The sequence below is a fragment of the Chiloscyllium plagiosum genome, unplaced genomic scaffold (assembly GCF_037043375.1).
Source record: "Chiloscyllium plagiosum isolate Xiang-an unplaced genomic scaffold, Cpla_swu_hap1 HiC_scaffold_40, whole genome shotgun sequence".
Taxonomy (NCBI): Eukaryota; Metazoa; Chordata; class Chondrichthyes; order Orectolobiformes; family Hemiscylliidae; genus Chiloscyllium; species Chiloscyllium plagiosum.
The window spans coordinates 17,761,515-17,833,603 of record NW_028270178.1 but is presented as its reverse complement, the minus strand read 5'-3'; the positions used below and the strand labels follow the sequence as shown (position 1 = coordinate 17,833,603).

The 72,089-nt window shown below is 43.6% G+C and overlaps 2 protein-coding genes and 1 pseudogene across 2 annotated transcripts; 2 read left to right on the top strand and 1 right to left on the bottom strand.

The window, feature by feature from the left end:
• Nucleotides 1-2,734: 2,734 nt before the first annotated feature.
• On the bottom strand, nt 2,735-6,592 carry LOC148138361 (putative G protein-coupled receptor 139). The gene is made up of 2 exons (XM_087981651.1): nt 6,523-6,592; nt 2,735-3,630 (listed from the first exon to the last, which is right to left on the bottom strand). Exons 1-2 carry the CDS (start codon nt 6,590-6,592, stop codon nt 2,735-2,737), a joined length of 966 nt encoding a protein of 321 aa, XP_087837777.1.
• Nucleotides 6,593-43,502: 36,910 nt separating this feature from the next.
• LOC148138360 (uncharacterized) lies at nt 43,503-50,631 on the top strand. The gene is made up of 2 exons (XM_087981650.1): nt 43,503-43,572; nt 49,715-50,631. The coding sequence occupies exons 1-2, from the start codon at nt 43,503-43,505 to the stop codon at nt 50,629-50,631; spliced, it is 987 nt and encodes a 328-aa protein (XP_087837776.1).
• A 16,902-nt stretch (nt 50,632-67,533) lies between these two features.
• Nucleotides 67,534-72,089, top strand: part of LOC148138359 (uncharacterized) — a 10,637-nt pseudogene continuing 6,081 nt past the window's right edge.

The following is a 72,089-nucleotide window of genomic DNA, read 5'->3' as shown; positions in this document are numbered from 1 at the left end:
GCTAAGCTCGGACGTTTCTCTCTGGAGAGAAGGAGGAAGAGAGGTGAACTGATCAAAGTGTGCAAGGTAATGAAAGGCATGGACAGAATCAATAACCAGAGCTATTCCCCAATTTGAATTGACTGGCACGAGGGTCATATTTATAAAATGTTAGGAGGAAAGTAGAGACGAAATATCAGAGGTCGGTTCTTTCCACAGAGAGTTGTGAATGCATGGAATGCATTGTCAGTGGTGGTGGTGGAAGCAGAGTCATTATGGACATTTATGCAATTGCTCGACATGCACATGGACCTCTTTTACCTCTCCCGCTATTCCTCTTGAAACATCTCAACCCTGCAGCATCCAACAACTATTCCTGCCCCTATGATATTCATGTCTCCAGAATGGCCACAGCATAATAGTTCCAAGTACTAACCCATGGTCTGAATTCGTCCCCTTTTTTCCTGATATTTCTTGTCATAAAATAGACACAATTCAACCCATCATACTGACGTCACCTTGGCCCTATCGATTCCCTTACCCTCTCCATAGACTGTCTGCAACTGTATCTGGCTTTTCCCCACATACACCATCGTCTAATCCGTAGCTCATGTTCCCGATCTTTTGACAATCTAGAATAAACTCTCTGGAAAAAACTCGAATAACCTTCCACTCAGGACATTGGTGTCCTCCTGGTCAGGTGTAAACTGTCCTTCTTGTGCAGGTCCCACCATCCCCAGAAGGTATCCCAACGTTCCACATATCTGAATACCTCCGTCCTATACCCGACCTGCAGACACGTGTTCATCTGCAATCGCTCTCTATTCCTAGACTCAATAGCATGGAGCACAGGTCGTAAACCTGAGTTTGCGAATCTGCTTGTCTTGCCTTCTATCTTCCAATATAACTCAAGATATTTTCGTTTCGTGCCCTCAAACGTTTCCCTACCTATGTCATTGGTATCGATGCATACCACGAATTCTGGCTACTCTTCCCCGCCCCCCCCCCCCCCCCCCCCACCTCCCTCACCCTTAAGAATTCTATAGACTTGATCCGATATATTCCTCAACCTGGCACCTGGGAGGTAACATACCATCTGGGAGTTTCGCTCGCAGCCATAGAATCCCACGTCTGTTCTTCTCAAGCTTGACTCCTTATCACTATTAGAGTGGTGCCAGAAAAACACGAAGTTCAGATAGCAACCGAGGAGAGGGAAAATCAAGACTGCCTGACCTGCTGTGCTTTTCCAGCTCCACTCTAAGCCTGACTCTAATCTCCAGCATCTGCAGTACTCACTTTCGCCTCCTTATCATTATTGGTCACCTGTTCTCCCTGTCTCCCTTGTGAGCCACAAAGCTACGTTCAGTTCCAGAAGCTTTGGCTTTCTACTGATAGGATCCCCATTTACACACACCACCACAACCACCACCACCCCAACCTTCCAAGCAATATTGAAAACCATATACTTAATTTTGAGGGAAACTACAATAGATTATTTCATTCCCAGGTTTCTCCTTACAAACTTACTTTAAGAAGGGAACAACATTAGCCAACCTCCAGTCATCAGGCACCTTACCTCACCCGGAGAGATGATGCAAGTATTTTCTAAAGAGGTCCAGCAATTTCCTCCCTTACTACACAAAACGTTTGGAAATACATTGGATTAGATCCCGATCTATCTTTAAGTTATCTCATACCTTCTGAACTTCCCTTTTCTGCAATGTGAACGGTTCTTAGAAAATCAATACTTAGTTCTCTGCATTCTCTGGACTCCATTTCTTTCTCCACAATAATAGCAGGTGTGAAATCTTCTTTGACTCTATATCCCATCTCCTGGGGTTTAACACAAAGGTGACCACCTTGATCTTTAAAGGGCCATTCACTATCTCAAGTTAACCGCTTCTTTTTAATGTATTTGTAGAATCTCTTTGAATTATCCTTAAGTTTGTCTGATAATGCTATGTCACATATCTTCTTTGCTATCTTGATTTCTGTCTTAAGATTGTCTCTAACTCTTTATATTGATGAAGAATATGAATTGAACTAAGTTTTCACTCTCTGAAATCAGATGCTGTTTTATTCTTAACAAGAACCTCAATACCTTCATTCATCCATTGTTCCTTATTCTGACCGGTCTTCCCCCTTATTTTAACAAGAACATAATGTCTCTGAACTGTCGTCATCACATTCTTAAAAGCCCCCACTTGAGAGATGTCCTTTGACATTGAAAAGTCTATTCCAAACAACTTTTGAACGTTCATCCCTCATGCCATTAAAACTTGCCTAAGTCCAATTAAAAACTTCAGCTTGTATTTAAGGCATACCCTTTCCCGTAACTATTTTGAAACTAAAACAATGATGATCGCTCCACCCAAAGTGATCACTTGGTTTAATGCAGACAACTCATCCAAAAACAATATGGGCCAATCTCTCCCCAACCATGAACATAATGGTCATTTGTCAGTGATAGTTCATACATATTATAATTGATCATCATGTTTGTGCCGCAAATCCCACTGCATCTGAGGCACTGTTTTCATATGAAGGGGAATATATAATCAAGAGCAATGCATAGGTCAGCCAATATGGAATAACACATTCCTGCGCAATATACTAAAAGTCGAGGAACATTTATTTTTCTCTCTCCATTAATTAACCTTACGCAAACGTGACAAGAGAATGCTGGTATAAAAAAGCACGAGTAAATATGAATTCTAGTTTGGTTCAGCATTCTTTAATCATCTTGCCTCGTGTTTCATCTCTTTGCATTGAATGCACAGAGCGATTTCAGAATATCCAGAATCTCTTCTCTGAATTTTCTCTGAGTCACAGCATAGATGCACGTGTTTGAACATGAACTCAAATACCTCAACATGGCTCCTGTTTCAACAATGATGTACGTTGGATTTCCAAAGTCTCCTCGGTAATAATTGGGATTTGTGATTCTGGTCATTACAAGATTTATGACAGTTGTCAGCCACAAGAGAATGAAACTCCCGGAGATAGCAAAGAGGAAAACAATGGATTTCATTCGATTCTTCATCTCGGGATCACATTGATTGTCAGTTCTGTGAGTCCGAAGCACTCTGCGGGCTTTGCTAGTCACTAGCACATGTCTGACTGTCAATGCATTAAACAAAGCAATTAAAATGAAAGGAAGCCAAACTAAACAGATGCTGAAAAACCAGATGTACACTCCTCCTGCAACTGAAGAAAAGAATGCCACACTTGACTGGCAGTTCCATTTCACATTGATCACAATGTATTCATGTTCATATGCAAAGAAAATGGGGAATTCCTTGATCCACATGAGAACACAAATCATGCTTATAATTGTCACTGGAATTCGCACAGTACAATACTTTGTCTTAAACTTTGGACAGCAGATGATGACAAAGCGATCAAAAGTGAACGCAACAGTCAACCATACTGACAAATTCAGCATAACACAACCCAGGTAAAAAATAAACTTACAAATATGGGTATGAGACAGAAGGGAGAATGGAAAGTGATACGTAAGAATGTTGTAAACCAGTACATTAATGATTATGACCAGTAGGTCTGCTGTTGCCATGGCAAGCATGTAGACAGAGATACATTTCGAGAGGCCACAGTTTCCTCGTACAAGAATAACAATCGTCATCATGTTTGCTGCAAGCAAAACACAAGAGAGTTCATCATTACTTCAACAAGTGGAAAGTGCTTCCTTTCTAAATTGTCTATATCAATTTATTAGATGTTCATTAAATTCCTCTCACTCTTGTTCTGTTTGATGCTGAAACTCCACTCAAACCAATCTCTGTTATCTGGTAAATCTCCTCACTACTATTGCCAGTGCAAGCAGAACCATCACACCAACCGCCCCGCCCTCAACCCTAATAGTGTGGATTCCAGAACTGCTCACAATTAAAAACACTTTCCAAAAGTAATGCCCATTGTTCAAAGTTGTGACATGAAAATTCTGATGGAGAACGTCCTTTAATCATAATAACATTTTATGTGTCTCAATGCCCCATCCAAGGCCATTTGATTGACAAAAATTACGACTTTTAAAAAAGAGCACAACTCATCATATTGGTGGAATGCTACGACCAGAATCTTATACCTTTATCATCATTGGCAAACCATAAAACAAACAAATGTTACATTTGCCGGTCGATTATTTTTCTATGGGAACACATCAGTTTTGATATCTTAAACTCGAATGCTAATGGAATATGAACGACATTATTATACATGAAGAGTTTAAGAAAAATCAGTCAAACCAAACAAATTCTCCTGTTTATTAAATTGAAAATATCTTGCCCCCTCTACTGTAAGACAAAACTCAGTTCCATGAAGTTGGGTTTAAAATGTGCACTGCAACAATAACAATAAAAAATCATTTGCAAGTGATGCTTGAATGTTTGGGTGAATATCTGAAAACTTCAGATTTTTTTGTCTATAAATCGAAAAATCATGTTCACAAACATTCAACCAATGAACCTTCTTCCATATTTGTTTTCACTCTATATATTTTCTCATGATTAGTCAATTTGTAAAAATACAACTTTACTCGATAGAGTACAACTCTTCATATTGATAGTGAATTGGCCCTCTGTCTCTCTCATCATTGGCAAAGACATAACGCGGACAAATATAACATTTGTATGCAAATAATTATTTTTCTGCATAAGCAAATCAGTCTTAACATCTGAAACCTGAATGTACGTGGAGTGACATTGACATTACAACATAGGAACAGTTTTGAAGGAAAATCAATCAACCTCAGCCAATGCCTTCCCATTGACTCGCCAATTTCTTCAGCTTATTACATTGAAGATGTCTTGCTGTCTCCATTGTACGACATAATGCAATTCTATGAAATTAAATTAAAAAGCAAACAGTATCGAAAAAAACATTTGATGCTTGAGTGTTCAAGGGAAATTAGGTGACGATGTAACCACTTTGAATGGGTTTTAACTATAAATCGAGAAGCTACATACGCTTTGTGCCATGGATGTACACTTAACAACAGCGGTGATAACGGAGAAGGATATTGTCATGGACTATTAGGCCCCCTCAAATCATTTCAGGAAATTCGCCCAGCCCCTAACTTTGGTAGTTGTTTTAAGCAGGTGTAAAGCAGATATTCTAGGAGGGATGCAGTTGGTCAAATGAGGTAGTTTAAGTAAAACAATTTATTTTCAAGATTACCGAATGAAACTCAAAAGAGAACAGAGTACAGAATAACGTAACCTTTCCAAACCCAACATATAATCCCAAATTAGCGATGCTGTTCCAAATACTACCTTCAATCCCCACAAACACCCCTTGGAACAAAAGGCAAAATCAAACGCATGGTCTTACAGGAGAGATGTCAGAGAAAGAGGAGGATCAGCCTGGCCCTGCTTCTTTGCGCCCAGCAGCTCTTACAGCTGCCTGCCTCCTTTAAGTGAATAGTTGTACTAAGCTAAACCAGAGATAAGCTGATCTGGGAGAATTGGTTCCCTTTTTAACTGCGCAGATGTTTTGCTTTAAAACAAAAAAAAACATTGAAGCCTTCTTCCTGAGGCAGTATCTATTAGCTATAATCAAACTGGCCCTAAAACCTATTCAAACGCAGACATTTCAGACTCCGTGCCTTTTACAACATGTCTGGAAGAAAAGGCATGGACAGCATAGACTTATTCAAGGAGCAGCAGCATCACAGAAGGAAGCAGTGGAAATTGCATATATAATTTGCAGAAAAAGTTTGAAATGTTCTCCATATAACGTCGGATAACATCTTTACATTTCTGGCACTGAAACAAACACTAAGGGCAAAATCTTCATAGTCAGATTAAGTTGAGGATTCAATTTCACGTTATGTGATTTTTGTTGCGATTGTGTTTGTACGGACCAGGGCAATCAGAGAGTTTTCAAGCCATCACGAGGAAATGTGCATTGAAACATTCTAATGAGATCCTTATTGAGAAAGGTATCCAAGCAACCATGAGATCATCTTTCTAAGAAAATAAGAACTAGAAGCAGAAGAAGGTCGTTCAGCTCCAAGAACCTTCTGTGCCATACAACATGATCATAACTGATTTCCTCTTAGCCTCAACACCATTTTACTCTCCATAACCTTCCACACATGACAACTTACAAATCTGCAATTTTCTCCTTAAAGTTTATGTAATTTTCGAGCTTCTACGACACGCTGAAGCAGACAATTCCACAGATTCACGGCCCTTTGAGAAAATGAATTTTTCCTCGCTTCTGTTTAAAATCTCCTGCCCCTCCACACACCCTGCGAAATCTTGATCCAGACTTCCCCATATGATGAACCATCCTCTCCGTGCCTCCTTTGTCAGCCCCTTTTAGCGTTTTCCAAATCTTGAAAATATGTCACCATCTGTACATTTCTCAGTTCAGTGAAATGAGGACAATGTGGGTGGACAGGTCAATATGAGAAACGTCAGCCAATGCAGTGTTGAGATCAGTGACACATTATAGTTTTTCAAGAATAGGTTGGGAATCAACTGATACAAAATGACAATAAAAAGTTCAAACAGGTCTCACCCGGAATACCAATGGTTGCGAGAATTGGATAATAAATCTCCTTTATCAGCAGAATTATTGGTCGTTCCATTTTTCTGAGGAGAGATTTTCTTTTCGACGTGAGAGACTCAGACAAGTGCTCACCTGTGCCAGAAGAGGCGTCTTATAATTAACTGCTCGCCCAGCCTCAAAGGAATTGACGAATTCTGTTTTGAATGAACAGTGGGCGCAGGCTTTTCACAGTTAAACTCACGTGAATGGTTTTGCTTTGATCAATCGCAGGAACATACATCTTTTAAATTGTTTTTGAAACAAATAATCAAGTAAATGCAAGGGCAATCGTGGTGATTAGAAATAACACCGTGTATGCTAGCTGCAAGAGCAGGGAACTTCCCACCTTGAACCTTTTTCCGAATGCAATATGATCACAACTCATCCGACATCTCTCACATCCACTTTCCTGCCTCTTCCCAGTATCCTATGATTCTCCAACTGGTCAAACATCAGTGACTCTCAACCTTAAATATACACAAGGAGTCTGTCCCCAGTGCTTCATGTCAAAAGCAGCTCCAACCACATCTCAACCCTCTAAGAGTAGAAATCTCTCCTCATTTCACTTTTTAATCGGTGCCCCTTCATTCTGATATGATGATTTGTGATCGAAACCTCTCTGATAGAGAAGGGAGGGAGGAGGCAAAATACCCTCTCATGATTAACCCTGTCAGTCCCATTAAGAATCCTGTGCCCTTGAATGAGATCACCTCAAATTCTTATCAACTCCAGTGAGTAGGTTCCCAACCTATTTAACGTTTACCTTATCACAAGTGCACATAGCGTCATAGAGTCATAGAAATGTACAGCACAGAAACAGACTCTTCGGTCCAAATCGTCCATGCCGACCAGATATCCCACCCCAATCTTGTCCCACCTGACATCACCCTGCCCATATCCCTCTAACCCCTATTTTTTATAAAACCATCCAAATGCCTTTTAAAATTTGAAATTGTACTAAGCCACCACCACTTCGTCTGGCAGCTCATTCAATACAGGTACCAACCTCTACATGAAAACGTTGCCCTTCAGTCGCTTTTATGTTTTTCCACTCTCACCCTAAATCTATGACCTCTAGTTCTGGACTCCCCCCGCCCAGGGAAAGTATTTTGTCTATTTACCCTATCCATGCCCCTCATGATTTTGTAAACCTCTATAAGGTCACCCCTCAGCCTCCGAAGCTCCAGGGAACACAGCCCCAGCCTGTTCAGCCTCTCCCTATATCCCAAATCCTCCAACCCTGGCAACATCCTTGCAAATCTTTTCTGAACCCTTCCAAATTTCACAACCTCTTTCCGATAGGAAGGAGACCAGAGTTGTACGCAATATTCCAACAGTGGCCTAACCATTGTCCTGTACAGACGCAACATGACCGCCCAACTCCTGTACTCAATACTCTGACCAATGAAGGAAACCATACCAAACGCCTCCTTCACTATCCTATCTACCAAAATCTAAATATTGATTGAATGTTACAAGGGTCTCTACCTCTACCACGCTCTCAGGCAGTGATTTCCACCTTCCCGACATCCTCCAGGTTTAAAAAAAGCATATTTCTGCTCACATCTCCATAAAACATTCAATATCTTAGCTTTAATCAATGCCTCCGATATTGGTCCCTCCATGATAAGAAATAGGTCGCGTATGCCTTCGCTCTCTATGCCTCTCACGTTTTGATACTTCTCGTGCATGCCCCCTCTCAATCTCCTCTGTCCTAACCAAAACAGTACATCTTGTCTAATCTCTCATCGTAATTTATATTCTCCAGCCCAACAATATCTTTCGCGCCAACTCAAGTTCTATCCTGTGCTTCATAAAATGTAGATTCCAGAGCTGCCCAATTTATTCGAGCTCTGGCTTTCCAGACGTTTCATCCAGTTCTCGCGTATCCTCCCTGCTCTCAAACTCATCTGATAAAAACACCAGCTACCATATAATGTTCCAACAGCAGCATCTACGTGTCCTATGACCTTTAGAGTCACGTGTCCATGCAATAAATATGCAACAAATTTCCACTGATACCCAGTGCTTTCCAGGGTCCCACCATTCATCGTGCGTTCCCTTTTATCACAGATAATAACCAGAAATGTTAACTTCATTTTTTTGCATGGATGATCATCCATCTCCAATAGATTCAGTTTTCTTTCTGAGTTTCAAACATGCCAGTCAAGAAAGTTATTTTGTGCATTTTTTTTGCATTGGATGAGGACACCGTCAGCTGGGCTGTATTTATTGCCCATCCTTGATCACTCAAAGGGCAGTTAAGGGACTGACACTTCTCTCTGTACCCAGACCAGGTACAGACAGCAGTTTCCTTCCCTTAACGGCAGTGGTTAACCAGATGAGTCTTCTTTTTTTCCTGACAATCGATTTATCACCAGACTCCTTCATTAAAGTTAGTTATTGAATTCAAATTCCACTCTCAGCCATGGTGGGATGCGGACTGGCGTCCACAGACCATTACTCTGGTCTCTGAGTTCACAGTCTAGCGATAAGGGCATTATGTCATTGCTTTTCTGTGCATGCTTGCGATTCCTCTTGGTGTATTACACTAGCGTGTTTTGGCTATACCAAGATAAGTTAAAAATCCCCTCATCACTTGTACAATATCCTTTTGTCTTGGGACATAAATTGCCTTCAGATTTTGTTTTCTAAATTCATGGAGCACCAGGCGATACTGCTTGGACTTACAAAGATAGATACAAGGTGCTATATCACAGGAGTTGAAGAGTCAGGTGATTGTTTTTGATCCAAGAGAATGTAAACCATCAAACAAGAGTGCCATCAAATGGTGTTTCTTTACAGCTTGTGTATGGCAGTGGTCGGGTTCCTGCCTTTGGGCCTGGGTTTAAGACCTACCTGCTCCAGAGGTGTGTGATAATATCTCCAATTAGAAGGATTAGAAGTATTTAAAGTCGTCTATTGCTGCATAACCAACTTGGTTTTTAAAGTTTCTCTTAATTGTATATGAGCATGACCATTCAGTGTATATGGCTGTGGATTCCATGAGAAACATAAGTAGTATTGAAGTTATTGGATGTACATGATACCAGGAGTAATGGATGAACATTAATGGCATTGCAAAGAGTGCCGGCTTCTAATTTTGATGGGACATCAGTTTTACAATGTCAGTCAATGAAGGGTTGACACACGATGCAATTTGCAGTGTAACAGAACATCAGCACCAGTATCAGAGGAACAGAGACTTTTGAGGTGCAACATGGGGCCCCACCGGTAGCAGACGTTTTGGGAGTACAAATAGTGGGCGGAAGACAAAGCTGTGACTGTTAATGTAAGGACCACAGGAGCTTAGACCCATGAGGAGGCCATTCAGCCCCTTGACCCTCTTCTGCCATTCGGTGAGACCACGTTTGGTCTGCGGTCTCACTCCACATACCTGTTTTCATCTCATTTCCACAAATATCTTTGCTGAGCACAAAAAGCCATTCCTCTCAGATTTAAAATTACCAAATTATTGCGTATCCATTGCTATTTCAGGAAAAACGTTCAAAAACGTCTCCCCCTTTGTCTATACAAATGCTTCTGGCAATCCCTCTGAACAGTTGGATACGAATTCTCAGATGATGACCCTTAATGTGTGAAAAGCGAAGAGTGGAAGCGATTCATTTTCATATGTTATCTGCATTTTCCTGTTGATAGCTAGAGTATTTTGATTTAAATCATGAAGACTTCAATTGCAGTATAAACTTCAAAATCACTGGGGAAACAGGCCTAACGTACATAATGTATCCTCCTAGCTTAACTTCGATGTCCGGATTAACCCTATGTTATACTCCCTCCAAAAGCCAAACTGTCCTTCCTAAGATATCATGCACAGATCTGCGTACAGTGCTCCAAGAGGGGTCTAAACTGGACTCCGTCTACCTGCAACATTTTATACCCCATCATATCAAAGAAAAAGGCCAAAATCCTAGGAGCCCCTGGATCATTTTCTGGACCGGTTTGTGTATTTTAAAGATCTCGGCATGTGAAACGTGAAGTCAAACGGTACTTTTTTGGTTTTACTTTATATCAGTGGAACAACTTCCCCCTGTCTGCATTCTCCAAGCTGACCAGTATTTTGATATTTCGATCATGTCTCCACTGAGCCTTCTCCTCTCCAACGGAAACAGCTCCCACTTCTCTAATCAATGCCCAGTATAGGAGGTTTTCATCTTCAAACAATTCTTCTCAACCTTCTCTGCACTCACTTTAATATCTTCACATGCTTCGTAATTGAAGTAAAGATCTGGAAATAGTTCTATCACTGAGACCTGACAAATGCCTTATGGAAGTCTATCATAAAATCATTGCTCTTGGAATCCCTGCCCCAGTTAATGAAGCATAGGTACTGCATGCGTTTCAAAGAGATCTCTCGACGTACCCCCTTCAGGAATTCATATACGTGCGCATCCAAGCCTCTTCAAACATGCACCTCCTTTGGAATTGCAATCCTTGCTTAATGCTCTCTTTCAATGTTCATTAGACTGAATTGTACCACCTCAGTCTTATCCTGCTTTTGTCTTGGTGCCAGTCTCTTGGCATTTCCCTTTAAACATGGACATTGCTTGTGTTTGATTAATCATCTAACGCCATTTTCAATGTCTCAACTGAAGCTGCCTCGACTACACTCCCAGGCAGAGCTTTCTATGTCCTAACTACGCACAATCTGGAAAAGGTCCTTGTGTCTTACTTAGCTCGCTTCCAATTTCTATCTCAACTGCGGCCACACGGCCCTCCCATGTGTCGATCCATGTCTGAATGGGTGCACATTCTCCCCGGGGAGAAAATAAGGAGTGCAGATGATGGCGATCAGAGTCGTGAGTGTGGCACTGGAAAAGCACAGTAGGTCAGGCAGCATCTGAGGAGCGGGTCAATCGACGTTTCGGGCACAAGCCCTTCATCAACAATTTCAGATGACGGGTTTATTACCAAAACGTCGATTTTCTTGCACCTTGGATGCTGCTTGAACAGCAGCGCTTTTCCAGCACCACATTCTCGATACTTTCTCCCCATCTATTCTGGCCAAGCTTTTCGCCATTGTGATAATTTCTAATGAATCTCCGCTTTGTTTTTTTTTTCTTTCACTTCTGGGAAAACTGCCTCGCCTAATTGCACTGATCTTTCTCAGCCCTGGAGACCTTCTTATAAATCATCTCTCCAAGTGCATTCCCATTGCGCCTAAAGGTTCGACCTGTCTATGATACTCCAGTTAAGTTACAGCCCGCACCTTTGATAAGTTAATTTTAATCAGTTTGCTGTTACTTCAATTCTCCCTCTATTTCCGTTCTACTACGTTTCATGACTTTATGCATATGCACACCCAAATTTCCGTGTTCCTGCACATCCTTTAGAACAGTTGAGGTTACAAAATATTGTCTCTCCATATGCTTTGGCCTAAACTACACCAGCTCACACATGTCCACATTGAACCAATATCATCAAAGACACGTCCAATCCTGGTTATAATCTCTCCCACCTTCTTCTTCAGGCAGAGGATCGAAATGTTTAAATACATTCACGAGCACATTCAAGAACAACTTCGTCCCTACAGTTTTCACAATTTTGAACGGACCTCGCAAAAGTTAATATTTCTCTCTCTCTCTATCTCTCCAGATTCAGTAACCAGGAGGAAAAACAGTGCCTGTACTATCAAAGCAATTCGGAATTGTTCTTCAGATTCTCGTTGTTCTCAACTTCATACAGATAGTTCCACTTTCCTCAGTTTCTTATTGCTAAAGAGTGCTCTCACGCCATGGACAAACCTGTCGAGCCGTCATTCCCAAAGCAATTGGATTCTAAAGATCTACGTTGTTCGGAAAAGTGTCCAAGTGAACTCTCGGAACTGTGTCAAAATGGCTGTCTTCTGATCCACCTGTAAGATGATGTAAAAACCTTTTGTTTGCCACATTGAGTGTGGTCCATGCACCCAAATATTTCACCGTCAACCTGCAAGTACGCACAAGATCCGCTAAACAACAACATTCACAAGTTGCATGTCTTATGAACAACATTGTGGCTTCGTATTCACACTCCCAAAGTGAATGACGTCATCACAAAAGCAGCACACCAGGAAACGTGTTCCTTTCCATCTCTCTGCTGAGTTCTGAAGAGGAGTCACGATAGGGTTTGACATTAACATTTGCATCTCTCCTCAAATACTCCTGACCTGCCGAATCTCATCAACACTTTGTAATGATTAACTTGGCACTTCCCACCATATACTCTGTGTGGCTTTTGTTTTTTTTGTTCACTCACTGAACTTGCTTATGGCACTTTGCAAACTTTGTAACTTCCTCGTCACTTTTTGTTCAGCATTGTCTGCAAACCTAAATCCATTCCTGCCTGTTTCTTCACCCGAGTGATCAATATGTTATGCTATGACTCAGAACCCAGCAATGTTCCTTGCAAAACTCAAAAAGTATTTACCGAGAATGAAAATGCTGAGTTTACCCCAGCAACTTATTTCCAAATACCTTTCACTGTCTTTCCAGCTGGCTTTTGTTCCCCACAATGGAAGGTAAAACCTTGGAAAGTGTCCGTTCAGTGTTTCTTATTTCAGAAATTGCTGACGCTGTTACAAACATTACTTCAGATTTGGCATCCTGCCGCCAGACCTCAATTTCTGACATGTCACTATGGGACTTACCTTGCAAAGAGACATTGAAAAATTCCTGCATTTTAAACCTTTAAATCTTGCAACGTGTAATCGAGTTAATCTTGCCTTTCTTTGAAATCTTATTTGATATATCACCCTTCAGTATTATGAAACAGGTCATACATTACTGTGTTGAGTGAAGGGCCATTTACAAGGCTCAAAGTTTCGACATCTTCTCCTCCACCTGCTCATGGGTTCAGATGTTACATTTAATTGTGTTTTGGTCGCTAATTCCCTCTAGTCCTTTTCTCCCCGATCAAAAATGAAGCGTTTATCGCGAAATATTGTCCGCCCCCCCAACGTGATTACACAACGTGTTATTTCACAATGTTCTCGGAAGAGATGTAATCAACAAACAGCTCTACTGGATCATTTTTGTACAAAAGAATTCGGTCAAACGGTGTGCAGATTAACATCCCGCACAATTGTCATGTTTCCATTCTCACTTACACTATTTTGCTGTTTAATTCTCCGACCAATTGTATCAACTGTTGTCAGTAAGGCAGGTGTTAGAGAAGAATGCCACAAGTCTTTCCTGGCCCTTTATTATTTGAAATCGCCTTCATTCTCTGATCCTCTATACCCCAAACCATTTCACACTGAATTTCATCAGACATGTTCATTGTCCGGGTTACTCCTGGTCCAATTCCATTCAGCTTCCCGTTTTCCAAATGCAATACATCCCGGAAAGTCTAGTTCCCAATCTTGGAGAAGAATAATTGAAGGGTTTATTGCATTGAAAGCTTTAATCTGTATATATGTTGTTGATGATCCCATTGTTATTCTGCCTTTCCAAAGGCATTTGGATTTAAACATTTTGCATCTCCTCTGTGCCATTGATTCGCTTTTCCTGCTACAACTTAAACTCACACTCACATTGTCAACCTTTGAGAGCGTTTTCAATGCATTTACTGATTTGCTGAGATAATATTTTCACTGATTTCTCAGTCCTTCCTGATCCATGCTCTCTGCAGTTTTCCACATTTCTGTCAACTTATGATTAGTAAGTTCTCGCTGTGTTCCAGGATCTCTGCAAACAAATACTTCGAATCATTATTTTCGTTTAAAATTACATTTACCACGTCAGTTACATAATTTGCCGAGATATTGATCCTAACGAGACTTGACTCAAGCCCATTCTAAGGGAATTGTTTTGAGTATCCTAAGGACATTTGGCAGTGAGACAATACTTGATTTAATAAAGATAAAGAATTTTACTTTCCTGCTCCTGTCACGAATGATATAAACTAACACCGTCATTCTTATTGAATATCTACAACACGGATATATCTAATATATTTATTATTCAACAAGGGCAAACGTTGATTAATATCACATAAAGTAAGTGTGCAAGTGAAGTAGGTGCTGAAGAAGGGAAATGCTATGTTGGCCTTCATAGGGAGAAGATATGAATACCTGAACACAGACACTGTGCTGGAATTATACAGGCATTGGTGAGACCACACCTCGAATAATGTGTACACTTTCAATCTGAGGAAGGATATTGTTGCTATAGAGGGAGTGCAGCGAAGCGTTCGTGATATGATTCCTAAGGTTGACTTGTGAAGACATGGTGGCTCAGTGGTTAGCAATGCTAACTCGTAGCGCCAGTGACCGGGGTTCAATTCCCGTCTCGGGCGACTGTCTGTGTAGAGTTTGCACATTCTCCCTGTGTCTGATCAGGTTTCCTTCTGGTGCTCCGGTTTCTACCCAACGCTGTTGGGAGGTGGATTGGCTGTGCTAAATTACCCACGGTGTTAGGGAAAATAGATGGGAGAGGAATAGGTCTGGGTGGGTTACTCTTAGGATGGATGGTGTCAGCTTGTTGGTCCGAAGGTCCTGTTTCCATTCTGTAGTGAATCTAATCTGAAGAAAGTCTAGATCAATTCCAAATATATTCTCTGGGGTTTCAGGCAATGAAGCTGAAATCCCATATCCATCTATGAACTTCTAACAGGACTAGGTAGAGTACATAGACGAAAGATGTTATTTCCTCCGATGTTACCGATTTGATCCATCGTTTATATGCTGGTATTGCTTCACTGTGTTTGGACAAAGTTCTGCCTGAGGTGTCGTTTTCCCAACCTGTTTAATTACTTTGCCAGGACCAATTATCTTTTTGAGGTTCTCGTAAAAAGGGAATAAAGCAAACAATTTTTGATATGTTCACAATTGAGTTGGGTTACCAGCCAATTCCTTCGGTTTTAGACGTGGATTGTTCGTTTCACTGAACCAGTTAAAATTTTCCACGTTTGCGTCATTCCGCCCAGAAGTCGAGATTCAAAATGCAACATTGATGAATACCCATTTTGTCCTAAAATCTTTCTTTGATCGGTACAAAGAGATCCTCTATTTTCCGAACAAAACCCGCAAGATCCATTTCAGAGCGTCTTCCAAAAATTGAGTGAACACCCATCCTGTTATCCCAATGTTTCTCTTGTGGAAACAGATCGAGCAGTTCAGTCCTATACTCTCTGAAGTTTTGAAGAATGATAGCTGATCTAATTACAGGATATAAGATGATTGAAAAGCAGATGTAGAATTGATGTTTCCTTCTGGAATCCAGATATTGCAGAAAGAGGCCATTCGACCTTGAAGTCTGCACCAACCCTATAATGAGCATTTCTTTTTCATCATTGCTATCCCACCAAGCCTGCACACCCCTGGACGCTATGTTCAACTTAGCCTGGCCAATCCAGTTAATCTGCGCTCCTTTACACTGTGGGAGGGAACGAAAACACCTAATGGAAAGCCACATAGACATGAGGAGAATGAACAAATTCAAGCAGGGAAACACCAACAGTAAAAATTTAACCTCTGTCACTGGGGAGGCATAAAAATTGTGCTTTTTCCTTTGGACAATGTTTCCGCTGACCGCCTTGATTAATGTTTTATTTTAAAGATATTCAACAACACTAAAAGCAAAATGTGTTAAGTGTTGTAGGAAATGTACCACAGTGTTGTAGGGGATGTATATTCTGTGAATGAACAGTGTCTTTACAGTTTGAGATCAGAAATGGTTTACACAAAGGGACAGATAGGACAGGCCTGACTTGAGCAGACAAGTCTGAAAGATTCTGTGACAAAGTTCAGACCAGTGAAGAACAGTTGACCAGCTGATATTGACATGTAACAACACAATACCCCGTGTCTGTCACCATCAGAGTGTTACTGGTAAACATCATCAAAACTATCCCAATACTCCAAATGAAAAGAAGAGCCAGACAAATTATGAGAATTCTGCATTGAGTAACGTCCTAGCCCTGCAGCAATGCCACAACAGTTCCACGGCTCCCCCCAACCCTTCCAGTCAATGTTCCAATTCAGGACCTGACCTTGAAATCAATGTTACTATTAGCTTAGGGATCAGTATCTTGCTTTGTCTGTGTTGGAGGTTAATTGCGTGACCACACGCAGTGGCTCAGAAAATAGAACAAACTTTTTATAACGGATTAAACAAATAAGGTAACGTTTGTATTATATACATGTGAGTGCGTGTTTTTATACCTATATAGACATATACACATAATGTGTGTGCGTCTGTGTATGTGTTTGTGTGTACATATGTATATATTCATCTCTACTTTCATTCAGTATTCTTTAAATTTATTTGGACTTCGAACATGGCCTACAATTTAGAAATAATTCAATGAATAGCAGAAATGAGCAAAGTCTCCAAGAAACACATCTCTGCAGTGGAGTGGGGAGGCCACCAGAGGGTGGCAATGTCTCACATTCAGCACATCTCTCTCGGCCCCTCTGGCCCTAATTCCAGGATTATGCTCCATTGTTCTGGACTCTGCACAAGGTGAAAATAGTTCATCGACCCTGTTCTTTTTCTCTGCCACACTAAGAGATTGAGAACAAAGCATTCAATAGTTTCAAGGAGACAGATAGTTTTTTTCTGAACACAAAATGGATAAAAGAGCGTGGAGAGAAAGTGGTCTTGTGATTTTATGCTTAATGTTATCTCCAATTGTTTTGAAGCATTTTTTGTGGGGGGTTATGAGTAGATCAAGTTGTGTTTGGACGTATAAAGAATGCCATGTTAAATTAATGTCTATTTTGTAATTAACCGCTTTTAAACTTGTAATTATATCCAAATGCTTTATGTTGCTAAATTATGTCTCTTTTTTTCCTTCTCATTACAGTGTGCTTCATCAAGATGCAAACGAGGGGAACTGTATACTACTTCTTGTCTTCAATGCAAACATTTAATTCAATTTTATTCTGATGGTTGTCAAACTGCAGTTCCCCTGATCTTTCATTGTGAACCTAAGTATAAGTCAAGTTCATATTAATCTGCAGTCTAAGTGGAATAAGAGCATATTGCTTGACTGCTCTGTGTTATTTCCCAAATATTGCCCTCTAGTGAATTCAGAGCATAGTTCTGAATCTTCACTGGGATCCAACTGACATAAAAAAGTGATTTCCTTCTGCAATTAATCCGATTATTTTTAAACTGTAGTCGCTATTCCCAGTCCAATTAAATTTTAAAAAGTGAATGGAAATGGGGATGGAAATATGCACCCTTGATACTCACTTTCTAAGACTGTAAAAAAACTGCAATTTACCATGCTGACACCCCCTCAACAGTGGCCCTGTGATAGTGCGGCACTCCCTCAGCACTAAGCCTCTGAAAGTGCAGCAACCCCTCAACACTGACCCTCTGACAGTGCGGCACTCCAGTAATACCTACTCTCCGACAATGCAGCACTCCCTCACTACTGACCATCTGACAGTACGACTCTCCCTCAGCACTGACCGTCCATCAGTGTAGCAACTGCTCAGTGCTGACCCTCCGAGAGTGCGGCAGTCCCTCAGTACTGACCCTCCGAGAGTGCGGCACTCCCTCAGTACTGACCCTCCAAGAGGGCGGCAGTCCTTCAGTACTGACCCTCAAACAGTGTGACGCTCCTGCGGCACTGACCCGATGACAGTGTGGTACACCCTCAGTACTGACCCTTTGACAGTGCGGCGGTCCCTCAGCACTAGCTATCTGATAGTGTGGCACACCCTCAGTGCAGACCCCGCGCCAGTGTGGCACTCTGACAGTGCGGCACTCCCTCAGCACTGACCCTCTGACAGTGCAGCACTCCGTCAGCACTGAGCCTCTGACATTGTTGCACTCCCTCTGTACTGACACTCTGACAGTGCAGCACTCCCTCAGCACTGACCCTCTGACAATGCAGCACTCCCTCAGTACTGACAGTCCAACATTACAGAACGCCATCAGTATTGACCTCCGACAGTGCAGGATGCCCTCACCACTGACATTCCAACAGGGCAGCAATCCCTCAGCACTCACACTGTGACAGTGTGTCAGCACTAACTCTCTTATAATGTGGTGTCCCTCAGTAGATACCTCCAATATAGTACCACTACTTCAGTACTGACGGATCAATAGTGAAGCTGACCCTCAGTGCTGATCCGTAGACAATGCAGTCTCCCCTCAGCACAGACCCTTGGACACGATGGCACACCCTCAGTACTGATATTCCGATAGTGCATCACTCTGTCAGCACTGACCCTCCAACAGTGCAGCACTTCCTCATTGCTGAAACTCGGAAGTGCAGAACTCCCTCAGCACTAACCCTCTGACTGTGAGACATTACCTCAGCACAAACCCTCCAACAGAATAGCACTCCTTCAATGCTGACCTACAAACAGTGCAGCACTCCCTCACTACTGACTAACTAACAGTGCAGCATTGCCTCAGCACAGACCCTCCGACAGAGCATCACTTGCTCTGCGCTGACCCTCTGACATTACGGCATACCTTCAGTACTGACCCTTGACAGTGCAGCAATCCCTCAGCACAGACCCTCTGACAGTACGCACTCCTTCAATACTGACCCACAAACAGTGCAGCACTCCCTCAGCACAGAACCGCCGACAGAGCAGCACTCCCTTTGCGCTGACCCACTGATATTATGGCACTTCTTCAGTACTGACCCTTCGACAGAGCGGCAGACCCTCAGCAATGACACTCTGACTACATGGCACTCCCTCAGAACAGATCCTCCAACAGTGCAGCATTCTCTACGTGCTGACACTCAGACAATGCAACACCCCCTCAAAGCTGACCCTCGGACAATGCGGCACTCCTTTAGCACTGATCCTCCAACAGTGCAACACTCCCTCGGTAGTGACACCATAATATTGTAGCCCTCAGTCTCTACTTACCCTCCCATCTTGCGATACTCCCACAACACCGACCCTCTGGCCGTGCAGCACTCCCTCAGTACTGAACCACTGGCAGTGCAGCATTCTCTCACTACCGAGCCTCCAATATTGCAGTGCTCCTTCAGAAATTGCCTTCTGACTGCGCAGCACCCTCTCAGCACTGACGCTGCAACAGTGTGGCACTCCACCATTACTGAGTCTCCACCATTGCCGTGCTCCTTCAGTAATGACATTCTGATAATGCAGACTCCCTCAGTACTGACCCTCTGACATTAGGGCACTCACTCAGCACTTGCCCTCCTACAGTGTGGCACCCCCTCACCACTGACCCTTTGACAGTGCGGCACTCCATTTAGCATTGACGCTCTGACAGTGCAGTGCTCCCTCAGTACTGACACTCTAACAGTGAAGCACGTACTCAGCACTGACAGTCTAACGATCCTTCGGTAATTACCCTCCAATATATTAGCATTCCTTCAGTACTGGACCATCAAAAGTGCAGCAGACCCCCACTGCTGCTCTGTGTGCTGTGCAACCCTCCCTCAGCACCGACCTTTGCACACTGTGTCGCTGCCTCAGCACTGACCCTCAAACAGTGCTGCACTCACTCAGTACTGATCCTCTGATACCGCATCACTCCCTCAGCACTGACCTTCCGACAATGTGTCACTCCCTCAGCATTGACACTCTGACAGTGCAGCATACCCTTAGTACTGACCATACGACAATACATCACTTTATCAGCACTAACTCTCCGACTGTATGGCATTCCCTCAGTCGTGACCCTCTGACAGTGCGGCCTCCCTCAATCCTCACCCTCCAACAGTACAGCACTCCCTCAGTACTGATCCTCCAACAGTGCGGCAGTCCCTCAGCATTGACCCTCCGATTGGATGGCACTCCCTCAGCGTAGATGCTCCAGGAGTGCTGCTCTCCCTCGTGCTGACCCTCAGACAATGCAACACCACCTCAGCACTGACCCTCGGACAATGAGGCAATCCTTCAGCACGGATCCTCCAACAGTGCAAACCTCCCTCAGTCGTGTCACCACAATATTATAGCCCTCTGTCTCTTCTGACATTCCCATCTTGCAACACTTCCACAACACTGACCCTCTGGCTGTGCAGCACTCCCTCAGTACTGAACCACCGGCAGTGTAGCATTCTCTCACTACCGAGCCTCCAATATTGTAGTGCTCCTTCAGAAATGAACTTCTGACAGTGCAGCACTCCCTCAGTACTGACCCTTTGACAGTGCGGCACTCCCTCAGTACTGACCCTCTGACAGTGCGGCCCTCACTGAGTACTGGCCCTCTGACAGTTCAGCACTCCCTCGGTAATGACCCTGTGACTGTGCGGCACTCCCTCAGCTCTGAACCTCTGGCAGTGGTCACCCCCTCAGTACTGGCCCTCCGACAGTGTAGCCTTACCTAAGGACTGAGCTTCCAACATTATGGTGCTCCTTCACTAATGATCTTCTGACAGTGCACACTTCCTCAGTACTGACCGTCCATTATAGCAGAACATAATCAGTACTGTACTCCGACAGTAGGGCACTCTCTCTTTGCTTACCCTCCAACAGTAAAGCACTCCCTCACTACTTACTCTCCAACAGTGTGGCACACTTTCACTACTTACCCTCTGATAATGTAGCGCTCTCTGGATAATTACCCTCCAATATATTAACACTCCTTTATTACTGACCCATCAAAAGTGTATCTGACCCTCAGTGCAGATCTATCGGAAGTGCAGTCCTACTTTAGCATAGACCCTTGGACACTGTTCCTCTGACAGTGCATCACTCTCTCAGCACTGACCCTCCAACAGTGCAGCAGTCCCTCAGCACTGACCCTCTGAGTGTACGACACTCGCTCAGCACACAGCCTCCAACAGAACCATCCTCTCTTATGCTAAGACAATGCGGCGTTCGTTCAGTACTGACCTTGCAGCAGTGTGTCACTACCTCAGCACTGACCCTCCGAGAGTGCTGCACTGCCTAAGTACTGACCCTCCCGCAGTGCGGCACTCCCTCAGTAATGACCCTCTGACAGTACGGCCCTCTCTCAGTATTAATACTAAGACATTGCGGTGCTCCACCAGTACTGACCCTCCAGCAGTGCATGACTTCCTCAGCACTGACCCCTCGACAGTGCAGCACTCCCTCAGCAGTGAACCTCTGACAGTAAGGTCCTCCCTCACTACTGACCCTCCAATAGTGCGGTGATCCCTCAGTACTACACTTCCGACACTGCGGCGATCCCTCAGGACTGATCCTCCATTGGCACAGCGCTCCTCAGCACTGACCCTTGGACAGTGTGGCATGCCCACAAAACTCCCCATCTAATTGTGCATCATTCCCTCAGTACTGATCATCCGACAGTACATCACTCCCTCAGTACTGACCCTCTGACAGTGCAGCACTCCCTCAGTCCTGACCCTCCATCAGTGCAGCACTACCTCAGTACTGACCCTCCTACGGTGCAGTAGTCCCTCAATACTGACCCTCCGACTGCGTGGCACTCCCTCAGTAGTGCCCCTCTAAAAATGTAGCACTCTCTCCATCCTGAACCCTTGAGAATGCGGCAGTCCCTCAACACTGACTCTCTTACAGTGTGGCACTGCCTCAGAACTAACCCACTGACATTGCCGCACTCCCTCAGTACTGACCCTCCGACAGTGCAGCACTTTCACAGTACTGATCCTCAAATAGTGTAGCATTCCCTGACTACTCACCCTCTGATAGTGTAGCATTCCCTCATTACTGACGTTCCAAAAGTGCCTCACCCACTCAGTACTGACCACCCAATAGTGCAGCACTCCCACAGTACTGACCCTCAGGCTCTGCAACACTCTCTCAGTACTAACCCTACGACTGTGCAATGCCCTCCCAATACAGCACCTCTGACAGTGCGACATGCCCTCTGATCTGACCCTCTGACAGTGCGGCAGTCCCTCACCACTGACCCTCCAACAGTGTGAAACTCCCTCAATACTGACTTTCCGAGAGTACAGCGCACCCACAGTACCGTCCCTCTGACAGTGTGGCACTCCCTCAGCGCTGACATTCTGACAGTGCAGCACTGCCTCAGTACTCATCATCCAGTAGTGTGGCCCTCCCTCAGTACTGAGACTCCGACATTGCAGCAAACCCTCTTGACTGACCCCATCATTGGAACTCCCTCAGTACTGATGTGCCGACAATGCAGCGCTCCCACAGCACTGACCGTTTGTCAGTGCAGCACTCCCTCAGTACTAACTCTCCGATAGCATCACATTCCCTGAACACTGATTCTCCGACTTTACAGTGCTCCTTGAGCAGTGACCTTCTGACAGCGCAGCTCTCCCACAGTACTGACGTTCTGACAGTGCAGCACTCCCTTAGTACTGACCATCCGACATAGCAGAACTCGCTCAGCACTGACCCTCTAATAGTGCATCACTCCCTCAGTACTGACCCTCCGACAGTGCATCACTCCCTCACCACTGACAATCCAACAGTGTGGCACTCGCTCAGCCATGAACCACTGACAGTGTGGCACTCCCTCAGTGCTGACAATCTGACAGTGCAGCACTCCCTCAGCACTGACCCTCTGACAGTGCGGCACTCCCTCAATACTGAGCCTCTGTCAATGCTGCACTCCCTCAGTACTGACATTCTGAAAGTGCCTCACTCACTCATTACTGACATTTCAGCAATGTAGCATTCCTTCAGCACCTACCCACTGACAGCGTAGCATTCCATCAGCACTGAACCTCCGACACTGTGGCACTCCCTCAGCACTGACCGTCCGACAGTGCAGCACACCCTCAGTACAGACCTTCCAAGAGAGTGTCACAGCCATGGTACCGGCCATCTGACTGTGCAGCGCTCTCTCAAGACTGATACTCTGACAGTCCAGCACTCCCTCAGTACTGAATCTCTGACACTGCAACTTTCCCTCTTCACTGACATTCCAACTGTGTGGCGCTCCCACAGCACTAACTGCTTGTCAGTGCAGCACAGTGCTGACCCTCCGACCTAGCATAACATTCTCAGCACTGATCCTTCAAAAGTGTGGCATTCCCTTAGTATTGACCCTCTGACTGTACGGCACTCCCCAACCACTGACCCTCTGACAGTGCAGCATTCCCTCAGTACTGACCCTCTGATAGCGTGGCACTCCCTCAGTGCTGACAATCTGACAGTGCAGCACTCCCTCAGCACTGGCCCTCCGACAGTGCAGCACACCCTCAGTACAGATCTTCCAAGAGAGTGTCACAGCCATCGTACCGGCCATCTGACTGTGCAGCGCTCTCTCAAGACTGATACTCCGACAGTCCAGCACTCCCTCAGTGCTGAATCTCTGACACTGCAACGTTCCCTCTTCACTGACCTTCCAAGTGTGTGGCGCTCCCACAGCACTAACTCTTTGTCGGTGCAGCATTCACACAGTGCTGACCCTCCGACCTAGCATAACATTCTCAGTACTGACCCTCCGACAGTGCGGTACTCCCTCAGTACTGATCCTCTGACAGTCTGGATATCCCTCAGTACTGACCCTCTGACAGTGCGGCACTCCCTCAGCCCTGACCCTCTGACAGTGCGGCACTGCCTCAGCACTGACCCTCCGACTGTGTGGCACTCCCTCAGTACTGATTCTTCAACAGTGTGGAAGTCCCTCAGCACTGTCTCTCTGACAGTGCAGCATTCCCTCAGCATGGACTCTTCGATAGTGCGGTACTCTCTCAGTACTAACCCTCTGACAGTCTGGTAATCCCTCAGCACTGACCATCCGACAGTGCGGTAATCCCTCAGTACTGACCCTCCGACAGTGCGGTAATCCCTCAGCGCTGACCCTCCGACAGTGCGATAATCCCTCAGTACTGACCCTCCGACAGTCTGGTAATCCCTCAGTAATGACCTTCTGACGGTGCAACACTCCCTCAGCACAGAATCTCCGGCACCCCAGACTCTCTGACGTAGCGGTCCTCTCTTAGCACTAAATTTCCAAAGGGCTATCCACACATACCGTTCGCCCTTCCCTCTCCCTGGAGCCCTTCGTTTTCCATGGCCAATCCTGCTCACATCCACTTCTTTGTATATGGGATGCATCCGGGGGGCACCCGCAAAAGAAAATCCATTGCTGGCACGGGGAGAATGTTCAACCTCCACACAGATCGTCGCCCGAGTTTGGAATCAAACCGAGATTCCTGTCGTTGGGGAAGCAGCAGTGTTAACCACTGAGCCACCTTACCACGCCCAAATGTTTACTCTCTTCCATTCCTTTGCTTTCACCAGCTTCAGCTGTCTCATTGATAATTCAAAACTCCTGCCTTTTGACCACTTTCAGTTTATATATTGAATGTTTTGTTCTCTGTCTCTTTTTCCAATTTGGGAAATTCATTTTGTTTTTCCTTAGGTTCCACATCTTATTGGGAATCCAACTCTAATTTCCAGTTGCATTAATGACAGTTGATCTGATTTATCTTGTGTTCTGTTGACAGGTCGCTGGCAGGAAACGTTAACTCTGATTTCTCTCCACAGATGCTGCTGGAGCTCATCAGCTTTTCCACCCATTTCTGGTTATTCATCTTGTGTACCTCATGTCCTATTTTGTCTCTCCAATATTTCCATATAACCCACAGCTTCAATGTGATATGCATAATTTCAACTGTCTTAGCTCACCCTGACAACTGTATTTCCTGTCTCCTGGCTGACTCTGCTGGTTTAGCTATTGCACTGACCCTCAACCTTTGAAACATTTTCAATAACTTATAGTGCCACCTTAATTCTGCGAGCAAATTTATTACCCACTCTCAGGCATCCCCGATATCTAATTTCAGATTGACGTTGCCTTTCTTCACAGATCCTGGTCGAATCTCCCGATTATTCTAGGACACAAGAATGGATAGCCAGGCCAAATCGGTCTGACGATTATTGGATTCACAACATAGAGAAATGACAGCACAAGCCTCAAAATTGCATCTGCTTTTCCTAACTGGTCTTTATAAGCAACTGATCTTGGGCACCAAGGTCATCGAACATATAACAGTACAGGCCGGACTGCACCAGATGTTTACCGAACTTGAGGCCAAATGAAACTAATCTGTTCTGTCTGCTTGTGGTCCATCTTTCTGCATTTATTCATACTGATGTAAAAGCCCCTTAAACGCCCTATTGTATCACTCTCCACCACCCCTCCTGACGGTGCGTTCCAGACTCCGGCCACCCTATGTGTTAGAAAACCTGCCCCTCACATCTCCTTTGAACTTTCACCCCCTCACCTTATATGCGTGGCCGCCTGCCCGTGCACCCGCACCCCCTCCCCCCCACCCCCCTACCATTTGACTGTTCAACTCTGGGAGCAAACCTCTGTCAATCCCATTTCAGAATTTTGTAAACTTCTCCACTGCTCCAGAGATCACAATCTGTGTTTGGGTTGGGATCTTGCTGTGCGTCCACAGCAGGGGGGTGGGGAAGCAGCCACAGGCCAGTCCCGCCACACAGACCCATTTACCAAAATTCAGGGGGGGTGCCTTAACAAAGCAGGGCTCTATAGTGAACGGAGTGCAGTGGACAAGCGGAGGTTTCAGGGGCAGAAAGGGCACTGCGTGGGGTGGAGGTGTCAATTAAACTGGGCATGGGGGGAGGTGTGTGGATTGAAAAGTTAGGAGGGCAAAGTCATGCGGGGCAAAGTCACAGGGGGTAAGGTCGCGGTGTTTGCAAAATATACCCAGCTTTTCTCTGCCACACCCACAAGTTTAGAAAATGCATTCAATATTTTCAAGGAGACACTAAATGGATACAAGAGCATGGGGAGAAAGTGGAGTTATGATTTTATGCTTAATTTTATCTCCATGCGTTTTCTGGATTATGATTTTATTTTGGATGTGTGGACGTGTAAAAAATGCTGCATTAAATTAACGTCCAGTTGAAGATATCCTGTTTTATTTTCATTGTAATTATATCCAAATAGTGCTTTGTTGAGATTGCTACTCTATGGCTCTTCTTTCCTTCTCATTACAGTGTGCTTCACCAAAATATAAAATGCTTACTGCTTCATGTCTTCAATGCAAGCATTGAATGCAATTTTATTCTGATCTCCCTGATCTTTCATTGTGAAGCATAGGTAAGTTGAGTTTACAATAGACTGCCCTCTAGTGGATTCAGAGCATAATGCTGTGTGCCAGTTGAGCTCGCAATAGTCCGCCCTCTAGTGACGGGAGAGCAAACTTCAGAATCTTCCCTGGAATCCAATTGAAATGAAAGAAGTGATTTCTTTCAGCTGTTCATTCTATTAAATCGAAATGACAGTCCCTGTTCTCAGCCCAAATAAATCCTGAAAACTGCGAATGGAAGTAATGGAGGATATATACATCCTTGATTGTTCTCTCTTCATAAGTGGGCGGCACGGTGGCACAGTGGCACAGTGGTTAGCACTGCTGCCTCACAGCGCCAGAGACCCGGGTTCAATTCCCGCTTTAGGTGACTCTCTGTGTGGAGTTTGCACGTTCTCCCCGTGTCTGCGTGGGTTTCCTCTGGGTACTCCGCTTTCATCCCACAGTCACAAAGATGTGCAGGTTAGGTGAATTGGCCATGCTAAATTGCCCGTAGTGTTAGGTTAGGGGTAAAATGTCGGGGTATGGGTATGGGTGGGTTGTGCTTCGGCAGGTCGGTGTGGACTTGTTGGGCCGAAGGGCCTGTTACCACACTGTAATGTAATCTAATCTAATAAGTCTGGAAAAAACTGCAGCTTACAGTACTGACCCTCCAACGTGTGGCACTTCTAGAGTACTGCCTCTGCAACAGTGTGGCACGTCTACAGTACTGACCCTCTGAAAGTGTGGCACTCCCTCAGTACTGACCTGCCAACAGTGTGGTGATCCCATAGCACTGTCCCTCCAACAATGCGGCACTCTCTCAGTACTGCCCCTCTGACAGTGCAGCACTCCCTCAGCACTGACCATCCGTCAGTGTGGCACTCCCTCAGTACTGACCATCCATCAGTGCGGCATTCCCTCAGTACTTTATCTCGGGCACTCCCGACTCTCCGACAAAGCAGCTCCCCCTTAGCACTGATCTTCCACACAGAAACTTCGCTCTTCTCTATCTCTGGAACCATACATTTCCCATGGCCAACCCACCTCACCTCCACATCTTTAGATATGGAGGGAAAAAATGGCACCCGCAAAAAGCCATTGCAGATAAGGGATGACCATTCAAATGCCACATGGTTCATGAGTGGACTCCAATCCAGGTCCCCAGCACTGTGAGGCAATAGTGCAACACCCTAAGCTACCATGACACTCCCAACTGCTGAAACTCCTCCAAACGTTTGTTTTAGCCAGCTTTAGCTTCCTCATTAATAATGTTACGCTCCTGTATTTCTGTCCCCTCTGCGCTTATTTTTTTGAAGTTTTGTTCTCTTTCTCTTTATCCACTTTCGAAATTTCAGTTTTTCTTGGAAATCCACCTTCAAATATCTCATTTCCAATTGTGTTAGTGACAGCCAGTCTGATTTATCTAATGTTCTGAGGAAAGGTTACTAGACAGGAACTGTTACCTCTGATTTCTCTCCACAAATGCTGCTGGATCTGCTGAGCTCTTCCAGCCATTTCTGACTTTGTATCTTGTTTTCTGTCGAAAAGTTGAAGTTCTAATTTGAAGCAGATGATCGCAGGTAAAGGGTTGGCTGCAAAGTGGGAGGAGTTCAAAAATAAGACAACAAGAGTCGATGGGCAGTATGTTCCTGATAGGGGGAAAGGAAAGGCTGGTAGTGGAGGAAATGCTAGAAGACTGGAGAGATTGAGAGCTTGCTAATGAAAAAGAATATAGCATATGTCACATATAGTCAGGAGAGCTCAAGTGAATCCTTAGAAGCGTATAAACGCAGTAGGAGTATACTTAAGGGGGGAATCAGGAGGGCAAAAATGGGACATGAGCTAGATTTGGCAAATAGAGTTAAGGAGAATCCAAAGGGTTTTTACAAATACATTAAGGACAAAAGGGTAACTAAGTAGAGAATAGGACCCCTCAAAGATTAGCAAGGCGGCCTTTGTGTGGAACAGCAGTGGATGGGGAAGATGCTAAACAAGTATTTTGCATCAATACTTACTGTGGAGAAGGATATGGAAGATATAGACTGTAGGGAAATAGATTTAAAAATCTCCACATTACAGAGGAGGAGGTGCTGGATGCCTTAAAGTGCACAAAAGTGAATAAAATCCAAGGATCAGGTGTACTCGAGAGTTCTGTGGAAGCTAGCCAAGTGATTGCTGTTCCCTTTGCTGAGGTATGTGGATTATTGATAGCCATAGGTGAGATGCCAGAAGACTGTAGGTTGGCTAACGTGCTGCTATTGTTTAATAAAGGTGTTAAGGACAAGCCAGGGATCTATAGATCTATAGCCTGACGTCGGTGTTAGTCAAGTTGTTGGAGGAAATCTTGAAGGACAGGATTGACATGTATTTAGAAAGGCAAGGACTGATTCGTAATCATCAGCATGGGTTTGTACGTGGGAAATCATGTCTCACAAACTTGATTCAGATTTTCATTTTAAAGAAGTAACGAAGAAGATTGATGAAGACAGAGCTGTAGATGTGATCTATATGGACTTCAGTAAGGCGTTCGTCAAGGTTCCTTATGGGAGACTAGTGAGCAAGATTAGATCACATGGAATACAGGGAGAACTATCCATTTAGATACAGAACTGGCTCAAAGGTAGAAGAGAGAGGGTGGTGCTGGTGGGTTGCTTTTCAGACTGGAGACCTGTGACCAGTGGAGTGCCACAAGGATTGGTGCTAGGTCCACTTTTTTTTCATTCCTATAAATGATTTGGATGTGAACATATGAGGTTGGTAGTAAATTTGAAGATGACACAAAAATTGGAGGAATAGTAACAGCGAAGAAGATTACCTCAGATTATAAGGGATCTTGATCAGATGGGCCAATGGGTTGAGGAGTGGCAAATGGAGTGAAATTTTCGATAAGTGTGAGGTGTTGTATTTTGTAAAAGCAAATCGCTTTATGACTTCATGATAAGGGGATGTTGCTGAACAAGGAGACCTTGGAGTTCAGGTTCATAGTTCCTTGAAAGTATGTAAAGGTTCTTAGGATAGTGAAGAAGGCATTTGGTATGCTTTCCTTTATTGATCAGAGTATTGAGTAAGAGGAGTTGAGAGATCATGTTGCGGATGTACAGGACATGGGATCGGACACTTGTACAGTTTTGCATGCAATTCTGGTCTCCTTCCTTTCGGAAGGATATTGGAAAATTTGAAAGGGTTCAGAAAAGATTTGCAAGGATGTTTTCAGGGCTAGAGTGTTTCAGCGATAGGGAGAGACTGATCGGGTTGGCGCTGTTTTCCCTGGAATGTCGGAGGCTGAGGGGTGACCTAATCGAGGTTTGCAAAATTTTGAGGGGCATGGATAGGATAAATATACAAAGTCTTTTCCCTGGGATAGGGGAGTCCAGAACTGGAGGGGCATAGGTTTAGGGTGAGAGGGGAAAGATATAAAAGAGACCTAAGGGGCAACTTTTTCACACAGAGGGTGGTACATGTATGGAATGAGCTGTCAGAAGAAGTGATGGAGACTAGTACAATTACAGCATTTAAAAGGCATCTGGATGGGTATCTGAATATGAAGGGTTGAGAGGGATATGGGTCAAGTGCTGGCAAATGGGACGAGATTAATTTAGGGTTAACACTCGGCAAGGTTGAATTGGACCAACGGGTGTGTTTCTGTGCTATACATCTCTCTGACTCTCTGACTCGATGGCCTACTTTGCCTCTCCAAAACTTCCTTCAAACCAACAGTTTTGGTGTGAAACCACAATGTCTACCGTCTTAACTCACCCTGACAACTCTATTTCCTGTCTCCTGGCTGACTCTGTTGGTTTAGCTGTTGGCCTGACCCGGAACATCTGAAACGATTTCAACAACTTATCATGCCAGCTTCATTCTGAAACCAAATTTATCACCTACTGTAAAGCGTCTCTAATATCCAATTGCACATTGCTTGTGTTCCCAGATCCTGAGCCATTCTCCCAATTATCTTAGCACACAGGGATAGATAGCCAGGTCAAATCGGTCTGACTATCATGGGATTCACAACACAGTTAATTACAACACGAGGTTCAATATTGCTTCAGTTGTTTCTAACCAAACCTTATCAACAACTGCTTTTGGGCACTAAGATCATAGAACAAACAGCAGTACAACACAGGAACGGCCTTACTGACCACGATGTCGTACCGAACATGAGGCTCAATGAAAGTAATCCCTTCTGCCTGGCCTTAGTCCATATCTTCCATTCATTCCATATTCACGTGTTTATCTACAAGCCCCTTCAGCACCCCTACAGTGTCTGCCTCCACCAACACTCCTGCAATGCATTCCAGACTCCTACCTGTCTCTGCATTAAAAATCTTACCCTCACATCTCCTTTGATATTATCCTGTCGCAGCATAAATGCTCCCCCACCCCCCAAGCATTACACATTTAGATTCTGGGAACAAGATTCTCATTGTCAACGCCATCTCAGAATGTAATCACTTCACCTCCGCTCCAGAGATCACAACCTGAGTTTTTTTTTTTCCAGCCTCTCCTTCTGGCCCATTATAACATTAACAACAAAGTAACTATTCATTTTTGAAACTGCAGCGTTAACGGAAGACTGATGAACTACAAGGATGCGATAGGAAAGAAATTGAGAAACATGAAGGGGATCAGAATGAAGAGGCACAGTAGCTTTTCCGTTAACACTGCTGCCTCGGGGTTCTATTCCAGCCTCGGGTGTCTGTGCATTCTCTTGTGGGTCTGCGTGGGTTCCCTCCCACAGTCTAAAGATGTGCAGGTTAGATGAATTGGAATGCTTAATTGTCCTTGAGTGTTCAGCAATGTGGAGGTTAGGTGCATTAGTCAGGGATAAATGAAGGGTGGGGGAATTGGTCTGTGTGGATTAACCTCCAGAGGGCTGATGTAGACTTGTTGGGCCGAAGGGCCTGCTTCCACACTGTAGGGATTCTACGGAAAAGTTTTACAAGGACCAACTCCTGCAGGCCCCAGCAGAAGAGCTTTGCTTTCTCTCACACACTCGAGAGCAGTGAGAGAGGCAATTGGACACGCTCCATTCTCTGATGTTTCAGCTCCACCCACTCCCCGGGTAGGACTCTGTTGCTGTAAGGCAGCCATGCTATTCGCTGAGCCACTGTAGCGCCCTCTCTCTGCAGCTGCTGCGAGATCTGCTGAGTTTCTCCAGGCCTTCTCTATGTTTGATTCAGATCTTCAGATTCTCTGCTCCTGTTCGACTGGATGCTAGTCCATTCACTGCTGAGTTAGAACAGTGCTGTAGCTTCTACGGAGCCATAATGACCAAATCATATCATGCTCTGTTTCAAATAAAGCAATCTTGAAGAACAGGTTGGACTTTCGGTCCCACGGCAATGGAACTTTATGTAGGTGTCACTGGCTGGGCCCAGTATTTATTGTTGAGTATGTGTTGCTGGTCAGGCAGCAACTGAGGAGCAGGAAAATTGATGTTTCAGGCCGGAGCCCTACATCAGGATGATTCATCAGGACCATTCCTAATGAAGGACTCTGGCCTGAAACGTCAAATTTCCTGCTCCTCAGATGTTGCCTGACCTGCTGTGCTTTTCCAGCAACACTCCTGAGAAGGTGAGGGTGAACTGCCTTCTTGAACCGCTGCAATCCGCGTGCTGTGGTTGCACCCACAATGTCCCTTAGGGAGGGAATTCCAGAATTTTGGCATAAGAAGGAATGGAAATATATTTCCATGTCGGGATGGTGAGGGGCTCGGAGGGTGAAATTGCAGGGGGTGTGGTGGTGTTCCTGTGCATCTACTGCCCTTGCCCTGACAGATGGAAGTGGTCTCGGGTTTGGAAGGTGCTGTCTGAGGATTTGTGGTGAATTACTTTGCTCAATTCATTCGAACTTATTCTTATCAGGTCTCACCTATACCTCTCCCAGAGGAAGTAAATGGATAAGCATTCATATCTCCACCATCAGCACTCAGTATCAGCAGTGTGTACTTCCTTCAAAATGCACTGCAGAAAATTACCAAAGATCCTTTAATCGCACTTTCTAAACCCACAACCACTTCCATCTGGAAGCACAAAGGCAGCAGGTACTTGGGAACACCACCCCCTGCAAGTTACCCTCCAAGCCACTCACCATCCTGACTTGGAAATATGCCATCGTTCCTTCACAGTCGTTGGGTTAATATCCCGGAATTCCCTCCCTACCGGCTTTGTGGGTCAACCCACAGCAGGCAGACTGCAGTGATTCAAGAAGGCAGGTCCCGACCACATTCTCAAGGGTAAATATGGATGCGCTATCAATGCTGGCCCAGCCAGCGACACCCAAGTCCCACAAATTAATAAAACAAAGCCTGGCAATGTACCCTCAGAAGGAACTGGGTGTTGAACCCTAAGCTGATAGCACCTGTCTCCTCCAGATTGATACTCCATCCCCATGTCTCAGAAGCCTCCTGATCTCCTAATCCCATTTCGACTGCAGAAACATACATTTCCGCGTGCATCGAGTACTTGGGAGATATGGACAGCAATGGGGAGACTTCAGCGTTGCTTCCATCAGGGAAAGATGAGGGAACTCTTCTCCCCTCTCTGCTGGCCTGCACTGTAAGGGTTTACAAGTTGAAGTTCAGTCTGTTTGTTCTTCTTTATTGACTTCCTCATCGACCAAATCCCCTGGAGTGGGATTCAAACTCAGAGCTCCTGACTCGGAGGCCGGGAGACTGCCCATGATGCTGCAAGACTGCAAGTCCTCACATAACGACAATGACAGAATTTCTCCCTGGAAAAGGCAAGGATTCAAGTTTCTAAGGACAAAGAGGGAAAGGATACAGAGGGTCGTAGAGATGTACAGCGTGGAAGCAGACGTTTCGGTTTAACCCGTTCCATGTTGACCAGATATCCTGAACATATACAGTCCCATTTGCCATCACTTGACCCATATCCCTTGAAACCCTTCTTATTCAGGTACCCATCAAGATGTCATTCAAATGCTGTAATTGTACCAGTCTCCATCGCATCCTCTGGCAGCTCATTCCATACATAGACCACTCACTGCGTGAAAACGTTGCTCCTTGAGTCCCTCTTAAAGCTTTCTCCACTCACCCTCAACTTATGCTCCTCACTTCTGGTCTCTCCCACTACATAGACAAGAAAAGGTCTTGTCGATTTAGGCTATCCATGCTCCACATAGTTCTATAAACCTAGATGAGATCACCCCTCAGCCTCCGACGCTCCAGCAAAAACAGCCCCAGCCTATTCAGGCTCTCCCTATTACTCAAACCTTCCAACCCTGGCAACATTCTCGTAAAACCTTTCTGAACCCTTTCAAGATTCAAAACCCTTTCTGATAGGAGGGAGAATAGAATGCCACAGAATATTCGAAAAGAAATGAACCAATGTCCTGTACAGCCACAACATTACCTCCCTCCTCCTATAATCGATGCATTGACCAATAAAGGAAAGCATCCCAAATGCCTTCATCACTATCGCATTAATCAAATGTGGTTTCTGAAAATAGAACTTCAGTATTCTTCTCTTTGTTCTTTGATTTCTCTTCCAGCTACAACCTCTGCCTTTGTGACTTTGTTCCCACTCAGTCAGGAACAATTCCGAGATTTACTTCCAGTATCGTGTCAGTTAACTTAATAGACAATATAAAATAGACAATAGGTGCAGGAGTAGGCCATTCTGTCCTTCGAGCCTGCACCACCATTCATTATGATCATGGCTGATCGTCCTCAATCAGTATCCTGTTCCTGCCTTATCTCCATAACCCCTGATTCCACTATCCTTGAGAGCTCTATCCAACTCTTTCTGAAACAGATCCAGAGACTGGGCCTCCACTGCCTTCTGGGCAGAGAATTCCACACACCCACCAGTGTCTGGGTGAAGACGTTTCTCCTCATCTCTGTCCTAAATGGCCTACTCCTTATTTTTTAAGCTGTGTCCTCTGGTTTGGGACTCACCCATCAGCGGAAACATGTTTCCTGCCTCCAGAGTATCCAATCCTTTAATAATATACGTCTCAATCAGATCCCCTCTCAGTCTTCTAAACTCAAGGGTATACAAGCCCAGTCGCTCCAATCTTTCAACATAGGATAGTCCCGCCATTCCAGAAATTGACCTCACGAACCTACGCTGCACTCCCTCAATAGCCAGAATGCCTTTCCTCAAATTTGGAGACCAGAACTGCACACAATATTCCAAGTGCAGTCTCACCAGGGCCCTGTACCGCTGCAGAAGAACCTCTTTGCTTCTATACTCAAACCCTCTTGTTATGAAGGCCAGCATGCTATTAGCTTTCTTCAATACCTGCTATACCTTCATGCTTGCCTTCATTGCCTGGTGTACAAGAACACCCAGATCTCTTTGTACTGCCCCTTTATCTAACTGGACTCCATTTAGGTAGTAATCTGCCTTCCTGTTCTTGCCAAAAAGTGTATAATCACACATTTATCCACATTAAACTGCATCTGCCATGCATCTGTCCACTCACCTAACCTGTCCAGGTCACCTTGTAATCTCCTAACATCCTCTTCACATTTCACCCTGCCACCCAGCTTTGTATTATCAGCAAATTTGCTAATGTTACTATTAATACCATCTTCTATATCATTAATATATATTGTAAAAAGCTGCGGTCCCAGCACTGATTCCTGCGGTACCCCACTGGTCACCGCCTGCCATTCCAAAAGGGAGCCATTTATCACTAGTCTTTGCTTCCTGTCAGCCAACCAATTTTCAACCCAAGTCAGTACTTTGCCCCCAATACCATGCGCCCTAATTTTGCTCACTAACCTCCTATGTGGGACTTTATCAAAGGCTTTCTGAAAGTCCAGGTACACTACATCCACTGGATCTCCCTTGTCCATCTTCAGATTTACATCCTCAAAAAATTCCAGAAGATTAGTTAAGCATGATTTCCCCTTCATAAATCCATGCTGACTCTGACCTATCCTGTTACTACTTTCCAGATGTGTCGTAATGTCATCATTTATAATTGACTCCAGCATCTTTCCCACCGCTGAGGTCATACTAACTGGTCTATAATTTCCTGTTTTCTCTCTCGCTCCTTTCTTAAAAAGTGATACAACATTAGCCACCCTCCAATCCGCAGGAACTGATCCTGAATCTATCGAACTCTGGAAAATAATCACTAACGCATCCACAATTTCTCGAGCCACCTCCTTCAGTACTCTGGGATGTAGACCATCAGGCCCTGGGGCCTTATCAGCCTTCAGACCTAACAATCTCCCCAAAACCAATTCCTGCCTAATATAAATTCCCGTCAGTTCAGGTCCTTCAGCCAGCGTTACCTCTGGAAGATTGCTTGTGTCTTCCCCTGTGAACACAGATCTGAAGTACTAATTCAACTCTTCTGCCATTTCTTTGTTCCCCGTAATATATTCCCCTGTTTCTGTCTTCAAGGGCCCAATTTTAGTCTTAACCATTTTTTTTCCCTTTCACATACATAAAAAAGCTTTTACTATCCTTTATATCTTTGGCCAGTTTACCTTCGTACCTCATCTTATCTCTGCGTATTTCCTTCTTAGTAATCGTCTGTTGTTCTTTAAAAGCTTCCCAGTCCTCCGTTTTCCCACTTATCTTTACTATGTTATACTTTTTCTCTTTTGACTTTATATGTTTCTTAACTTCCCTCGTCAGCCATGGCCACCCATGCCTCCTCCTAGGATCTTTCTTCCTTTTTGGAATGAACTGATCCTGCATCTTCCGCATTATACCCAGAAATGTCTGCCATTGTTGCTCCACTGTCATCCCTACTAAGGTATTGCTCCATTTGAACTTTGGCCAGCTCCTCTCTCATAGCTCCATAGTTCCCTTTAATCAACTGAAATATTGTCGCTACCGATTGTACCCTCTCACTTTCAAATTGCAGATTGAAGCTTATTTTATTATGGTCACTACTTCCTAATGGCTCCTCCACTTCGAGGTCCCTGATCAATTCTGGTTTGTTGCATAATACCATATCTAGAATTACCTACTCCCTAGTAAGCTCCAGCACCAGCTGTTCTAAGAATCCATCTCTGAGGCACTCCACAAAGTCTCTTTCTTGAGGTCCAATACCATCCTGATTCTCCCAGTCTACTTCCATGCTGAAATTCCCCCATAACAACTGTAGTAACCAATTTCAGCTCCTTATTCAACTTATACCCTACATCAATATTACTGTTTAGGGGCCTGTAGAGGGTCCCTCCCAAGAGGGTCTTTCTACTCTTAGAATTTCTCAGCTCTATCCATACTGAGTCTACATCCCCTGATTCTAGGTCCCCCTCTGCAAGTGACTGAATATCATCCCTTTCTAACAGGGCCAACCCACCCCCTCTGCCCGTCAATCTGTCCTTTCGACAGTATGCATAGCCTTGAATATTCATTTCCCAGGCCATGTCCACTTGAAACCACGTCTCCGTTATCCCCACAATATCGTAGCTGCCAATTTCCAAAAGAGCCTCAAGCTCATCCATCTTATTTCTAATACTTCGTGCATTCATTATATAGTATTTTTAATTTGTTACTGCCATCACCCTTCCTATCAACCTCTATTTCACTCAGCCTTACGGCATGATCCCTTTTTGAGTTTTCTGCCTCATTGATACAGTCTTTCTTGACTTCCCTTGTTCTAACTTTCCCTTCAATTTCCTTCTTAAACATGCAGTTTTTTCCCCTCCACCCCCGCTACTTAGTTTTAATGTAGCTGTGTTGCAGTACCAAACCTGCCTTCCAGAATACTGGTCCCTAACCTATTAAGGTGCAAACCGTCTCTTTTGTATAATTTATACTTACCGCAAAACATACCCCAGTGATCCAAGAATTTAAATCCTTGCTTCCTACACCAGTTCCCCAGCCACACGTTCAAGTCCATTATCTCCCTGTTTCTGGCCTCACCAGCCCGAGGAACTGAAGCAAACCGGAGATAACCACTCTGGACGTCCTGCTTTTCAGCCTTCTTCCTAGTTCTCTTAAGTCCCGCTGTAGTATGTCGCTCCTCTTCTTCCCGACATCATTTTTGCCGACATGTACCACCACCTCTGGTTCTTCACCCTCGCCCTTGAAGATTTCCTGCACTCTGTCTGCGATGTCCTTAATCCTGGCACCAGGAATGCAACACACCATCCTTAAATCCCGCCTGTTGTCACAGAAACCCCGGTCAGTTCCTCTCACTATGGACTCCCCTATCACCACAGCTCTGTGCGATGTCCGACTCTTCCACTCTGCCTCTGTGCCAACTTTTGATTGACAGACCTGGCCACCTCGTGGACTGGCAGTGTCGTCTGTCTCTACTGTTTCCAAAAGATTCATTTTGTTCCTGACAGTTACTTCCCCCACGGTCTCTTGCACCTGTCTCCTCTCTGCCTTCCTCATCGTCTGCTCTCCTTTGCTCTCTTCTGGTATGGTCAGTGTAATAACCTCGCGGAAGGTCCGGTCCGGAAAGATCTCATTCTCTCGGATGAGCCGAAGGTCCTCGAGTTCTTTCATCAGTGCTGCAATATGCTCTGTCTGTAGATGAACGTGCACACACTTTCCACACTTATACGAGCCAGACACACCAGAGTCGTTGACCTCTCACTTCATCCACGTAGCACACTGAACCAGTTTGGCAGTCATGTCTTCACCCTCTACAACTGTGGCGTAATCACGTCACTCAACCACCTTGTAGAAGCCTCCTGAGCTAAAGACTCTCTCTTCTCTCAACAGGAACTTCTTATTCTCCACTGGTTTCTCAAGTACCATAGCCAGCATTCTTAGCTGCAACCCAACTACATTATTAAGAAGAATAAACTACATTTCTGGATGTGAGAATTTCTCTATTACTCTGACCACCACTTTACCATTTTTCAACACACTCTCCAAATTCATTTAATTCATGGAACACTGCTCTTCCCACTGTATGTTCCACATATTATCACAGTGTCTAGCAATACACATCTCCGCATCTCTCACCATCAAAGATTGACTTGCTCCTGTATATCTTAAAAATGTAATTTCTTTACCTGCTCCTCCTGGAATACACGAGGAAACCATGCTCTCGACAGTAAATTATTAAGTTGATCTGGCTCTTTCTTCTTCACCAACCTGAGCAGGTTTCGTATTGATTTGCAGCTTTTACAACTATACTTGCCTTCACCACTTCAACAAGACACACGGATTTATCTCATTTTCCCACATCTGTCTTCCCAGTACTTTTCCAAAACCACCAACACTGTGACTGCATGTGGCCTATTTACTGCAGTGAAAACATCTGAGCTTTTTCACTTGTCTTTCCACTTCACGAGTTTCCTTAATAAGGATAGCTAACTTTATTATCTTAATGAGATCTCCTTTTCCCTTAGCGCCTGACGATTTCTCCTTCTTCCAATGTCTATCCTTCATCAATTGAAATTGATGTTGGATGTGAAACTTTGATTTATGAACCAACTCAAAATCATCTGCCGTTTCCACCAGTGACTCTCTGCTCTTCTCTGCTCAAGTTCTCACTACTTCAGGGAATGAATTTTTGAACTCTTAGAGTCATAGTCATAGAGACATAGAGATGTACAGCACGGAAATGTACCCTTCGATCCAACTCCTCCATGCCGGCCAATCATCCTAACCAAATCTAGCTCCATTTGCCAGTATGTGGCCCATATCCCTCTAAATGCTTCCTATTCATATACCCATCCACGTGCCTTTTATATGTTGCCATGAACCTAGCCTCCACCACTCCCTCTGGCGGCTCATTCCATACATGCACCACTCTCTGTGTGAGAAACTTTCCCCTTACGTCTCTTTCATATCTTTCCCCTCTCACACTAAACCTATGTCCTCTCGCTCTGGACTCCCTCACTCCATGGAAAAGACCTTGTCTATTTACCCTATTCATGCCCCTCACGATTTTATAAATCTCTATAAGGTCACCCCTCAGTCTCCGATGCTCCAGGGAAAACAGCCCCAGCCTATTGAACCTCTCCCTATAGCGCAAATCTTCCAAACCGGGCAACATCTTTGTAAATATTTGCTGTACCCTTTCAAGATTCACAACGTGCTTCCTATAGCAGGGAGACTGCAATGGCACGCAATATTACAACAGTGGTCTAACCAATGTCCTGCAACGTGACTCCCCAAATCCTATACTCAATGCTCTGACCAATAAATCTTACGAATTAGTCGTTGATCTGAGGGTGACAGAAATCTGATCTCTGTTGAATGCTCTTATCCACCTATCAAATCTGCTCTGCTTCTTTCTTTCAAACTTAATGTATGTTTGACCAACTTCTGTCTTTTGATTCCTAAAATATTATCTCTAGAATTCTAGTACAAGCTCATATGCACTTAAGCTATTTTTCACGTCCTCATCTTCCTCAGATTCCTTCTCTGTTAGTGAATCAAATGCTCCGTTAGCTATACCAACCGACATGGTTTGGATTAACAATACCTGGTCACTGGCCAATTGATTTATTTAGCCACTTCCTCAAATGAAATTAAAAAGCTTCCACATCCTTCTTGTAAAACTTTCGCAATACTTGGATGTGTTAAATCTGATCCCCACCAGATCTTACGCCACGATGTGACTGAACTCAATCATTGTCCTGATTGCGACTCCTACATTACATTCGCCATTACGAGGCGACCTTGAGTTTTCGGTGACAAACTCCGAAATTCAAAACTCTCACTTTCTCCCTTTTTCTCTGCTCGATTATTTTTCTTTTCCATGCTTCATTTCTTTTTCATGTTCCGGCTGCTTCTTTTACAATTGAATTTCTGCCAATTCCAATGATTCTGATAGCATTCCAAGGAATCATAAATGTCAAGCTATTGCTGTAACTGCCTCTCTCCTATCTGCACGGCCAAAGGTGAACCCAGTCTGCCAATTTCAAAAGCTTTGCCTTCCCCACTTTGTGTAGATCTCTCGAAGTGACATCCTCCTACCCAGGAGACCTTTAGCGACTGGAATAGCCTTAGCTAAACAAGGCACGCCCTTTTCAAACTAAACAAATTCAATTCCCGGAAGGAGAACACCAACATTCATCACTCAATGCCAGGATGAAATCAAGGATAAAGTATCTAGCCTTCACTATCACCAAAAGCAGAGTGACAGCACTGGCTACCCCGTTATCAATCGTCCCACTCGCCATCACATCTCTGCTGTGGCTATGGTGGGGAGAAGTGGGAGGCTGATATTTTTAAACCACAACTGCAGAAAATGCTTCTGACACGAAATGTTGGAAGGCGTTTGGTAACACTATGAGAGATTATTACTGTCTTTCAATTCCTCTCCAGCAACACACAGTTTGCATTTTTTTTTAAAAATTCAATGTTGATAAATGCACAGGCTTGTGAGTAAACGGGTAATGATCTCTTCAAAAAACATAAGGGCAACTTTCAAAATCATTCAAAAATATATTATTAATAATGTAGTTCTTATTTTAAAGTGGGGAAAAATTCATACTCAGGTCATGGAATACAAATTATAAAATGAAGATGACTAAGTGATAATCATCTGCTCCTGTTATGATAAGCAGACATTACTGCAGTCTCAATAGAGGTTACTTTGTGACAGGGCCTCACGAAATAATGCTGAAGGACCACCTCTTGTAATATGGCCCTGGTGTGTTTGTGGAAAAGTAGACTGAATGTTCTTCCAGCATTGTCACTTTTATTTTTCAATTCTGGTTTTCTCATTGTGTCTCCAAGCAGTTTTGGAGGGAAACTCATTGAGAACACTGAAATCCACCATGAGTTTTGCAGAATAAAACCTACACAGGATGGGTATCTGAACAGGAAATGGTAGTGTGTATGTTAGAGAGAGAGAGAGCATGTGTGTGAGAGAGGGAGAGAGAATGTGTGTGTCTGAGGGAGATCGCGTGCGCATATGTATGTGTGTGAAAGAGATTGTGCGTGTGTGAGAGAGAGAGAGTGCGTATGAGTGAGATTGTGTCTGTGAAAAAGAGAATTTTGTAAGAGAGAGTGTTTTTATGTGTTCGAGAATGTGCGTGTGTTAGAGAGAGTGTGTATGAGAGAGAGGGAGGGTGTATGTGTGAGAGAATGGGAGGGAGAATGTGTGTGTAAGACAGTGTGTGTGCATGTGCATGTGTGTGAGAGAGTGCGTATGAGTGAGAGTGTGTGTGTGTGAAAGAGAGAGTTTTGTGTGAGAGAGTCTTTTATGTATTAGAGAATGTGTGTGTGTGTGTTAGAGAGAGTGTGTATGAGAGAAAGGGAGAGTGTGTGCTTTCATGTGTGTATGTGAGAGAGAGATTGTGCGTGTGTGTGTGTGAGCACGTGAAATCATGGGGAAGGGAGATATTGTGTTCTGTTATCAAATACAAGGAGCTTGTCAATGTGAAGCTTATATCTTGCCCATATATTTTCTCGGAGCTTTCTCTGCACCAGAACGTTGTTCTTTTTTCAAACATTCTCTCTCATGTAGGCCTGGGCCTTTACAGATCTGCTGTCAATGTTCAGTGATCACTTTCCATTCAAACACAGCTAGCTTGACATTACTTCTTGTTTATTTGTGCACACAGTACCCTGCCAATTTTGGTGGTTTCAATCCCCCTCGCCGCGACCCCAACATTCGACCAACTGGGACGAAAACATTTATAAGGTTTGATGGCCACAGTTTTGCGGTCACGTTTTCCTTTACACCCAGATCTCTGGTCAGAGAGAAAAGGAGAGGGACAAGGGTGGATGTAGGGAATAGTTGCCTTGAACGATTTAACTCTGTACAATCTTTATCTCCAGAATGGTCGAGACCTTGTGAGACGTTCAACGATTCGTCACGGTCTGATGTTAGCTCTGAAACAACAAAGGGGTACCTTGCTCAGGGCCATTTAGATTTTATAAGATGCAACGTTTGCATCATTAGCCCTTTCAACTATTACAGTCACATCTTCAACAGAGTCAGGAACTTGAATCAAGCAATGAATTTCCATATCGAAACTGAGCTGAACGTTGTTATATTATCTGAATTACAATTTTGCCAGTTGTCCTATAGAAACTTTGGAATCACATTAGTTACTACTGCCAACACTTTGGTCTATACAACTGACATAATTGTCTGCAATAATGTAAATGTGTCATTGTTATGTCTCCCCCAAGCTATTTACCTATATCCCATCTCACAACTTCGAGTTGAACTTCATCAGTTAATCGCTCTTGAAAGATTATTTGGATTTATAATATTTATATTACAGTCCATTAACGCCTTCTCTCTGACGAATATCGAAGCAATCACATGCAGGATATCGGGCTTTTCCACGCCAAGGATCGCTCTGCATTGATCATGTTCATCTCGCTCACCTCTTCGTGTTTGTCATTTCTTTATCTTTCTTAGTTTCGTTGCAGCAGCAATTCAAGAACGTTCCATCTCAGAAAGCTACAAGAAATAGCCGTTCAGCAATTGGCCATTTGGCCCCTCAAACTTGCTCCATCTTTCAATAGAATCATATCTGATTGGATACTCATCATGTCTATTTTCCCACCCTTTCCCCATAATGTTAGATTCCCCTCCTGATAAAGAATATCTCTTTCACAGCCTTCAATACACAGAGGGACACTGCCCCCACAGCTCCCTATGGAAAGGAGAACTGAACAATGGCAATAAATCCAGGTCATGCATGCTCTGCTAATTTCAAATGATGCTGGTCACAATTGATGATCAATTACTCAAATGTTCATGAAAAATATGCCCCATGTTATTGTCTGAATGAAGGATGCAATGGATGGCGCATGATTTGTCATGTTGACTAGAACTGAAAGGAAGCCAACATAACGACAGAGATCAACGGCTTACTGGGTGTGTGCAAACCAATATTAGTTCCTGTGATGTTGTTCCATTGGTTCGTTTTGGTGAAAGGTGTATCAGTTATTCAGCTGTGTCATCTCCTCATGGACACATGAGTGAAATGGAGCGGCAAAAAATCTCTTCAGTGAACGTTATTCTGATAATGTTGCATCACGTTTATTTTGCCCTCAGCTGGGGACAGATTGCTCTACAAATAATGACTATTGCCTGTCAGCAGATAAATTGCAAAGTGATGCCAACAATCGGGATACATTTCAGACATACCTCTGAGAATGGTGCAGTCAATAATAGTTCAGATGAAGATAATTTTCTACCCAATTCTCGCAGCCTTTGGCATTCCTGGTAAGTGAATAATATTCTGTTGTTTCACACATTCACTTGTCTCACACTGTGGCGTCACTCTCACCTATTTCACATGATTACTAAGCACAATGATACTGAGCACAAAGGGATATCTAACTCCCTGCTACTGTTTGTGTGACAGCTTTCGAACAATATGCTCAGTGAAGAGGTATGTACATCACATTGAAACATGGAAATTGTGGGTGGCACGGTGGCTGGTAATGCTACCTCATAACATCAGGGAACTTTGTTCAATTCCCACCTCTGGTCACGGTCTGTGTGGGGTTTGGGCATTCTACCCGTGTCTGCATGGGTTTCCTCCGATGCTCCGGTTTCCTCCCACAATCCAAAGATGTGCACGTCAGGTGAATTGCCAATAGTTTTAGGTGCTTTAGTCAGGGGTAAAGATATGCTAGGTGATGGATCTGGCTGGGTTACTCTTCAGTGGGTCGGTGTGGGGATAAATGGGCAGTTTCCATACTGAGGAGATTGTAATCTAAATGGGGGGTGGAGGAGGCGATTCGGTCCTTCAGATAAGAGTACATTCGTAAGTGTGAGCTTTCACCAACTTTCGTGGGCATAAATCAGCGACCTCCTCTTTTCAGGGAGAGCAAGGTATTCAATAAAACAACTTGAATATTCTCTCTTATTGCAAACGGAATGGGGTATAAAGTAGAGAGATGTTTCTGAAGTGATACAAAGCATGACAGAGTCTGAACATGGACTACTGCATAACTATTTTGGTCCCATTAACTAAGAAGGGATGATTTTACTTTGGACACAGATCAAAGGTAGTTCACTCAATTGAATTCAGAGATTAGTCTTTTGGAGAAAAATTCATCCTATACTCTCTGGGACATTTAAAGAGTGAGGGGAGAAATGTTCAAAGAATATTGGATGTGAAACAGAATCAGCAGAGTAGCTGCAGAGAGGATGTTTCATCACGTGGGACAATCTGGAATGAGAGGTCACAGTTTTAGAATGAAGGAGAGCAGTTTTAAAATGAAGTTAATTAAGTATTTACTTAATCAGTGCAATTCACATCGGTGGTGTGCAGTATGTGTTGGGACAATGTACAACTTTAAGGAAGGAGGAAGATTTTTGGTAAGTCATGTGTTGAGGGGAGATGGAGAGTCGGCATTAAAGTGGCTATTGAGGGGGTCCGGTCCTGATTGCATCAAAGGATTGAACAGGTCTCAGTGCCGGAACATCCAACTTCTGCACCAATTCTTCATTTTTTTAACAAGATCCTTGTCTCCTCAGTGACTTCACATCTTTTAGAACGTACCTCCAACTGAACACAATATTCCAAATGAGGTGAAAGCAGTGCCTGACACTCATTGAACATAAGCTACATGCATCTGTACTCTACTTCCCCCAGCAATGAACCGTGGATGTGTGGTGATTTACAAACCACTGTCTCAACTTATCCTGGAAATGATTTGGAGGTGTCCATGTTGGACTGGGGTGGACAAAGTTAAAAAATCACACAATACCCAGTTATAGTCCAACAGGTTTATTTGGAAACAGGAGCTTCTCCTAACAGTGCTCTGAAATCTAGTGCTTCCAAATAAACCTGTCGGATTACCACCTAGTGTTGTGTGATTTTATACTTTATCCTGCCAATGTCAGCGACGCATCCACCCAGATCCCTCTTCATCGGAATTGCATTACAACAGACTGTGTACTCATACATTAGTTTGTGTTCATTCAATCAATTGATTTTTTGATCATTCTACACCAGCTGTTTTGATTTAAGAATTCTATGTAATAAGTAACCGTGAGGTACACAGGGGCCAGCGACACAACATGAGCAGGGATAAAGTGATGGGCGATGTTACAAGATCAAAAGAGTCCTTGTTCTCTTTAGGATATGATTTGGTGTTGTGCTGGCGTGTACAAAATTAAAAATCACACAACACCAGGTCGTCGTCCAACAGGTTTAACTGGAACACTAGCTGAAAGTATACCAAGTTAAAAATCACACAACACCAGGTTATAGTCCAATAGGTTTATTTGGAAGCACTAGCGTTCAGAGCGCTGCTCCTTCATCAAAAGGTTGTACAGTCTAAGATTGGACGACACAGAATTTATAGCAAAAGTTTACCGTGTGATGTAACTGAAATTATATATTGAGAAAAAACGGCATTGCTTGTTAAGTCCCCCATCTTTTGGAATGGGCATGTTGGTTTCAGTTACTTCATATGCAAATGCAAGAACTTTCCTAAAGCCTTTTTCAATATGTAATTTCTGTTACATCATACGGTAACCTTTTTCTGCCAATTCTGTGCTGCAGGATCTTATACTCAACAACCACCTGATGAAGGAGCAGCGCTCTGAAAGCTAGTGCTTCCAAATAAACCTGTTGGACGATAACCTGGTGTTGTGTGATTTTTTTACTTGGCATACTTTAAGCTAAAAAGAGTTTTCTGAATTTTTAAAATAAATTTAAAATACAGCCACAGAGCCACAGCAGCCGGAACAAAGCAGCTCAGAGACAGGCTGTTCCAAAATGGATCCTTGCAGCAATTGGCTGTTAAATGGATACCTGAGTTTTGGTTGCCGTTTTGACGGTAATTCCAAATTAATCAATTAATTGAAATGATGCTCAAGATGCGAAAAGCGAACTGAGTTAGAATTTATTGTATTGACAAGATCGGACTAATGACAGGGAATGATGTTGGGGGCATATAAAAGCAAGGCATGTTGATAATTGGTCAGAGTGATTGCCATTATATCACAGTGCAACTGCCGTAAAGCCAGAGAGCTAACTGCCCGTCACCATCTTGCTCTCATAGAAATTAGAACGCACTGTTTATCAAAAGGTATGTTTCCATGTAAAAGCAGTAGAAAGAAAGAAGACCACCTGGGGAGATCAGCAAACAGAAGACTGAAGGTAGCGGAGAAGACAGAAATTGTGTGGACTTGATAATAAGTTAATGTAATGTTTGATAAGTGTATGATAGAAACACATATTTATAGAATTGGGGGACAGACAAGAATTGCTTAAGAAGTGTGCTCAGTGTGTTAATAGTTTTGTTTAGTGCTCACTTTAGAGCGAGATAAACAAATAGTTATTTTTCTTTAAATAGAAGAAATTAGGAGTTCTCAACCATTCACTCACACTTTGAATAAAATATGAGTTGAGGCGAGCTTTTCTGCTGTTTTAGTTTTCATTAACAAAGGAGTTCCATCTCTGCATCATAAAAAGTGTACACAGTTTTTTTTCACAAATTCGTGTGAATCGATGCTCTTTGGGGTAGAACACAGAAACATTGAAAATGGGTACAAGAGTCGTCCAATTAGCCCTTCGATCCTGACCCACCATGCAATAGAATCATGGCTGATATACAAATTCACTAGCCCATTCCTGCCGTTTCTCCATACCTCTGTATCGCTTTAGACACAGGGCCACATCCAGCTCCCTCTAGAATATATCCAGTGAACTGTCCACAGCAGCTTCCTGTGGGAGAAAATTCCGTAGGTTCACAACTCCCTGAGTGAAGAACTTCAAATTCATCTCATTCCTAAATGGCTTACTATTTATTCTTATACTGTGAATATCTCTGTAATACAGGATAATCAAAATAAAACACCATTTCACGGATGTGCAGCTGAGGGAATAGAAGACGCATGTTCATAGTGTGTAATGTTCAAGGATATGTTCATACTCATATTAAGAAAATGAGTACACACAAAAGGAAAAGGAATTTAGAACAACGTAACTATTGGGAAACAACCAAATAATGAATACAGTACCTTTTCCTAACTAGTTGTTTCAATACAGTAACATTCCATAAGTAGACCAAATAAAAAGGCATACTCAGACACAGTTTCTTATATACAGTTCTCTAATGCAGCAAGATAAAGCAGCCGGAAAGTTTTCACAGATATTAGCAGCTGGAATCATTCACTCAAGCTTCCAACTCTTCTGAGACCCCACACAGCTTCTGATTTACTGAAAACACCAAAACCCCAGATCTCTGGATCAGTGAGAGCTGGACACTCCCAGATTCAGACTGCTCCCTTTGATCCAACTGGAAAGCAATACCCCAAAAGCATCACAAGTTGATTTCTGAATTGGTCTTCAAGTAGCCAGACGGGCAGCGCTATCCTACACCCAACGCACAAACAAAAAAATAACCAAGAGACAATAACCTTTTGAAGTGAGAGTATTGTCACACCGTGTGATCTGAAACCCAACAAGTTACAATCTCTGGTGACAGTGATATTGTGGAATGTGGAAACAGTTTAAGCAAGCTTTTTTTTTATGTTTTCCATTTATTCCTTAATGTGTTTGTCCGGATGTTTTGGTGTCAGAATACAGGTTATAATTAGAGAGGATTGGGGTTAAAACCGAGGTATTATTTAGATTATTTTGCTGCTTAAAACTGCTCTGCTGGTTTAAGGCATGTTTACTAAATTGTTTAGTCTTTTGTTTGAGCAAAAGGCCTGGTGTTTCTTATTGGATTAATCATAAAAGTCGAACACTGGCGATTCGAAAAGACTATTCAGGGACCGTTGAGGTCAATTTTGAGGATCATTAAGCATCTTCATTTTACTGTGTTGTAAATGCAAGAATAGGAAATCTGATTTGATTTGGCTGTCACTCTTTGTATCTGCATAAATGTGATCCATTTTCAGGACAGCTTCTATCACACATTTTGAGTTAATTGCCATGATGTGGAGGTACTGCTGTTGGACTGGAGGGGGCAAACCAAGTGGTCCCACATGTTATGGATCAGGCCGGACCCCATCAGAACACTGGAACAAATTAGCCCAGACTCTAACTTTCCTCATTGTTTTATGCAGATGTATTGTGAATATTACAGAGGAGATGCAGCTGATCAAACCACTTACTTTTAAACAAAGCAGAATTTATTTACAAGAGTTCTGCTCTTCTTGCTTTTGGAAGGATGTTGTGAAAATTGAAAATGTTCAGAAAACATGAAAAGGATGTTGACCAGTTTGGAGTCTTTGAGATATAAGTAGAGGCTGAATAGGCTGAGGCTGTATTCCCCGGAGCGTCAGAGGCTGAGGGGTGACGTGTCGAGCTTTATAAAATCCCGAGGGCCATGGATAGAGTAAAATGACAGGGTATATGTTTAAGGTCAGATGGACAAGATTTTAAAAAGACCAAATATGCAACATTTATCACGTCGATGCTGCGTGGAATGAGCCGCCAGAGGCATTGACGAAGGCTGGTAAAATTACAAAATTTAAATCCAACTGGATGGATATATGAATAGGAAGGGTTTACAGGGATATGGGCCAAATGCTGGCATTTGGAATTCAATTTATTGAGGGTACTGGGTCAGACTGGACGTATTGACCAAACGGTCTGTGTCCGTCCTGTAGCTCTCTGTGACTCTAATTACCGAATTAAATACAAACAGAAGAGAGCAGAATACTGACTAACGTCACCAAACCCAACACAGCATCCCAATGTAATGATGTTGTCACCAATACTTGCAACAGTCCCTAAAACACCCCTTGACATAAAAATTAAAGTCAAACACAGGGTCTTACAGGAGAGATGTCAGAGAGAGAAGAGTCTCAGCATGGATGTGCTTCTTTGGTTTCAGCAGCTTTTAGAAGAGCCTGATGCTTTCAGTGAACAGCCAGACCAAACCAAACCAGAGAAATGTTGAGCTGGGATAACTGGACATTTTGCTTTCATTGTACAAGAGTTTTTTTTAACATATAAACACTTGAAAGTCTTTTTCCTGAGGCAATATCTGTTTGCCGTAATCACACTGGCCCTATAACCCATCAAAGTACAGACTTTTCAGGACCTGTGTTTTCACAACCATCCGAAAAAAAATACAACCAAACCTTGTCAAAGGAGCAGCATCATCACTCATATTCCAGTCCAACAGGTTTGTTTGAAATTCCAAAACTTCAGAGCACGGCTACTTCATCAGGTCAAGTCAGCGTGCTGGAAACAAGTCAACTCAGTCCCTTCGTTCTCACCATACAGAGATTTATTTTCCCATAATGCACTTTCCAAACTCCATTTATTTAATCAATATTATCATTCTGAAGGATTCTGCATCGCAAATCTTTCAGTAGTTCACCACACTGTTTGTTGGCTTTTATTCCGAGAAATTCTGCTTATGCCTTCTATCCATTTGCCTTACAGCGAACCTGTTGACAATGGTCATTCTCTCTCGAGGAAACTGCGGCCTTTCCACTTGTACCTCTGCCTACATGGTGGCCATGGCAACAGCAGCTTTTCTGGTCATGATCTTCAACGTAACTGCGTTTCGCATTTTCAGTTACCACTTTGCACATTCGTTTTTGTCCTACACTGGAGTTTGTAAGTTTATGATCTACATGAGCTCAGTCACACTGTTAATGGTGGTATGGTTCACAGTCTTGTTCACATTTGATCGATATGTAGCGATATGTTGCGAGAGGCTGAAAACAAAGTATTGCAGAGTTAGAATAGCAGCTGCAGTGATAGTGATCACCACTGCCCTGGTTTCCCTGGAGAACATACCCTTTTGGTTTGCATATGAACCTGAGCAAGCAATTGGTCATTTAAAGTGGGGCTGTCGCACTAAGTTGAACTTCTTCACTTCACCATGGGGTACAGCATTCTCCTGGTTACAAAGTGTTTGTGTTCCTTGGCTTCCATTTTCTTTGCTACTCACATTTAATTGCTTGACCATCAGACGTATTGTCGTCGCCAATAGGTCTCGCAGAGCTGTCCGGGGAAGCAATAGTGAGAGTCAAAGAGACCCAGAGATGGAAGGTCGAAGAAGGTCCATTATTTTACTCTTCACGATATCGGGAAGTTTTATTCTTCTCTGGCTGACAGCAGCTGTGAGCTTCTTATCTTCGAGGATAACGAACGCTACACATTATCGAGGTGATCACACAGCTCCTGCCTACATTGCCACTGAAACTGGCTACATGCTCATGTATTTGAGTTCATGCACTAACGTGTGCATTTATACAGCCACACAAAGGAAATTCAGGGAAGAACTGAAGAAGGTTTTGACATTCCCATTGTCCTTTATTCTGATGTTGTTCAGTCGAAAGAAAAAGTTATAAAATTTTAACACTGTCACACTCTCTTTTGCCTTCCTCGACCTCCAAAAGTTCTATAGTGGGGAAATAAGTCCCGCATATCTTACTTTCTCTTAATGAAAACAGGATACTTGAAGAAAAAATGAAAACTGTTGGGTTATATGATATTTTGGAAGTTACTCGCATCAATGAAAGAAAACAAGTGAAATTTGTTACAGTGTGTGAGCACCTTTCAAATTATCTTGACATGAAGCAGGAGGATTCTAGTCTAATAAACGCAGACCTTCTGATCTCACATCAATTCATTTCTCTTTCCAGCTGAGATCACGAAGAACGCCTTGCCATCTCAAACCTGCCCCCTATCTGCAGCACAGTGAATCTCAAAGTCATCTCAACCAATGTGGGTGGAGCTGATTGACCTCTTGGACGATGGTGCATTTAGGATTAAAGGGATATTTGTGGATGAGTGCATGGGGCTGGGACTGATGCAGTTGGATTTTCTTCCGTGGGACAGGGAATAATACAGATAAAAATTATTTTTTTTATTTCAAAAATATACTTTATTCATAAATACTTTGATGAATTATACAACTGGACATGCCATACATATGTAAACATTCCATTTCTTTGCATACCAAAACAGAGTAAACATTCCTATTTACAGGTCGGTACATTACATTTTGAGCTGAGGTGCCAGCGGAGCCCAAATGACTACGTGGGCCCCCTGTTCTTCTTAGGCAGGCAGATGTTACACAGTGGTCTTTTCCCACTGTGCCTTGGCAGCAGCTGCCCCAAGCTTCAGCGCGTCCCTCAACACATAGTCCTGGACCATGGAATGTGCCAGTCTGCAACACTCAGTCGGGGTCAACTCCTTCAGCTGGAGGATCAGCAGGTTTCGGACTGCCCAGAGAGCGTCCTTCACCGAGTTGATAATCCTCCAGGCACAGTTGATGTTCGTCTCGGTGTGCGTCCCGGGGAACAGGCCGTAGAGCACGGAGTCCCGCATCACGGCGCTGCTCGGGATGAACCTCGACAAACACCACTGCATTCCTCTCCAGACTTCTTCTGCATAGGCACATTCCAGAAGGAGGTGTGTGACAATCTCGTCCCCCCCGCAGCCGCTTCGACGGCAGCGTGTGGTGCAGCAGAGAGTCCGGGCGTGCATACAGGATCTCACAGGCAGAGCCCTTCTCACCACCAGCCAAGCCATGTCTTGGTGCTTGTTGGAGAGTTCTGGCGATGAGGCATTCTGCCAAATGGCTTTGACAGTCTGCTCAGGGAACCGCTCGACAGGATCCGCCCTCTCCTTTTCCCGAAGCGTCTCGTGGACACTACATGCTGACCACTTCCTGATGGACTTGTGGTAAAATGTGTTTTTCTTCATAAATTTCTCCACGAAGGACAGGTGGTACGGAATGGTCCAACTACTTGGAGCGTTCCACGGCAGCGAGGCCAGGCCCATCCTTCACAACACCGGGGACAGGTAGAACCTCAGTACGTAGTGACACTTGATGTTTGCGTGCCGGGGATCCACGCACAGCTTGATGCAGCCACACACAAAGGTGGCCATCAGGGTGAGGGTGGCATTGGGCGTGTTTTTTCCCCCATTGCACCGGTCTTTGTACATTGTGTCTCTTCGGACCCGGTCCATCTTTGATCTCCACACGAAGTGGAAGATGGCCCGGGTGACTGCGGCAGCACAGGTTCTGGGGATAGGCCAGACCTGTGCCACGTATAACAATACTGAGAGTACCTCACACCTGATGACCAGGTTTTTTCCCGCGATGGAGAGCGACCGTTGCTCCCATCTGTCTAGTTTCTGTCTCATCTTCCTGATCCGCTCCTCCCAGGTAAAATACAGATAAAAATGATTACTCCAGCTGATTGAATCTGAAATTTAATAATTGCAGGAGCAGTGGTTCCAGCAGCAAGTTATGCCCGGGAGGTGCACCTTCATGTCAACGTGATTTGAATGTTGCCCACACACTGGAACATTCGCAGTATGGGTTGTGAATCGTTACACAAACAGGCGTTGGATCTATTTAGTAACATTTGTCATAATGTACACTATCAGCTTTCACCTGTTTGGGTAAGTTAAGAATGCTCCACCTGCCACACCAAAAGTGAATCATGGGCTGTGTAAATGTGAGTGATGCGATGACCCATTGTTCCTCATATGCCATGGTTCCTGTCATACAGTACAGCCCTTCAGGGTTCAGAATGGTCAGTGAATTGGTGGCATGAAAATGGTCTGAGTTTGTAAAAAAGAGGCCATCATATCAAAGTTAGAGGCTATTTTTAATTGAACAGCTCTGAATGGACAATCCCGAGTATGCCATGCATGAAATTAACTTCCAATTTAAGATTCTCAGGAGAACTGTCAATGTGACCAATTGTTATTGCTGGAAGCTTTGGAAACATGGACATCCTTTTTGCAAAAGCATTGGAGATGTCCGAACTCTGTATTATTGTGATATCAGTAAAATAATGTGTGGCAGTAGATTGTATTGGGATTCTCCATGGTAATGCATGGAACATGCTGATCGCACTTCTCAATTGGTCAACCACACTTTCCCATGTTGTCAGCTAAATAACCAGTAGTTCTGCTGTTAAACTATTCATCCAGGCATCCAGGAACTCTTCTGTCCACTTGAACTAAAATCACACCACGGCAAATGATGGAATATGAATTCAGTGACAATCTGGAGTTATGATGCAGCAGGTCAAAGCCCTCTGTTATTTAAAAACAATCACCCAGAAAAGCTTGCTTCATCTCGTAATCAGTTACAATGCGATTGAGTGACGGAGGGCTGCTGGTTTGGGTGGCACGGTGGCTCTTTGGTTACCCCTGCTGCCTTACAGAACTAGGGTCCCAGGTTCAATTCCAGCCTCGGGTGACTGTCTGTGTGTGGAGTTTGCACATTCTCTCCGGTTTCCTCCCACAGTCCAAAGACGTGCAGGACAGGTAAATTGGCCGTGCTAAATCGTCCATAGTGTTAGGTGCATTAGTCAAAGGGAAATGGGTCTGGGTGGGTTACTCTTCAAAGGGTTGATGTGGACTGGTTGGGCCGAAGGGCCAGTTTCCACGCTGTAGGGAATCTAATCTAAAAAAAGATTCCCACTACTTAAAGAAAAAATAATTTATTTTCCTTTCTCTAATATTAAATACTGAACAGTATGTATGAAAAAATCCGAACTCCTTTGTTCTTAACTACTTACTATCTGACCCCAACTGTATAAAACAATTGCTGTTCAATAATACACTTATTAAACATTACACTCGCTTAATGTCAAGTCCACACAATCTCTCTCTCTCCCCCCTGTCTTCAATGTTCCAGCTGCTGATCTCCCTTCGTTGTGATATTTCTTTGTACTGCTAGTACGTTTAACGTGAAAATGTACCTTGGATAAGGAGTATTTTCTAATTTCTTTGAGAACAATTTGTTAGATGGGCAGTTAGCTCTCCGCTCTACAGCAGTTGCTTGGCTGATTTGTGGCCTCAGCAGTGCCCACATCCTACAAACAAATTTTAAAAAGGACAAAATTATTTACTGGTAGTGTGCAATAGATGTAAAAGGTATACCAGTGCAGTTTGATGAGGATCAAATTGGATCAGGTTGCATATGCTGAAACCTCTGGGTAAATTGATATCCAGCAATGAGTAATGTTCCTTTCCAATTTTACTGATAAAGTAGTTACAATGTTTGACAGAATGTGGAGCTATCCGTACAAAGGAAATGAATGGGACAAATTGGGTTAGTCCCTCACACAGATGCAATTAGCAGCATCACCTCATTCTGTTCAATTTTGTTAGAAAGGACAGCCATGGCGATGCTGCTCAGAATGACATTGTGGCAGAATGGAAGCAAGAAGGTGTTGAGTATCCAGTCTGTTTCCTCAAGCTTTATGTGTGTCATGTACACCTCAGTTACACGTCCTCTCAATCTTCCCAAATCCTTAAAGCGCCTGCCTAAACTGCTCAATCTCACTTCACAGGACAAACTCCTGATCACTGCAATCAATCCGGTAACCCTGCTCTGACCTGCACTCAAGTCTAATTCCATCCCAGCCATACACACTGCCAGAAATGGCTGTGCTGGCCAGATTATTGAGTATATGTAAAGCAGACATGGATACGTTCTTGACATTGTCAAGCAGAAAGAAAAGTTTATGGCGGGGGGGGCGGGGAGTGGGGAAATGGGATTGAGAAACCTTTCAGCCAGCATAGAATGATGGAGCAGACTCGATGGGCCAAATGGCCTCATTTCGGCTCCTATGTCTCAAGGTCTTCTTGTTTTATGCTTAATGTTATCACTAAGCATTTTCTGCAGTTAGCTTTAATTGGGTTGAAACACAGATCAAGTCAAAATTGGGCGCATAAAGAATGTTTCAGTAAATTAACGTCCAGTTGAAAATCTCCTCCCATTAATCTGTAACTGTATCCAAATGCTGTATCCAAATGATGTAATTGCTACTTTACGGCTCTTTTCTCCTTCTCATTACAGTATGCGCCATCAAGATGTAAAATGTTGGGAAAATGAGTGTCGTTTCTTGTCTTAAATGCAAACATTGAATGTAATTTTGTTCTGATCTCTTGTCAAGTTGCAATCCCCTTGATCCTAATCTGCCCTCTAGTGGGTTCAGAGCATATTACTTCAGAATTCTTCCTGGCAGTTAATTGAAATTTCTGTTTAAATAAAGACTCTTTCTGCTTCCAATTGATGATGGAAATAAGAGTACTAATTCCAACCTCTTGCATAATGTGATAATCAGTCCTATTTTCTTCCCTTGCTCATTGACAAATTTCAGTACTGCAACAGGAAATCTGTACACCACAATCATTATATTTCACATTTCTTTCTTTCTTCTGAACCAGGGTAAGTGTTAATTGCATCCCAGTAACTTTATCCTCTCTTAGTTCCCCAGCGTGCCTACTTGTCCCCCTGAGAAGGTGATGTCGAGCTGACTTCTTGAATTGCTGTTGTCCATGTACAACTGGTCGACACACAATGCCCTTCGGTCAAATTCCTGGAATTCACTCCCTGACAAACCTAAGGCCACGGGGGGTATATTTCCAAGTCAGAATCGTCACCAGCTTGGAGGACAACTTGCAGAGGTTGGCATTCCCATGTATCTGCAGCCCTTGTCCTTCTAGATGTTGGTTGTTATGGGTTTGCCAGGTGTCTGAAGAACCCTCAGTGCATGCTGTAGACAGTATACACTGCAGCGAATGGGAAAGTGAATCAAACCACATCCTTCGCTATCTGTTCATAATAGATAAAGTGCACACAGCACTCAGCGACAACATCCTGCCTTATAATTTCTTGAGTCGATACAATTTCTTCCTGTGTCTTAACATCCTCCTCTGCTTTAGGTCTGCCATCGTCTTAACATGTTTCGGTCAGACCTTTTTCCCTCTTAATGTGACCTCCAATCATGTTCTTGACCATTTTTGTTAGTGAATCAAGCAGCATTCACATGGAGAACTACTGTTGCATTAAAGTAATGTCACTTAAAGGCATTGTTTTCTAAACCTGTAACTTTATCAAATTGCATTTTGGTTCAGATTTCCACTTTAGTGATCATTGTGACTTCCCATCACTTGAGATTCGTTATGATATAAAATAGTGGGAATTGTTACCCTTCTCCTTTTCAAAGAACGCATTAATGGCATCAATAAAGTGAAGCACTGGAAAAGGCACAGCAGGTCAGGTAGCATCTGAGGAACATGAGAGTCGACATTTCTTGCATAATCCTTCATTCCGATCTTCACAAGACTGAAGTCTTCCTTGATCTTTTGTTATATGTGTTGAGTTAAACTGATGTCTGCTGAATATATGCTTTTCACAAGCTTTAATTTTACCGAAATTCAATTTGGTTTGTTTCACATTATTATCTTAAAGATCTTTAAATATTCTCGCCACTTTCGTCTTTATCAAAATATGACAACTTCTTCTTTCAAAGCAGCCATTAAATCCAATGATACGATGACCTTTGCCAGAGTGAAATCTGCTCAGTCTTTCATTATGAAGTAACCTGTTTGACTGCTCCACGTAAAGTTCAAATAGTCTGCCCTGTAGTGGATGGAGAGCACATTGTGTCAGAAAGTTTACTGACGTTCAATTAAAACAAAAAAATTGTGATTTCTTTGTGGTACATTCTGTTATTTCGAAACTGCAGTCCCTGTTCCCAGTCCAAATAAACTCAAAATAACTGAATGGAAAGAGAAACGGATATGTGCACGTGAGATGGTTCTCTCTTTCTAAGTCTGGGTTAAATTTTAGCTTATTTATATAAACTTGAAAAAACATATGGCTTATTTTCATTGTAATTCTGTGACAATCTGTCTGCAATAAAGCGAAATTCCTAAACAAACTGTCGCATTGATTCTGAGGTCTGATCCTGGATTATAACACTGACCGGGTGGTCGGGATATTTGGCATTTGGCATTTGGAAGTTGCTCATTGGAGTGAGAAGTGGGGGCAAATGGCAAGATGCCAACTAGTGGGTACTGCAAGTTGAGGGGCAGAAAAATCAGGGGAGGGGCAAATAATGTTCGTGTGGAGGGCGCAGGGAGTACTGGCACACTGGAAGTATTTGCTGTCTAGTGAGGGGGGAGGGGTTCCCACAAGCACATGTACCTCATTCTCCCCCTGCTGATGGGGGGGTGTCACTGTAGGACAGGAAGGAGACAAAGAGGTGGACGTTTCACAAGCAGAAAGGACACTGCATGGGGAGAGAGGAACAATTCACTGGGCATGGTGTTAGGATAGTGGGTGAGACACAGAGAGGAAGACAGGGAGACACATACAGTGAGGAAGACAGAGTCGGAAAAGGGAAGAAACAGAGAGAGAGAGAGACTGAAGACAGAGACAACGGGGAAGACAGAGAGTCAAAGGGGAAGAGCGAGAGAGTGGGGGAAGACAGAGAGTAGGAAGCCAGAGAGAGAAGAGGGAAGACAGAGTGAAACACACACATAGAGAGAGGGGAAGACAGAAAGAGTGAGAGAGCGAGACCAAGACAGAAGGGGAAGAGAGAGAAGCAGAAGAAGTCTGTGTGAGAGAGAGGGGGGGGGGGGGGGGGGGAGAGGAGGTCAGAGAGAGAGGGAGAGAAAGATACAACGGGGAATTCACACACACAGATAGAGTGAGAGAAGGGAAGAGAGAGAGAGGATGACAGAGAGAGATGAAGTCCTTCATCAAGGTCAGGACAGTATGTCAGCAATTGCGTTGTATCCTCCTGTCACGTGTATAATTTTCTATCTGAATGGCCAAAATGATAACGACCAGCGAAACAATGTGGAAATTCATCTCTGAATTAATGTAAAAGGATATACAATCGTCTCAGATGTATTACTGGCAATATAAATGTTGAAACGTTGCAACACCAACAACAAACTCAAAGTCTCCTTCTTAATTTTAGAATGGTTCTTCTGAAAATTAATTCAATTTTCTGAGAAAAAGTCTCCAAGGATGTTTCAATCATCTCGCCATGTTCATGCGACACTGACATCACTACAGATCACCCTCCCATCGGAAGGACGTTGTGAAACTTGAAAGGGTTCAGAAAAGATTTGCAGGGATGTTGCCAGGTTTGGAGGAGTTTTCACTAAAGACAGACGCTGAATAGGCTGGGACTATTTTCCCTGGAGCATCTGAGGCTGAGGGCTGACATTCTGGAGGTTTGTAAAATGAGAAGGCGAATCGATCAGATAAGATACCGCACAGAGAACTCCACTCTCTGCAACTTACTTCGGTTATATTGTCTTTATAAGATATATCTACATCATGCGCAATCAGCCAATATTTTGCCAGATGATTCTCACATAACTCACCATGCGATTATCACCACTCTTTCAGGTCGTCCCGATTTTCCTCTGCAACGTAACACAATAATTCACTCCAATATTTCAGAATATCCTCATCATCCAATTAAATTTGAGGAGTGCCAATTTCAGAATCTCCTTAACTTGCTTCCACATTCCCTGTTGTATCCAGGAACACATTCTCCTTTTGCTTCCCTTCACATTCACAATATCAGTTGAGCAGATTTGCACAGCCTGGTCTCTGAGATGTACTTCTATTTGGCATCCCTTACATTAATTCAGGTCACTCACTTTCCTTTTGATTTGAAAGCACTTACCTAAAGGTGCCTTCAAAGTTTCACCTACCACTGAGATAACACTAACCCTTTACCTCCACAGGTAAAGCTGTGAATTATTGATTTCTTGTCTACATGCTCTTCCATCACATGGTGTGTTAATGTCTAAATGCAGTCGAGTCAACTCCCCCGCTCTCATTAATTTTTCCCTAAAATTTGACACACAGTCTAAATATGTGGCCTCCGAATTCTGACTTATCAAAATCGCATTAATTAATTTCCTGGACTTCTCAACTCATACCCAGGAAATAATTCAAATGGACTGAATTTAGTTAATTCATTCGGTGCATCCCTGATCGCAAAAAGTACAAATGAAATTCCTTTACCACAATCCTCACAATATTGTTAACCAGAAGCCCATAACATGGTATTTAATATTTGCTGCCATTATTCAATTACCCCCTGAGATTCTGAATGGTATGCTGTCTATTTGTATTATTTTATTCTGAAACTGTCCTCAACTTTGAATAACATTGATATAAAACTTGATCCTTGATCCTACTGTATCTCTGCATGTAGACGGTATCTGGAAAAACAATCAAGTAACTTTTCCACAATTCTTTTGACTGAAGTGTTACGTAATGGAATTGCCTCTGGAACTCTAGTAGTCACATCCATGAGGGTCAACAAATACAGATTCTCAAGTTTTCTTTGAGGTGTGCATCCTCTGTGATTACAAATGTTGAAACGTTTCCTGAAATGTACGAATGAATATTAAGAGTGTTGGGTTTAATAATGATTGCAATTTTCCAATTATCTGATATGTATGAAATGACCTTCAAAATTCAACCACATCCATATGTAGTTCAGACCAACAAATTTATGGGGGGCCTTTTTGGCTTCAGATTTTGTTTTTCGCAAAAGATCCCTCACCATTATTTCATGGTCCAACCGCAACATCTCCTTTCTATAATCCACCAGTAATCCCACTTCATGAACTTCCACCAATTTTTCAGCTGTCTGAATATGAGATGGTCTCCACTTCCTCAGTAATATGTCATTTTAACCTAGTGACATCCTGGATATTTTCAGATTCTTCTGTGAAAAATTGTTTGTTGCAGTTGCATCGTTTTCTTCATCTTTCTGTTAGAATTTATTTAATTTCCCTGAACTAAAAACATCCACTTTTTCCACCTTAGTTTATTATTTTTTGCTCTCAACCATTTAGAGTTAACCAGACATAGAGATGTACAGCACGGAAACAGACCCTATAGGCCAACTCCTCCATGCCGACCAGATATCCTAACTTAACGTGGTCCCATTTGCCATCACTTGGCCTATATCCATCTCTGCAGAAGTGCGTACTGCAGATGCTGGAGATTAGGATCAAGATTAGAGTGGTGCTGGAAAAGCACAAGTCAGGCAGTATCCGATGTGCAGGAAAATCAATGTTTCGGGCAAAAATCCTCCAAAGGATGCTTCATGATGAAGGATTTTGCTTGAAACGTCGATTTTCCTGCTCCACGGAAACTCCCTGACTTGTTGTGCTTTTCCAGCAACACTGTCATCTTGACCCATATCCTTCGAAACCCCTCCTAGTCATATACACATCCAGATGCATTTTAAATGCTGTAATTGTACCAGCCTCCACCACTTCCTCTGGCAGCTCATTCCAGATATGCACGAACATCTGTATGAACAGGGTGCCACTCAGGTGCCTTTTGTATCTTTCCCCTCTCACTCTAAACCTTTGCCCTCTAGTTCTGAACCCCACTCCCCCACACACCACCCCAGGGAAAAGACTTTGTCTATTTTTTCTACCCATGCCCCTCATGATTTTGTAAACCTCGATAAGGTCACGCCTCAGCCTCCGAAGCTCCAGGGAAAATAGCCCCAGCCTATTCAGCCTCTCCCTGATGCTCAAATCCTTCAACCCTGGCTACATCCTTGTAAATCTTTCCTGAACGCTGTCAAGATTCACAACATCCTTCCACTGGGATGGAGCCCAGAATTGCACACCATATTACAAAAGTGGCCGAACCAGCGTCCTGTCCAGCCACAACATGACAGCCACAACTCCTGTACTTGATGCTGTGAACAATAAAGGAGAAAGTGAGGACTGCAGATGCTGGGGATCAGAGCTGAAAATGTGTTGCTGGAAAAGCACAGCAGGTCAGGCAGCATCCAGGGAACAGGAGAATCGACGTTTCGATGCTCATGCCCGAAACGTCGATTCTCCTGCTCCTTGGATGCTGCCTGACCTGTCTAAGCTTTTCCAGCAAAACATTTTCAGCTGTGAAAAATAAAGGAAAGCACACAAAATGCCTTCTTCGGTATCCTTTATAACTGCGATATGTGATCAAATGTAGCTTCTGAAAATTGAATTTCAACATTTGTATCTTTGTTCTTTGATTTCTCTTCCTGTCTCAGCCTATGACTTTGTGACCTTGCTCCCACTCAGTCAGGAACAATCCGGGGATTTACTTCCAGTAGCACGTCAGTTATCTGATTCTCCCCGGGTTTCCCAAGTACCGTCGGCAGCATTATCAGCTGTGATCCAGCTACATTATTATAAAGGATAATCTCTATTTCTGAAACTGAGAATTTCTCTATTTCACCGACCACCACTGCAACACGTTTCACTAAACAATCCAACCTCACTTTAATTCATTGGACACTGCTTGTCCCACTCTAAATTACACATATTATCACGGTTTCAACAATACTCCTTCTGAATTATATATCTCTGCATCAGTCAGCACCAACGATTGACTTGATCCCATATCTCTTATAATTATCATGTCTTTAGCTGAACCTTCTGGCATATACGAGTGAGCCAAGCCCTCGACAAAAAAGTTGTTTAAGGTGATGTGGATCTTCCTTCTCCACCAATCCTGAGTACCTTGTGGATTGGTTTGGAACTTTTTAGCTTCCACTGTGCTTTCCTTCAACACTTCAATAAAACCCATTGGTTTATCCTGTTTTCCGACATCTGTCATCCCAGTGCTTTTCTTAAACCAGCAACACTGCGACTGCATATGGTCTACTTTACTGCAGTGAAAAGATCTGAGCTTGATCAGTTCTCTTTCCCCTTCAAGAGTATCCCTTTTACCCTGTGTCAAGCTGTCTCATTTTCCCTCACCGCCTTAGAATTTCTTCTTCCTTCAATTTCTCTACCTTGTCGCTTTAAGTTGTTTTGGATGCTAAAATTTGATTTATGAATCAACTCAAGATCATCTGCCTTTTCCACCAGTAAACCTGCAATCTTAATTCTCTGCTCTTCCACTTGAGTTCTCACTACTTCAGGAAGTGAATTTTTGAACGCTAAGAGTCATAGTCACAGAGGCACAGAGATGTACAGCACAGAAATTGACGCATTGGTCCAACTGCTCCATGCCGATCAGTTATCCGGAAATCATCTAGCCCCATTTTCCTGCACGTCGCCCATATCCCTCTAAACCCTTTATATTCATAAAAGCATCTACATGTCTTTCATATGTTGCAATTATACCAGCCTCCACCACTCCCTCTGGCAGCTCATTCCATAAAACGCTTCATACTCTGTGTGAAAAAGCTGCCCCTTACGTCTCTTTCATATTTGTCCCCTCTCACCCTAAACCTATGCCCTCTAGCTCTGGACTCCCTTACTCCACGGAAAAGCATATCCACACCCCTCATGATTTTTTTAAACCTATACACGGTCACCCCTCAGCCTCCAACACGACAGGAAATATATCCCAGCCTATTCAACCTCTCTCTATAGCTCAGATCGTCCAACCCTGGCAGCATCCTTGTAAATATTTACTGAACACTTTCAAGTTTCACAATCTCCTTCCTATAGCAGGGAGAACAGAATTGCACACAATATTCCCAAAGTGGCCTCACCAATGACCTGGACAGCTGCAGTGTAACCGATCAAATCCTGTATTCAATGCTCTGACCAATAAATCTTCCAAACTAATCGTCGCCCTGACGGGGGCAGAAGTCTGATCTATTTTGAATGCCCTTATCCACGTATCAAACACACTCTGCTTCTTCCTTTCAAACTTCATGGGTATTTGACCAACTTCTGTGTTTAGAATCCGGAGATGTTTTCTCCCGGATTCAAGTGCAAACTCATATGCACTTAACACGGCTTCTTTCACCTCCTCATCTGCCCAGGTACAACCTCCAGTCGTGAATCAAATGCATTGTTCGCTCTACCAAGCGACATGGTTTGGATTAACCCTGCCCACTTGGACAGTGGCCATTTGATTTATTCAGTCACTTTCTCAAGTGAAATGAAAAGGCTTCTGCATATTTCTTGTCAAACTTTCGCAATGCTTGGACATTAAGACTGATCCCCACCAGATCTTATGCCACGATGTGACTGAACACTTTAATTGTCCTGTTCCCTACTCCGACTTTGTATTCGCCATTTCGAGTCGACTTTGAATTTTCATTTCCAAGCTCTGACGCCAAAACTCTCATTTCTCCCTTTTTCTTTGCTGGGTTTTTATTTTTCTTTTCCATAATTAAAAGCGTTTTTCAATTCATGTTCCAGATACTTCCTCTGAAATTGAATTTTTGCCATTTCCAACCCAATTGGCTGTGTGGACTTGGCACATTCTCCTTGTGTCTGGGTAGTTTCTTTTTTCTGGGTGCTCCGGTTTAGGGTGAATTTGACATGCTAAATTCTCCAAAATGTCGAGGGATGTGCAGGTTAGGTGCATTCGTCAGGGGTAAATGTAAAATAATAAGGGAGAGGAATGGGTCTGGGTGAGTTTCTGTTGGCAGGGTCGGTGTGGACTTGTTGGGCCAAAGGGCCTGTTTCTACACTGTTAGAACTCTCTGATGATTCTATGATCATTCCGATAGCATTCCCAGGAATCGTAAATGTCAAGCTATTGCTGCAACTACCTCTGCTCTATTTGCACGGTTAAAGGGGAATCCAGTTCCACCTGGTCTGCCAATTTCAAAAGCTTTGCCTTTCCCACTTTGTGTAAAACTCCCGAAATGACTTCCTCCTACCCAGAACACTGTTAGTGACTGGAATAGTCTTGGAGATACAAGACACACCCTGTTAAAACCAAGCAAATTCAACTCCCAGAAAGAGAGCCCCCAACATTTATCACTCGATGCCAGTGAGTCCGATAATTTGAATTAGAGATTTTGATTCCAACAAGAGCCCAGAATGTGTTATGTCACAGACCAAACCAAGTATGGGATTGTGTGATTTGTCTGCACGGGTACTGGCCAGATTCTATGCAATTCCAAGTATGTTTCGAATCGGGGATAAGGTAAGTAGCCTTCACTTTAACCAAAAGCAGCGTCAAAGCACTGGCTAACCTGTTCCCAATCATCAGACGAGACATCACAGCTCTGCTGTCGGTGTGCTGGAGAGATGTGGGAGGCTAGTATTCTTTAACCTGCAAATGCAGAAAATGCTTCTGACACATAACATTGGAAGCCGATTGGTAACACAGCAGGGGACTGTATTCAATTTCCCTTCAGAAACTCACAGTTTACATATCGTGTCTTCAAATCAATCATGAAAAAGGCACAGGCGTGTGTGCAAACTGCTAATGATCTCTTTAAAAACATCAGGGCAACTTTGGAAATCATTCCAAAAAAACAATGCTTAACAATGTAGTTTTTTTTATTTTTAAACTGGCGAAAAGTCATTCTGAAGTCACAGAGTGTAAATCACACAAAAGAAGATGACTCAGTAATATCCATCTATTTCTGTTAGGAGCAGCAGGCATCACTGCAGTCTCATTGGAGGTTACTTTGTGAAAGTGCCTCAGGAAATAATGGTTCCGGGCCACCGATTGTAACAAGGCCCTGGTGTGTTTGGAGAAAGGTGGACTGAAAATCCTTGCAGCATCGCAGTGTTTTTCACCCAAGTGTAGGTTTCTCCTTGTGTAACCACGTATCTCCATTTTCGGACGTTAACCCATAGATAACACGGAAATCTACCATGACGTTTGCAGATTCAAACCTGGAAAGGATGGGTATCTGAACAGGAAATGGAAGTGTATATGATTGAGAGAGAGAGAGAGCATGTGTGTGAGAGGGAGGCAGAGAAATTGTGTGTGTGTGTTTGTGTGTGTGTAAGAGAGAGAGAGACAGTGTATGGGTGAGAGAGTGTGTGTATGTGTGTGAGAGACATAAAGAGTATGTATTTGTGTGAGAGGGAGCGTGTATGATATAGTGTGTGTGTGTATGTATGTGCGTGTGAGAGAGCGAGAGTGTATGAGAGTGTGTGTGTGTATGTATGTGCGTGTGAGAGAGCGAGAGTGTATGAGAGTGTGTGTGTGTATGTATGTGTGTGTGAGAGAGCGAGAGTGTATGAGAGTGTGTGTGTGTGTGAGTACGAGCTGTAGTGGGGAAGGGACATATCGTGCTCTGTCACCAACTGCAGGGAGCTCATAAAAGTGAAGCTTATGTCTTGCCCACACATTTTCTCGGCGCTTTCTCTGCACCAGAACGTTTTGTGATTTTTTTTTCAAACATTCTCTCTCATGCAGGCCTGGGCTATTGCAGATCTGCGATCTATGTTCAGTGATCACGTTCCATTCAAACAGAGATAGCTTGACATTACTTCCCGTTTAGTTGTGTAGAAGGTACCCTGCCAATTTTGGTGGTTTCAATATCCACCCAACCCCCACCTACCCCCCCACCCCACCCCCCGCCCCAACATTCGAACAGAAACATTTGTAAAGATTGATGGCCACAGATTTGCGGGCAGGTTTTCCGTTACACCCAGATCTCTGGTCAGAGAGAAAAGGAGAGGGGACAAGGGTGGATGTAGGGAAAAGTTGCCTTGAACCATTTCATCCTGTTCAATCTTTGTCTCCAGAACGCTCCGGACTTTGTGAGCTGTTCAACGATTCCTCGCGCTCTGATGTTCGTTCTGAACCAACAAAAGGGGTACCTTGCTCAGGGCCGTTCAGATGTTACAAGATGCAACGTTTGCCTCATTAGCCCTTCCGACGGTTGCAGTCACATCTTTCAAGAAAGTCAGGAACTTTAATCAAGCGATGACTTTCCATAACGAAACTGAGCAGAACATGGTAAGGTTATCGGAATTACAATTTTGCCAGTTGTCCTATACAAACTTTGGAATCACATCAGATACTGCCAACACTTTGGTCGATACAGTTGAAGTGATGGTCAGCATTATTGTAAGTGCGTCATTGTTATGTCTCCCCCCTAGCTATTTAATTATATCTCTGCTGACAACCTCCCTGTTGCACGTGATCAGTTAATCTCTCCTGAAAGATTAATAGTACAGATCATGTTTATCTTACGTTCCAGTAATCCCTTCTCTCTGGCGAATATCGAAGCAAGCACATGCAGGATTTATGGCTTTGTCCACGCCAAGGATCACACTGCATCAATCTTGTTCATCCCACTGGCCTCTTTGTCTTTCTTAATTTCGTTGCAGCAGCAATTCAAGAGCGTTCCATCTCTGAAGGCTACAAGAAATTGGAGCAGCATTCGGCCTCTCAAGCGTGCTCCATCTTTCAGTAGGATCTTAGCTGATTGAACACTCATCATGTCCACTTACCTGCCCTTTCCCCATATCCTGTGACTCCCCTCCTGATCAAGAATCTCTCAGTCTCAGCCTTCAATACAAGCAGGGACACTGCCCCCACAGCTCTCTGTGAAAAGGAGACACTAATCTATGTCAATAAATCCAAGCCATGCATCCTCTGCTCAGAACTTAGAATCCAAACAGTGTAGAAACAGGTCCTTCATCTAACAAGTCCGCACCAACCCTCTGAAGAGTATCCCATCCAGACCCATTCGCCTAAACCTATATTTACCTCTGACTAATGCACCTGACCTACACATCCCTGAACACTGTGAGCAATTTGGCACAGCCAATCCACCCTCACCTGCACACTTTGTCCAGTGGGCGGAAACCAACGCAGACCCGGGGAGAATATTCAAACTCCACACAGTCACCCGAGGAGCGGATTAAACCCGGATCCCTGGCGCTGTGAGGCAGCGATGAATGGGGCTGCGTGGTGTCTCAGTGGTTAGCACTGCTGCCTCCCAGCGCCAGGTACACGGATTCAATTCCACCCTTGGGTGACTGACTGTGTGGAGCGTACACCTTCTCCCCGTGTCTGCGTGGGTTTCCTCCGGGTGCTCCGGTTTCCTCGCACAGTCCATAGATGTGCAGGTCAAGTGAATTGGCCATGCTAAATTGTCCATAGTGTTAGATGCATTCGTCAGGGGTAAATAAGCGGAATGAGTCTGGGTGAGTTACTCTTCGGAGGGTCAGTTTGGACTTGTTGGGCCGAATGGCCTGTTCCCATACTGTAGGGGATCTAATCTAATCACTGAGCCACCGGTGCCGCACTGACATCAAAAGATTCCAGTCACAATCAATGATCAATTGCTCTAATCAAGGAGAATGCTTAGGAAAAATCGAAGCTACATGTTAATCTCAGAATGAAGGAGACAAAAGGTGCTGTGAGATTTGTCATGTTTTCTAGAATTGAAAGGAAACCAACATCATGACAGAGAACAACGACTTACTGCTGTTACTCTGGGTGTGTGCCAACCAACATCGGTTCCTGTGATGTTGTTCCATTGGTTTGTTTTGGCGAAAGGTGTATCAGTTATTCAGCTGTGCCATCTCCTCATGGGCACATGAGTGAAATGGAGCGGCAAAAAATCTCTTCAGTGAACGTTATTCTGATAATGTCGCATCACGTTTATGTTGCCCTCAACTAGGGACAGATTTCCCCATAAATAATGGCAATTGATTGCAGGCAGTTAAATTGAAAGTGATGCCATCAATCTGGATAAATTCCAGACACAAGTCTGAGAATGGTGCAGTCAATAATTGTGCAGATGAAGACAATTTTCTACCCGATTCTAGCAGCCTTTGGCATTCCTGTTAAGTCAATAACATTCTGTTATTTCACACATTCACTTGTCTCATACTGTGGTGTCACTCTCACCTGTTTCACACAATGAATAAATTGTTATTGAGCAGAAAGGGATGTCTGACTCCCTGCAACAGTTTGAGTGATAACTTTCGGGCAATGTGCTCAGTGAAGAGGTATATACGTCACATGGTAACATGGAAATTATGAATGGCACAGTGGCTCAGTGGTTAGCACTGCTGGCTCACAGCACCAGGTCACCTGTGTAGACATGTCGAAAGTGAGGACTGCAGATGCTGGAGATCAGAGTCAAGATTAGAGTGGTGCCATTGGAGGATGCTGCCTGACCTGCGGTGCTTTTCCAGCACCTTCTAAGCTGCGTGGACATGTTGGGCCAAATGACCTGCTTCCATACTGTCGGGATTCTAATCAAAAATGGGGGCAGAAGGAGGTGATTCTGAGCTTCAAATGGAAGTATATTCGGAAGTGTGAGATTTCACCAAGTTTCCTGATCATAAATCAGTGACCTCCTATTTGCAGGGAGAGAAGATATTCAATAAAGCAACCAGAATATGCTCACTTATTGCAAAAGAAATTGGGTACAAAATAAGGAGGTGTTTCTGCAACTATACAAGGCATTAGAGAGTCTGCATATGGAGCACAACAAAAACGTTTCTATCGCTTTTGCTGAGGAGCGATGTCCTTGCTTTGAAGATAGATCAAAGGTGGTTCTCTCAACTGAATGCAGAGTTGATAGTTTTGTCAGTGGAGAGAGATTCACTGTTACTGACCTATACTCTCCGGACTTTGGAAGAATGAGGGGGGAAACTGGTAAAGGTACATCAGACATGAAAAGGAATCAGCAGAGTAGATGCAGAGTGGCTGTTGCATCGTGTGGGTCAATCTAGAATGAGAGGTCACCGTTTTGGAATGTAGGGGAGTAGATGTAAAATGGACAAGCGGAGGAATTAATTCTGAACCTGTGCAATTCATAACTACAGTGTGTGGTAGGTGCTGGGACAATGTGTAGTGCTAAAGAGGAGGAAGACGTTTGATGAATCATGTGTTGAAGGGATAGGGACAGTGGACAGTAAAGTGCGAATTGAGGTGATTCAAATTGTGGAACTGTCCAGAAGGGCTGACTGGCCTACTTCTTTTCGTTATATATATATATATATATATATACATACACACACACATACATTTAATTATTTTCTGACCTCCTCAGTGGCTTCACTCCTGTTGAACGTACCTCTAACTGAACACAATATTCCAGGTGAGGTGAAAGTAGTGCCTGATACACATTGAACATAATCTATTTGCAATTGCCCACTGTTCCTCCGGCAATGAACTGAGGATGTGTGGTGATTTACAAATCACTGTCTCAACATATCCTGCCAATGATTTGGAGGCGCCCGTGTTGGACTATGATGGACAAAGTTAAAAATCCCTTAGTAAGAGGTTATAGTCCAACAGGTTTAATTGGGAACATGAGCTGTTCCTTCACCAGCGCTCCGATAGCTAGTGCTTCTAAATAACCTGTTGGACTATAAACTGGTGTTGTGGGATTTTAAACATCATCCTGCCAATGTCAATGTCACATCCACCCAGCTCCCGCTTCAACAGAGTTCCTTGACAACAAATTGTTAAATCATTTACGATTTTGTGGTCATTCAGTCAATTCACCTTTTGACCGTTCTTCACCACCTGTTTTGATTTGAGAATTGTACGGAATAAATAAATGTGAGGTGCACAAGAGCTAGCTACATGAGGTTATCAACAGGGATAAAGCGATGGGTGTTGTCCATAACCAAGCAACATCCTGGTAAATCTCCTCTGAACCCTTTACAAAGCTTTCACATCCTTCCTGTAATGCGGTGACCAGAACTGTATGCAATCCTCCAAGTGCGGCCGCACCAGAGATTTGTACAGCTATGGCATGACTTCATGGTTCCGAAGTGCAATCTCTCCACCAATAAAAACCAACACACCGTATGCCTTCTTAACAACAAAATCAACGTGGGCAGCAACTTTCAAGGATCTATGTGCATGGACACTGACATCTGTCTGCTGATCTACACTACCAAGAATCTTACCATTAGCCCAGTACTCTTTACTCCTGTTGATCCTTCCAAAGTGAATCACCTCACACCTTTCTGCATTAATCTCCATTTGCCCCCTCTCAGCTCAGCTCTGTAGTTTATCTACGTCCCTCTATAATCTGCAACATCCCTCAGCACTATCCACAACTCCACCGAACCTGGTATCACCCGCAATTTTACTAAACCATCCTCCAACAACCTTACCTCGGTCATTTACAAAATTGACAAACAGCAGTGGCCCCAAAACAGAATGTGTGGTACGCAACTAGTAACTGAACCCAAGGACGAACATTTCCCATCAACACTACCCTCTGCCATCTTTCAGCAAGCTAATCTCTGATCCAAACCACTAAATCACCCTCAATCCCATGCCACCGTATTTTCTGCAATCACCTACCATTTACAAACCTTTACAAACACTTTACTGAAATCTGTATACAGCACATCAACCGCTTCACCTTCTCTCACCTGTTTGGTCACCATTTCAAAGATCTCAATAAGGTTTAACTTATTCCTTTCGAAATGATTACAAATTCTATTGCTTATAACCTTTTCCAACACTTTACCCATAAATAAAGTAAGGTTCAAAGGTTTACAATTACCACGATTGTCTCTACCTCTCGAAAAAGGCGAGATTTGCTATTCTCCAGTATTCTGGCACTATTCCTGTCGACATTGACGACATAAAGATCAAAGGCAAAGACTGTGCAACTTCCTCGCTGGCTTCCCAGATAATCCTAGGATAAATCCCAACCGGTCCAGGGGACCTATCTATTTTCACACTTTCCAGATCCTCCTTGTGACCCTCAATCCCGTCGAGACTAGTAGCCTATATCTTGGTATTCCCCTCGACACATTGTACTTTCCCAGTGTGAATACTGACGAATATATTCATTTTATGTGTCCCCTTCTCCTCAGACTCCACGAACAATTTCTCACTGCTGTCTGTGATTGGTCCTAATATTTCTCTCACTATTCTCTTATGTCTGATATACCAAGAGAAAGCTTTTGGGTTTTCCTTGATCGGGTTTTCCTACCAACAACTTTATATGTCCCCACCTGGCTCTTGTTAGCCCTTTCTTTACGTCTTCCCTCGTTATTTGGTAACTCACAAGCGCCCTAACTGAGACTTTGCATCTCAATAGACATTAGACAATAGGTGCAGGAGGAGGCCATTCAGCCCTTCGAGCCTGCACCGCCATTCAATATGAGCATGGCTGATCATTCCTAATCAGTATCCTGTTCCTGCCTTATCTCCATAACCCTTGATTCCATTATCTTTGAGAGCTCTATCCAACTCTTTCTTAAATGAATCCAGAGACTGGGCCTCCACTGCCCTCTAGGGCAGAGCATTCCACACAGCCACCACTCTCTGGGTGAAGAAGTTTCTCCTCATCTCTGTTCTAAATGGTCTACCCCGTATTTTTAAGCTATGTCCTCTGGTTCGGCACTCACCCATCAGTGGAAACATGTTTCCTGCTGCCAGAGTGTCCAATCTTTTCATAATCTTATACATCTCAATCAGATCCCATCTCAGTCTTCTAAACTCAAGGGTTTACAAGCCCAGTCGCTTCAGTCTTTCAGTGTAAGGTAATCCCGCCATTCCAGGAATTGACCTCATGAACCTACGTTACACTCCCTCAATAGCCAGAATGTCTTTCCTCAAATTTGGAGACCAGAACTGCACACAGTACTCCAGGTGTGGTCTCACCAGGGCCCTGTACAGCTGCAGAAGCAGCTTCTATACTCAAACCCTCTTGTTATGAAGGCCAGCATGCTATTAGCCTTCTTCACTACCTGCTATACCTGCATGCTTGCCTTCATTGACTGGTGTACAAGAACACCCAGATCTCTCTGTACTGCCCCTTTACCTAAATTGATTCCATTTAGGTAGTAATCTGCCTTCCTGTTCTTGCCACCAAAGTGGATAACCATACATTTATCCACATTAAACTGCATCTGCCCACTCTCCTAACTTGTCCAGGTCACCCTGTAATCTCCTAACATCCTCATCACATTTCACCCTGCCACCCAGCTTTGTATCATCAGCAAATTTGCTAATGTTATTGCTGATACCATCTTCTATGTCATTAACATATATTGTAAAAAGCTGCGGTCCCAGCACTGATTCCTGCGGTACTCCACTGGTCACCGCCTGCCATTCCGAAATGGAGCCGTTTATCACTACCCTTTGTTTCCTATTAGCGAATCAATTTTTAATCCAATCTAGTACTTTGCCCCCAATACCACGCGCTTTAATTTTACTCACTAACCTCCTGTGTGGGACTTTATCAAAAGCTTTCTGAAAGTCCAGGTACACTACATCGACTGGATCTACCTCGTCCATCTTCAGAGTTACATCCTTAAAAAATTCAAGAAGATTAGTCAAGCATGA

What these genes read in the sequence shown, in the direction of transcription:
- LOC148138361 (XM_087981651.1), bottom strand. Translation starts at nt 6,592, where the DNA reads ATGGAACGACCAATAATTCTGCTGATAAAGGAGATTTATTATCCAATT. An exon ending in CGCAACCATTGGTATTCCGG is followed by an intron (nt 3,631 to 6,522) that starts GTGAGACCTGTT and finishes TTTTGCTTGCAG; the next exon opens with CAAACATGATGACGATTGTT.
- LOC148138360 (XM_087981650.1), top strand. Translation starts at nt 43,503, where the DNA reads ATGGTGCAGTCAATAATAGTTCAGATGAAGATAATTTTCTACCCAATT. An exon ending in CGCAGCCTTTGGCATTCCTG is followed by an intron (nt 43,573 to 49,714) that starts GTAAGTGAATAA and finishes TTTGCCTTACAG; the next exon opens with CGAACCTGTTGACAATGGTC.